The 71,413-nt window shown below is 43.8% G+C and overlaps 1 protein-coding gene across 3 annotated transcripts; it reads left to right on the plus strand.

The window, feature by feature from the left end:
• Positions 1-6,941: 6,941 nt before the first annotated feature.
• Hapstr1 (HUWE1 associated protein modifying stress responses) lies at positions 6,942-39,644 on the plus strand. 3 transcript variants are annotated; one of them, XM_063226503.1, is made up of 4 exons: positions 6,950-7,573; positions 8,247-8,327; positions 24,227-24,502; positions 32,974-33,738. In XM_063226503.1, the coding sequence occupies exons 1-4, from the start codon at positions 7,348-7,350 to the stop codon at positions 33,096-33,098; spliced, it is 708 nt and encodes a 235-aa protein (XP_063082573.1). In that variant the 5' UTR covers positions 6,950-7,347; the 3' UTR covers positions 33,099-33,738. The 3 variants fall into 3 exon arrangements, with proteins under 3 accessions (XP_063082574.1, XP_063082573.1, XP_063082572.1); XM_063226502.1 differs by lacking the exon at positions 32,974-33,738 and adding an exon at positions 37,247-39,644 and having other exon boundaries at positions 6,962-7,573; XM_063226504.1 differs by lacking the exons at positions 24,227-24,502; positions 32,974-33,738 and adding an exon at positions 19,874-21,947 and having other exon boundaries at positions 6,942-7,573.
• Positions 39,645-71,413: the final 31,769 nt, after the last annotated feature.

A 71,413-nucleotide genomic window follows, 5' to 3' on the forward strand; every position in this document is an offset into this window, starting at 1 on the left:
CTACTTAAAAAATAAAGTAAGGGCTGGGGATTTAGCTCAGTGGCATAAGCGCCTGCCTTGCAAGCAGGCAGTTGTGAGTTCGATTCCAGGTACCAATAAAAAGGACAAAGACAAAAAGAAAAAAAAAAAGTAAGTCTGGAGGTCATGGCACAGGACATCTACAGACTCATTCTTCAGAGACTTCCTCGTTTCTTCTTCACCATTGTTAGCATTTCCTTCCTTAACATTACCTCATGATCAGAGGTATCTGCTGCAGCCCGGTGTGGTAATCCCACTTGCCTGTAATCTCAGGATTTGAGAAATTACTGAGTTTGAGGCCAGCCTGGTCCAAATAATGAGTTCAAGGCTAGCCTGAGTTACTTAATGAGACCTCACCTCAAAAAAACAAAAACAAAATAAAGTAACAACAACAAAAAGATGGCTGCTGCAGCTCCAATTATTTTGTGTGCCAGGAATGCAGGAAAGAGGAAGTGGCAAGAGGAAGAAGACAAGCTAAGTCAGTTGCTTTCAAATACTTTTTCTGGAAGCCCCACCCATTCACTTCCTCTTACTATTTCATCATTCTCCCTTAGCTGCAAGGGAAGCTGGGAAATGTAGTTTTTTTTTTTTTTTGTCTTTTTTCATTTTTATCGGTACCGGGGATCGAACTCACGACCGCCTGCTTGCAAGGCAGGTGCTTATGCCGCTGAGCTAAACCTCCAGCCCCGGGAAATGTAGTTTTAAACCAGCCACTGCCCACTAGAATAAAATTTAGGCTCTGTTAACACAGAATAGTAGTAGAATGGATATTGGGAAGGAAGCAAGTGAGTGGACTCCATTAGTATATATCCCATCACATGCTCAATTGTTTTTGTTTGTGGGACTAGGGATTGAATCCAGGGCCCTTGCAGTGAGCTACTTCCCCAGTACCCACCCTTCCCTTTAAAAAATTTTTGTTTTGAGACAAAATCTTTCTAAATTGCTAACTCTAGGGTGTGCTCCAGTTTGTGATCCTCTTGCCTTAGCCTCCTAAGAGTGCTGGGATTACAGGCATGCATCCCCATGTCAGGTTTATTTTTACTTTTTTGGCATAAATCTATACTGTCTTCATAATTTGACAAATGTTAAAAAAGAAAACATGTATATAACAAAAAGGTTTGAGGATATGGTGTTAGAGTACTGCCTCCCATGTTCCAGGCACTGGGCATGATCCTCAGCACCGAAAAAAAATTTAAACTCAATGGCTATATTTTTTGGTGGTGGGCTGGGTATGGTGGTGCATGCCTGTAATTCTCTCACTCAGTGGGTTGATACAGGAAGATCATTGTGAGTTCAAGGCTAACCTGGGTTACACAGTAAGACCTTGTTTCAAAAAACAAAAACAAAAACAAAGTTGCTGTTTGAAATCAGCCATAGCTGGAATTTGTGATGCATGCCCTATAATCCCAGCAGTTGAGAGGCTGAGGCAGGAAGATCTCAAATTCAAACCCAGTGTGGGCATTTTAACAAGAACTTGTCTCCTCATACCCCCACAAAAAATGACTGAAGTCAAGTGTGGTGGGGCATATTCTGTAATCCCTGCCCTTGGGAGACTGAGATAGTATCTCTATAAATTCAAAATCAGTCTGGTTTACATAATGAGTTCCAGGCTAGTCTGAACTACATATAGAAATTCTCCCTCTCTGTCTCTGTCTCTCTGTCTCTCTTTCTGTCTCTCTCTCTCTCTCTCACACACACACATAATAAAGCAGTAGCCAAGTGTATTGGTACATCTCTATAATTCTAATACTCAGGAGGCTGAGGCAGAATTTCAAATTTAAAGCCAATCTTGACTATATAGCAAGATTCTATCTAAAGCAAAACAGAACAAAATAAAACACTTGTGTTGGCTACGTGTGGTGGTGCATGCTCCTAATCCCAGCACTTGGGAGGCTGAGGCAGGAGAATTGTTGCAAGTTCAAGACAAGCTTGGCTACAAAGTGAGCTCAAGGCCAGCCTGAACTGCATAGCTAGACGAGACCCAGTCTCAAAAGACCAAAACCAAAACCCAAACCAAAAAACCCCCGTAGACGCTTGTGTTGTAGCTGAAAGGAAAGGATCTGGGTTCAATCCTCAGTGCCACATACACACATTCATGAAAGGAAAAAAAGACAAAAGAGCTATTTTGCAATGCAGATCATAAGGCGGTCTAAGAATACCACCAAGGGCAGGAGAGATCTTCTGGCAGGCAGCAGGCAGCGTGGACAGAAGCCTCCACACAGACTATGTCCTCCACTTGGTGACTGCTGGCCATAGCATGGGTGGTGTGTTTGTCATCTTAGCATCCCTCCATTCCAAGTGCCATTGATAATGTTTCCACGGATAATAAGGTGAAAAGCTGGTGAATAATAGCTTAAAGACTAAAGTTATCAAATTTCATGATCCACAAGATTGGAGAGTTGAAAATAGAGATCTGTAGTGCTTAGAGTCTGTGACATATGGCAGTGTATCAGTCAGGGTTTTACTAGAGAAACAAATATAACATAAAGTATGCAAATGTGTAAGAAATTGCAGGATTTTTTTTTACTTTTTTTTATTTAAGGAGAAAAAGAAAAAAAAACAGAAAAAGAGTACAAGTTATACAGAATTTCAGAAAAAAACAATAGGAAATCACTAGTTAATAGATTACATATTGGTATCTTAGAAATAGTTGTTCAAGTTACAAAATTAAAGCATATAAAGTGGACTTCAGGATTGGTTTATGATGGTCAGCCACAGAGTTGGATGAAGAAGTGTGCAGAGGATGTCTGCTTTGCTAGAGACCAAAGGATCCAGGCCAATGTCTGGAGCTTACTGCAGTGTTCCATAGGAGTCCGTATCAAGGGCCGATGGGTGGGTGATGGAAGGATGAAGAGTCTATGATGGAAGGCTGAAGGATCTGCACTTTGCTGGAGGTCAGGAGATGATGTCCAAGCTGAAGGTGAAGACTGGAGCTCCTCCAAAGAACAGAAGCAGGTCTGTCCTTCCTTATTTTCCCTTTATACCATCCAGGTGACAAGCTTCCCTAGGTTGTAGAACTACAGATCTGATTGTGTTAGCTTCTCTTAACTAAACTTCTTAAATTGACACAATCAGTCAACCATTGCAGTCAGATAGGGATATATTTCAGTCCTGATAAGAAAGCCAGCATTTATGCTATTCAAATTCATTGCTTCTTGGATCTATGGCTCACACAGATGTTTGTGCAAGGAAAGGTCAGGGTCAGAACCTTCTCACACTGAGTCTGAATTAGGTGAAAACAAGAGCAGCTTTCTTTCCTTAAAAACCCCAGCCAGGAGTTGAGTTCTCAAAGATGAAGCAGTGAGCCTGCCATGATGGCTCATGCTCATAATTTCAGCTCTTCAGAGGCTGTGGCAGGAGATACGCTGCGAATTTAAGGTCAGTGTGAACTACACAGTGAGACCTGGTCTCATCTCCCTGCCCTAAAACCAAAAGCAAAAACCAAAAGACAGGAAAAAAAAGGACAACATCGGTCTTAAATTTGAGCAGGTAATTCATAAAATAAAGAAATAGATAAATTTTAGTGTTACTGGGGATTGAACCCAGGCAGCACTGAGCTACATCCCCAGGCCCTTTTATTTTTATTGTTTTACTTTGAGACAAGGCCTAAGTCTTGAATTGCCCAGGCTGGGCTCAAACTTGTAAGCGTCCTATTTCAATCTCCAGAATTCTGGAATTATAGGCATGTACCACAACATTTGAGTTGCTTCTGTTTCATTGTGAATTCAACGTAATTTAAAAAATGTAGAATAAGCCAGGCATGGTGGTGCTACTTGTAATCCCAGCACTCCAGACTCTGAGGCAGAAGAATCTCTGTGAATCTGAGGCCTGCCTTGGCTGCAAAATGAGCTCAAGGTCAGCCTGAACTGCCTAGCAAGACCTTGCCTCAAAAACAAAAACAAACAAAAAACCCCCCACACACAAAAAAAATATATATATATATATATATACACACACACACACACACATATATATTTGAGACAGGGTTTCATTATGTAGTTCAGGCTGGTCTTGAACTTGTGGTGATTCTCTTGTATGCTGGGATTATGTGTGTGTGCAACTGTGCAATGCAGCTCAGGCTGAATTTGAACACAGTTCACCCAGACTGGCCTCAAACTCATGGCAATCCTCCTGCTTCAGCTTCCCCATTGCTAGGTTTACAAATATGCACCACCACATTGTTTAAAAACAATTTGAAAAAAAAAATTGAAGCCAGATGTGGTGGCATATGTTTGTGACCTCAGCACTCTGGAGGTTGAAGCTGGAGAAGCACAAGTTCCAAACCAGGCTGAGTAGCTTACTGATTTGATCAAAAGGATTTAGGTTCAATTCTCAGTGCTTGGGGGGGAAAAAAATTGAGTGGGCTGGGCATATAGCTCAGTGATGGAGACTGCTTGCCTACCATGCTATAAAAGATATCCTGAATTTTATTTGTAGCACCATGGTGATGTAGAAAGGAAGAAAAAGATCCCATGGAACATGTTGGTAACACTAGCTCCTAGGAAAGCCAAAGCAAGAAGCTCAAGAGTTCAAATTGACAATGAAGCAGTTTAATAAGACTGTGTGCATGTGTATGTGTGAATTGTTTTTCGTTTGTTTTTCCTCTTTTTGAGACAAGGTCTTGCTATGCAGTTCAAGCTGGCCTTGAGCTCACTTTGTAGCCCAGGCTGGTCTTGAACTCACAGTGATCCTCATGCCTCAGCCTCCTGAGTGCTGGGATTAGAGGGTGTGCCACCTTGCATGGCTCTTAAAATTAGTACTAGATTATTATTATTTTTGATACTGGGGATTGAATTCACTTTTTAGCTCAGATTGGTTTCGAATTTGCAGTGATCCTCCTGCCTCAGCCTCCTACATGCTGAGATTATAGGTGTGTGTCACCATGCCCAGTTGGGATTTTTGTTTTTATTGTTTTTTGGTACCTGAAATGGAACTCATGACCTTGTGTTTGCCAGGCAGGCACTGTGCAGTTTACTAAAACCTTGGTCCTGTTTGTTTGATTTTGAAACAAGGTTTCATTACATAGTGCAGGCTAGCCTTGTACTTTATATAACCCAGGCTGGCTTTGAATTTACAGCGTTCTCCTGCCTCAGCCTCCCAAACGCTGAGATTACATACAATGTGTCACCACGCCCAGCAGGTGTGTAAGAACTGAAGTGTAGAAAGCCTCTTTAGTCCTATGCAAAACTCAGAAGGGATAAAGTAAAAGATCTGCCCATTTAAAAAATACTTTGCAAGAAAGACAAAAACACATAAAAAAAAAAAAAAAAGACAAACTGGAAAAGTAATCACCACAATCACAAGACACACTTTTCAACTCCAATTATTTGATCTACAGAGGCAAGTTTTTGTAATACTATTGACAAGACTAGAAATTTTTTTTTTGATAGGCTCTTGCTATGTAGATGAGGCTGGCCTAGAATTTGACATCCTTTTCCCCTCAGTACTGCCAGTGCTGGGATTACAGGTATGTTCCACCATGCCTGGCTTAATTTTTCATATCACAATTTATTATGTTTTCGGTACACTTGCTGTAAAACAAAGCGTGTGACTATACTGCTGAGAAGTGCCCTGCCCCCGTTCATCTCCCATTCCAGTCGCCTGACTTCTAGTTCTATCAGCACACTCTACATCTTCTTCTCAGGCTTGGCGCGTCCATGGCACCGTCATCTCGGTCCTCCCTATTCTTCACCTTAGTTACACGTTTTGACGATGCAGCTAGGGACAAGACTGACAAGACCCCTGCCCTCTTAGAACTGAAAAGGCGTGACACGTCTCATGCAGTGACCGGCGTTTGCAGAAACAGCAACAGCAGAGTAGGCTGGGCCTGCGCTAGACCCACCGGAACCAAGCCTTGAGGAATGAACTGAGGTTCCGGAGGGCTCAGTGTCCACAACAAGCGCCAGGCGAGCCGATGCGGGCGGCTGGCACCGGGCTAGGGAGGGCCAGGGAGGCGAAGACCGTGGCGGGGAGGCCAGGTCGGTCGTGTGCACTGTTGACTGTGCAGGCGGCCGCGGGGTTGGGGTGCCATCGGCCTCTGTGCGGTCACCGCGCGTCCCGGCCGCGCTCGCAGACCCGGGCCGGCCGGGAGGAGCCGCGCTGATGGGTGCGCACGCGGGCCGGCGGGTGCCCGCGGAGACAGGTGCGGGCGTCGGCCGGGGAGGCCCAGAGGAGGCCCCCGCCCCTCTCCCGCCGGCGGCCGGGGCTGTTCCGGGAAGCGGGCCACAGTGTCCCCAGGGTGTCACACCGCCAGCGGGAGCAAGCCTGAAAGACAGCTGGGCGCGCCTTGGCCTTTCCTTCAAGATCGGACTCTCAAGTTGCCCTTCCGACGGAATAAAAAGCTGGGACAGCGCTCTGCAAATTTGAACACAAACTGAAGGTTTTATTCGCTTTTTCCAGCTCCCCCTCCCGACCTTTGAAAGCCTAATGGGTCGGAATGAGAGGACCGCAGCGCATTCTCCCTGCCTCTCCCGCCGAGCGCTCACGTTCTACACTCTATTTCACATCCCAGGGGCCTGGAAACTGCGGAAAAAACCCCCGTCGGGCGCGGTCGCCCAGTCGCGTCACGTGACTCAGGACCGGCGCCCCTTGGCTGGACAGAAAGTAATGCGCATGCGCTTCCCCGTCTAAATTCCCCACCCCTTGGCTAGCTCCTATGCGACCGCTGTCAACTCCTCCCCCTCCTTTCCGTCTTCATCCTTCCTGACATTTACTTTTTCCTCGCCCATTAGTGACGTTAGGGAGACAACCGGTCCAGCCAGTCAGAACTCAATGTTTAGGGCCGGCACGAGGAACCGGTTGGGTTGAGCCAATGGGGGCCCTCCGAGCGAGGCTCGTCCCAACCGCCCCGGGGAGCCGCGGCCGAGGGGGCGGTGCTTCCCAGTCAGCATGTGGGCGGGGGAGGGCGGAGGCCAGCAGCCGCAGAGGCGTAGACGGCGGCGGCGGCGACGACGTCGCTCAGTCTTTGGGGTGGGCTCGGCTGCACAGTCCGGGTGGTGCGGGGGACTCGGCGGGCGACAGCGACGCCGGGGAGACCGCAGCGTTATGGGGGGGAGGTAGAAGAGATCCGGAGGGCGAGGCGAGGGGTGGCGGCGCTGAGTCGGTCCGCAGCGACCTCCGGCGAGGTCGGGGAAAAGGGAGGCCTGGGGCGGGGGTCTTCTAGGGTTGCGTGGGGTCGCGGGGCGGGGTCGTAGGAGTCCCAGGCCGCCGCGAGGCGCTGTCGCCGGCTGCCGGCTCCTTCTTCTGGGCCGCTCGACGACGACGCTCCCGCGGAGGCCCCGCCTGAGGAGGACGCGGCGGCGGCGACGAGGCCGCGGGAGGCCGCGGGGGATGGAGGAGCGGAAGGAGGAGGGCGAGGCGGAGATCCAGGAGCACGGGCCGGAGCATTGGTTCTCCAAGTGGGAGCGGCAGTGTCTGGCCGAGGCCGAGCAGGACGAGCAGCTGCCCCCCGAGTTGCAGGAGGAGGCAGCGGCCGCTGCGCAGCCTGAACACAAGCAGCAGAAGCTGTGGCACCTCTTCCAGAACTCGGCTACCGCCGTGGCCCAGCTCTACAAAGGTGAGGCCGCGCCGCCATCTTGGCGCCGCCCGGCTTGGCCCGGCCCGGCCCGGCCCGGCTCGGCCCGGCCGGGTCCAACCCCACCCGACCCGACACTATCCACGCCTAGCGGGTTCGGACCCGCAGCCTCCCGGCGCCCTGCGGGACCACGGGGCGGGGGCGACGGCCTTAGAGACAAGTGGTCGTGCCGCCCCCTTCTTGGCAGGCGGCGCCACTGAGGATACCGGGGGAGGGGCCCCGCAGAGGAGGGGATCCCCTGATGGCGCGGCCGAGGGGTTCTTGGGACCCGAGTCGGGGTTAGGAGGCCCCGGGAGGATCCCCCGCCACAAAATGGCGAAGAAGGCGTCCGGCCGGCCCCATTGTGCCCCGAGCCGGCCTCGGGGCGGGGACTGCAAGGGGTGCCTCCCCGCGCCGGCCGGGTCCTCTGCTGCCCCCAGCCCCACGCTGCCGTCCACCCCGCCGCGACCCCCTCAATCCTGGCCCTTGGCTACCTTTGGGATCCCGAAACCTTGAACAAAATGGCGAAACCTAATATGGCCGTTCCGGAGTGATTGACGCCCAAATAACATTCTCCATGTCTCTTTCTCTGTGTCTCTCTATGTCCTTGTGCGTGTGTTTGTGTCCATTCTGTTTTTCGATTTTTTTTTTTTCTTCTTCTGGTGTTTGTTTTCAGACCGAGTATGTCAGCAGCCAGGACTTTCTCTTTGGGTTCCCTTCCAAAACGCAGCCACTGCTGTCACCAATCTCTACAAAGGTAAAGATAACCTTGGTGCATTGCCGGTGAAGGGGAGGGGGCGGCAGGGTGTGTGTCCTGTGTTCGACCGTGTTTTCTGCTCCCAAGTGCAGCCGCTAACCTTGACTTACTTTGCAATCTGAGAATCTCAATGTTGTCCTAGCTGGATCAAAAGGCAATTTTGACACCCTCAGTGCCTTCCTCCTTCCCGGGCACGCATGGCGTTGTCTGGGGACATTTTCCTTTGCCATCATTGAAAGGAGGGGCTGCTGTTGGAATCTAGTGGTTATCCTTCAGTGTCTTAAGACAGCCCCTAACCACTCAGCCAGGACTTTTCCAGCTGCAGTTTTTAGTCACATGTTGAGAAGACCGTGAGCTGGAAGTTGGGTGAGACATGATTCTTTTGGAAAGAGTTTGTTTTTGTACCACAGAGGTGCTGGGGGAGCATGGTGTGTATGTTTAACATCTGCTCTCATTTATTGATTTCATCATATTTCACATCAAATTCTGGTGTATCTGATTGGAAGTTTTGCCAGGAAGTCTTTAGTATTGAATTGATGTATGTATACATGTTTTCTTGTGCCCTCTTGGGTTCATTTTCCCCCATATTGTGATGACCAGAGAGGTACACAGAAGTATGCTTTGCCCATTGAGCCCTCTTACCGACATAGGTTGGATTTTGTGCCTTAACAGATAGGGAAGATTTAGAAATATGGTTTTGACATTTGGCAAGGTTTTTATGAAAAAAGATTTGAGTTAGTTAATAAAAATGTAATTAAACGCATTAAAAACTTTTAGGGGCTGCTAACAATGATGGAGTTTTGTGTGATTCACAAATAAAAAAATAGATTGAGATAGACTATACAATATCACCTTGAATTTAGATCCTAATTTTTGTTTTAAGAATATGCATATGGCCAGGTGAGGTGACACAGGCTTGTAATCCCTGCACTCAAACTGAGGCTGAGGCAGGAGGATGACTTGGAGTTTGAGGCCAGCCTGGAGCTACTTAGTTCAGGGGCAGATCCTGTTTAAAAAACCAAAACTGACCAAACAAAAAGAGTATGCAAATGGCGGCACTATTCTGTAGGACACATCCCTTAAAAAACTTCTTCAATAAACTATTTTTGAGGGAAGAGGGGTTTATTTTGGAGATAGGGGCTCACTGTGTATTTCAGGCTGGCTTTGAACTTATTATGGCTTTGAACTCATGGTGATCCTGTTGCCTGAGCCTCCTGAGTCATTCCTGGCTAGGGGAATTAATTTCCAGAATTTTTCTTTTTTTTCTTCTTAAAACAAAAACGAGTGTCTTCCCATGTAGTTCAGGTTGCCTGAAAATGCCCATGCTGGCCCTTAAACTCCAAGCAGTCTTCCTGCCTCAGCCTCAGACTGAGTGCTGCAATTCCAGGTGTGCTGTCTGGTTTGGGAACTGTTAAATTGTTGTGGATGGGAATGAGGAACTAATAGTTTCACTTTGTTGAGAAAAGGGAAACAATTTAAATGGTGCCTCAGTAGTGGACTTTGATTTTATGTAGCTGACTACTAAATAAATGACTTTTTAAAACCATAGGTACCTTTGAGGGTGTTGAGGTTTTTCTTAAGAGTGGTTCTAGTAAAATAATGTTTAACTGAATTTTTTACAGACTCAAGTTTCTTGGAGTATAATTTGTGTACAGTAAAAAGATCACTGTTTCAACATGTATAGTTTAAAAAAATAGGTACTTTGATTTTGATGTATACTGATTTTGATGTATCAGAATGTATCTCTTCCCTCACCTTGTCCCTGGCAACCACTGATCTGACTGCAATGTAATGCATATAGATTTCCCTTAGAGTTTGTGGTCTGTAGCCTTTTTTTTTTTGACTTCCACTAAACATAATGTGTTTGAGGTAGACCTGGGGTAATGTTTTGAGTTCATATTGGCAGTTATTAAAGGTTTTTTTTGGAGACAAGGTCTTGCTATGCAGTTCAGGCTGGCCTTGGACTCATTGTGTAGTCCAAGCTGGCCTCAATCTCTCATCGGTCCTCCTGCCTCAATGTCCTGAGTTGAGTGCTGGGATTATAGGTGTGCCCTACCATGCCTGGCTGGACTTTTTAATTAGCTGAGTAGTATTCTGTTGTATAGAAGTACAGCACTAGGTTTATCCTTTTGCTTTTGTTGTGGCTGTTTGATTGAAAGGGAAAACATTACATTTTCAGTGTTGTCTGTGTGTCAGACTCAGTCTAAGCCACATACATACAGTGTGAATATTAATGTTTTCTAGCTGTTGTGTACTGAATAGATCTTTATCTTTCTAGGATTTAGAAGTTCTTTAGTAATGCTAACACTATAAAAAGGTTTAGAAGCTGAATTCTGAAATCATCCTTAATTTGCTTCATTTAAAAATGTGTGTACTTCTACTAGTTTTTTTGTTCAGAAAATTTAATCAGGAACATTAATTTTATCTTAAGTATTGTGCAAAGTTCTTGGATTGTATAATCTGGTCTAGTTACACATTTTTTTTTTAAGCGTGAAACATCCCTTTTTACCTAATAGGAGTGGAATACTTATGTTTTGTGGAATTTGGTAGTGGTACAAGAGCTTATTTCCATTCCCCATTATTGTGAGGAGAATAAATAGTACTCTTCAGATTCTTATACCTTCTTCCTTTTCAGAGTGGTCTTTAAAGAACAGAAGTACAGCTGTTAGAATCATTTGTTGCCTTAAATAAAGTTAATAAAATTAGCAAGACAGTGTCACAGGTGCATGTAGCATTAAGTAGTAGTTAAGTTTTTTAAACTTTTGATGAAATATTTAAATGTAATTTATGGAGGGGAAGATGGGGCTCCTTTACTTAACTGGCAAGCAAAATTTGGCTCATTTTGCAGCCTCTTGATACCTAAAATCCTCATGTACGAAGGTTAGAATTTAGGTAAAAACACAGTAGATGCCTCCTTTGAATTACCAGTAGGCTTGAATTACCAGTAGGCTTTTGAAGAGTTAAAATGTCCGATGGTTGTTTTGGTAGAAATGTGACTAGAAGGATTTACAAGAGAACATTAAGTTGGTGTTGTCTTCTCAATGCCAAGGGGAAAAGATTCAGTAAAATGAAGTGTTGCATAGTCTTCTGATTCCAGATAGTAGGGGTCAAACTTTTGTTTCTTTTTTTGGAAAAGAGAAAAGTCCTGAATGCTGGTTATTGATAGGATTAATCCAAAGATGGTGGTATTTCTTTGCCATTATTGGGTCTCTGGCTGAGAATATTTTTTGATAGCTTGAACCAAAGAAGTGAATGAAAAGTTACTGAGGTGGCTTTTTTAACCTAGCTAGAGTTGATGCTTACTTGGGAAAAACTTGACCAAGCCTGTACCTTCCCATCCTCTGTGAAAGCCAGGACCTTGTGTGTGCTAGACATGTTGCTTTCTTTTTTATTTTCTTTCTTTGTCTTTTTGAGACGGTCTTGCCATGCAGTTCAGGCAGGCTCAATCTGTAGCCCAGGCTGGTCTCGAACTTGCAAGATCCTCCTGCCTCAACATCCAGAGTTGAGTGCTGGGCTTATAGGGGTGTGCCACCATGCCTGGCTCTAGGTATGTGCTTTCTACCATTCATCTATACCTTTTTAGCTCTAGGTTTGTTTCATAAGCCCACCTGACTGATTTCCATCTTGGTCTCTTGATTCCTCCTGGGAAAGCATTGTTTGTGAATGAATGCTCCCTAAAGTTGGGACTGGTGGTTTCCCCCTTGGGCAAGGATATCCTCACAGGACAGCCTGGAATGAGAGCTGGTGCCCTCATGGAGCAGGTGCTTGACTCCTCTCTCCTTTGGTGTTGAGGTTGAACCTTGGGCCCTTCACATTGATGTGCATCCCCAGCCCATATTTTGTCTTTTATTTTGGGAGTTCTTGGCTGAGTTGCCCAGAACTTGTGATCTATCTGCCTCTGGCTCTCAGAGTGGTGGAGATACAGGCATGTGCACTACACCCAGCTTTATTACTTCTCATTTCTTTTTTCTGTTTTTTGGTTTTTTGAGACAGAGTCTCACTATGTAGCCCAGGCTGGCCTTGAATTCACAGATTCTCCTGCCTCAGCCTCCCAAGTGCTGGGGGATTTCTGGTATGGCCACATGATTTCTCTTTCTCAGCCGTTAAATATCTTTCTTTGATTCTTGTTTTCTTTGAAGTGTATTTGAAGCATTGGTTGAATAGAGCTGAGAGTTTTCCCTTAATACTGCACACATTAAAAAAATCTAAAACAGTGATGGTAAAATAGCCTGATTTGTGAGCCATAGGGTTCACCATCCCTACGCTAGAACATCATTTGCTTCAGGTGTCTGTGCTTTAGCAGTGCTTGTAGAAGACTAGCCTCATTTTAGTCAAGGGTCTTGAAGTCTATTGCCAGATCATCTGGGTTCAGAACTTGATGCTGTTCCTTGTGTGGTTCTGGAGGTATGTTGGAGCCAGGTATTTCACTATTGTGCTCCTTGGTTTTCTTAACTAATTGGGCTACATACTTATTAATTATAGTACAAGCTTTTAGTTTTATACTTGGCATATGGTGAGTTCCCAAGTGTTGACTGCATTATGGTCAACTTTTCAATATTTTTTGCATTTTTTTTAACTATGGACAGTGCTTAATATTAAGGGAACTAATTCTGGTTTATTTTTGTCTTTTAAGTTTTTGTGTGTTGAATAAGCATAGTGATGTATAGTTTTCTTCCTTATTTCCCTAAATAGAATTGACAGGTGAAAAAAATAATACGGTGTCATGAAATTAGTTTCTTCCTACTATGTTTTCAGTGGCCATTTTGGGCCTACATAGAACTTAAAGGTGGATTGAGCGTAATGAAAACTGAGGGACCAAATAAATGACTGTAAGCAAATGGTCAGAGAAAGCATAGGATCTGAGACAGACACTGAGTTCTTAACTCTCCATGCTACAAAAAATTATTCCTGATCATTGAAACTTTGTTAAATATGTTATTACAAATTATAGTGAGAAAACCTAGGCCTTAATTTTAACCTTCATCTTCAATAAGATTTTTGGTTTGGTTTGATTTGGTTACTTTTTTGAGATAGGGTCTTCCTGTGTTGCTCAGACTGGTCTTGAACTCACTGTGTAGCTCAGGCTGGCCTTGAATCCAGGATGATAGTCCTGCCTCAGCCTCCTGAATGCTGTGATTATAGGCATTCAGTACCACTCCTGGCTAGTCTCAGTCATTTGTCATGCCCCCATTGGTAGGTTGTCTGTAGATTTTTATAAAATGTAATCATTTTCTGATTTGTATCTTTTCTGTAAAAGTGACAGGCACAGTGGCACATTCCTGTAATCCCAGCTACTTGGGAGGCTGAGTCAGGAGGATTGCAAGTTTGGATGCTAGCCTGGGCAATTTAGTTAAGAACCTGTTGCAAAAAGAAGTTTGAAGTTGTTAGAAATGTTGCTCAGTGGTAAAAAGCCCCTGAGTTCAGTCTCCAGTTGGGTTGGCAGTGGAGTCTTGGGAAGAGAAGGGTTATTTGACTGCAAGACAAGTCAGACTGGCTTGAGTGATAGGGACTCCTTTCTAACTTGGGTGCTGCAGATAGGATGGATTTAGTTGGTTGGCTAAGGCACCTCTGCTTTACAGGTCTCTCCCCTTTGCATGGGCATGTATCTTTGTGCATATGTGTGTGCACTCCGTGTGCAGACTGGCTTTTTCATGCCAGCAGAAGAACTTGTGGCTTACCTCTTGAGGTAACTCCCAGAAGCTTAGAAGAACCCATTTTCTTGCCGAGCTAGGATAGGATCATTGCCTACCTAGAATCAGAGTATGGGGATACATAGATAGTATAGGACTAAGCTACATTTTGTGCCGTGGAGCAAGTGTAGAGGAGCTACACTCAGCATGTGCTTGCTAGCCAAATAAAACTCTTGGAGAATCTTTTAGAAGGGGAGGACAGATTCAAGCTGGGCAGGCAACACAATGGCTGCTATGAGTCTCCCCTTGGTGGCTGTTCTTTGTAACATTATGTGCTAGGCGAAGATTAAGTTAATGTATAAGAAGTGAGAAGGTACTGAAGGCTTAATTTTTTTTTACTAATTCCTTAGGGAATTGACAGGCTTGTTTTTGTTTTGTTTTGAGACAGGGTCTCACTTTAGCTTAGGCTGGCCTTGAACTCATGCCTGACTTCCTGCCTCAGCCTCCCAGATGATGGAATCTTATGCAAGCAGACATCATTTTCTTAAAACAATTGGAAAACTTTTTTTTTTTCTCCCTGTTTTCTTTTTTGATTCCAAGAATTGAGCTCAGGGCTTCAATGCTTGCCTGGCAGGCACTGTGCCACTGACATACATCCCCAACCCTGGAAAACAGCTTTGTTATGGTTTTGATTTAGATCTTTGTGTTCCTAATACAACAGTACATTTTTTTCCCTTTGCTAGACAGGATGATTAAATTTAATGATGTTCAAGTGTTGTGTAAATAGAAGTATTCCTTAGAAATGTTGCTCTGTCATCTAACCATGTGCTTAATGACTTGTAGATTCTGTAAGGAAAATGAGAGAGCTGCTTTTGTTTGGGGAAGAAATAGCTTGTAGAAGAAACTCTTGTCACTTATCCAACTTTGGACAAAGACCTTTGAGCCTCACTTCCTTGTTTACAAATTTGGAATAACTTCTCACATAGACTTACAAGAATCAGGAGACATGGCTGGGTATGTTGGTGCGTGCCTGTAATTCCAAAACTTGGGAGGCTGGGGGAAGAGTATTGTCCCGAGTTTAAGGCTAGCCAGATTGACATAGTGAGACCCTGTCTCAAAAAACCAAAAAGAAAACAAAAGAATCAAACATTGAATAGTTCAGTGGTAAAGTAATGTGGAGGCCTTGTCTGTGTTCATCCCTGGCACTGAGAAATACAGCAGTATAATTTTTTTGTATTACTTAAGGTTTGGCATTTGGTTTTCACCTTAGAATCAGTATGGTTCTGTACATTCCTCTGACAACCTCTACCCCAAACCTCTGCTGGTGGGAAGAGTAAACCTAAAGTCTCTTGAACACAATTTTATTTTTTTAAAAAATCCAATCTTTATTTTTTTAATTTAATTTCAATTTTTTTTGGTGTTGGACATTGAACTCAGAATCTTGTATTTGTGAGGCAGGCGCTGTGCAACTGAGCTATATTGCTGTCCCTTGAATACAATTTTAGATTTATATGAAAAACATTTAAAAAATTAATCATGGACATGTACAATGACTACTGTATGAATCAGATTTTTTTGGGGGGAGGAAAGTAATGTGTTGTAGTTAAAGGCTACATTAACGTTTTAATGCATCTTGGAACTCATTTGACCTTCAAGTTTATGATCCTTTCCAAAGTGACTTTGGTTTTAATAAAATAGTGTTGGACCCAAGACTGTCCCATACTTTCTGTACTCCAGTGTTTTGGGTCAGGGGCCAGTGTCCATTTCTAGAATTTAGGTGTCTAGTTGTTTGGGTTCAAGTATGTTTAAAGCAGTGTTTGACTTAGAGCCTTTGTGAGGCTGTCTCTGTGTGTATAGATGATTATTATTTACTGAACAATACATGATCCAGAATTACATTAAAATGTAGTCTCTTTAGCTGGGCTTGGTGGTATGTAATTGCAGCAGTTTGAGGCAAGATTTTGAGTTGGAGGCCAGCATGGGCTATAGAGCAAGACCCTGTCTGAGAAAAACAGAAAGTGTAATCTCTTCATGCCTGAGATTGTCCAGTGAGCATTCAGAGTTCTCCCACTTAGTTCCAGGATTGAGAAAGACTTTTATTTTCAACCAGACAACTGTTTTAAAAGTCCTACTCATAGGCATAACTGTGAAGACAATAAGAATCATTATGATGCCTATTCCGGTTGACTATTATTTTCTTTTAAAGTCCTGTAATGTCTCCAATGCTTTGGTTTTATTCTTTACTGTTTAGTTCAATTTTATTATAACTGACAATTATTCTTAAAATAGCAAGAGGCAGTATGATAACCATTGTTGATCACCTTATATTTTGTTTTTACATTATCTATTATGTTCATCCTTTTGATTTGACTGACTCTGTTCTGATATGTTGCATTTGGTTTTACTCTCTTCAAAAAAAGTAATAAGAACTGTGGGAGTAATAAAACCCAAAATGAGTAATTGTCAATGAAAAAAAGAAAAGAAAGTGCTCTAAAGGTTATAACTGCATATATGTTTAAGTGTATAAGATAGATAACCATATTACTGAGTGTTTTTTTTGGATCATTGAACAACTGTTTGCACTCTCACTATTTGAAAGTCCACATTATATGCTTTAATTTTGTAACTTGAACAACTATTTCTAAGATGAGAATATGTAATCTATTAACTAGTGATTTCTTACTGTTTATTTTTAAAATTTTGTATTATTTTTACCCTTTTTCTTTTTCTCCTTAAAAAAAAAAAAGTCCTACTCATGAAATATGGCAGAAATAGCAACAGTGGGAGACTCTGGTTAGGGAAATAACTGAGGTTGTATTAATTTGTATGATAAATTGGACGTGGCTTTCAGAGTATGTTGTTAATGATATCAAACCAAGTTATGCTCAGATCATTGGAAAGCATGTACCTGAAGACCTTAAATGTTGCATCTGCTTTTCTCCCCTTGTCAAACTCCTAGTCTGTAAATAAGCATTTGCAAAATGCCTTAAAAAAATTTTTTTTTAAAGACAAATTTCACGATGTAGTATAGGCTAGAACTCACTATGTATCCCAGGCTGGTCTTGAACTCACAGTGATCCTCCTGTCTCAGCCTCCTGAGTGCTGGAATTACAGATGTGCTGGCTTTTTTTTCTTTTTTTGATACAGGCTCTTAATTATGTGTTGCTGGCTGGCTTCCAGCTCAAATGGATATTCCTGCCTCAGCCTCTCAAGGGTTGCAACTACAGGCATGCATAACTGTGCTTGCTTAAAATACTTGATTACTAACAAGCTGTTACTTGGTTCTGATTTTGATACTTGTTCAGAAATTCTAAGGTTAGGTGATTGAATTGCATAATTCCATAACTTATTATGTAACTTTCTGCCTTAGAAACTAGTCAGGGGCTGGGGATTTAGCTCAGTGGCATAAGTGCCTGCCTTGCAGTGTGAGTTCGATTCCTGGTACCGATAAAAAGGAAAAAAGACCAAAAAAAAAAAAAAAAAAAAAGAAAAAGAAACTAGTTTCAGTGTGTAGTTTAAGTATATGGGAACGCTAGCCCTTAGTGTGTAGCTGACTGTTGGGACTATTGTCCTTTGTCTCACCCCACCAGGACCAGTTAAACCAGGGCCTCGGAGTAGGCAAGTGCTTCCTACTAAGCTACATCCCTAGCCCTGTTGGTACTTTTTGTGTCCCCAATTGAAACCATCCAAAACATGACCAAGCCTCCCTCCACAGCTCTAAGTCTAAAAGAAAAATCACCTCTTGTGGTCTCTTGTCTAAAAGGTTTTATTTTTGGAGGCACTGGGAATTGAATTGAACCCAGGTAACACTGAGTTATATCCACAGGCTTTTTTTTTGGTGGCTCTGAGAATTGCCACCAGGGCATTCTGTCTACTGTTGAGCTACAATCCCCTCCCTTTTTATTTTGAGGCAGGATTTTTCTGAGTTGCCCAGTGGGACTTGCCTTGATCACCCTCATTGCAATCCAGTCCCCCCCCCAAAAAAATTTCCTTTTGAAACTTGGTCTTGTAGAGTTGTCCACACTGGTCTTGAACTTGTGATCTTCTGCTTTGGCTTCTCAAGTAGCTGATAGTCCACATATATTCCTCATCTTTTAAAAAAATAATTAAAAATAAGTTTTGTTCTTATGATTTTGGTTAAAAATAATTCTTTAGGTAGGGCAGCTTTATAAAAACCACATTAAGCTAGGCATGGCGGTGCATACTTGTAATCCCAGCACTTAAGAGGCTGGAGCAGGAGAATTGCTGAGTTTGAGGCCAGCCTGAACTGCATAGTGATACCCTGTCTCAAAAGACCAAAACAAAGCAAAAACAAAACCACCCCAAAAGACCACATTACTTTTAGGTTTGTACATTTCACCTTTATCCTTTCTAAATCTGTAGAATAGGCTTAGTTTGCTCAATGACTTGATTTTCTGTTAACAATTCCAGCTCTCTCAGAATCATTGAAGATTCAGATAGAGCTTTTCAAAGTTACCTTAGTTTATCATCTTAAGGTAGATTTTCTTGAAAGTTTTCTCTTAAGAGATAGAAAAGAGTTGTATTGTCCTTATAAATACTCTTTATCTTTAAAATGGGGTTCACAGCTGGGGATTTTTAAGCTCAGTGGCTTAAGTGCTTGCCTGGTAAGCACAAGGTCTAGAGTTAGGTCACTGGTACCAAAGAAAAAAGGCAGGGTAGTGGTAGAGTTCATGACTGCTTTATCTATGATGAAATGAGAAGTTAGTGGGTACTGGTTTATTTTGTTGAGTTTACCATCATCTAATAGGCACTACAGAAATGACTTCACTTTTTTTTGTTTGTTTGTTTAAGGTAGGCTTTCACTGTATAGTTCAGTATGGCCTTGAAATCACTTAACCTACCCCAGGCAGCCCTCAAACTGGTGATCTTCCTGCCTCAGCCTCCCAAGTGGTAGGGTTATAGACAGTGCACCACCATACCTGGCCTTCACTCTTGACCTGTTTTTAATATCTGCAAAATTGGACTGATCTGCTTTTTCAAAATTGTAAGATTGAAATAAGGAAAAGGAAATATACTCTATGGCATACCACAAGTTCTCAGTGAATGCTGAATTCTAGTCTGGGTCCTTTCTATTTTAAGGTATTTTGAAGGAGAAAGATCACAGCCAGAAATCATATATCTTTTTATTCGTTTATTAATTTATTAATTTTTGAGACAGGATCTCACTATGTAGTTCAGACTGGCCTTGAGCTCGCCATGAAGCCCAGGCTGATCTTGGACTCTCAATGATCCTCCTGCCTCAGCCTCCCCTGAGTGTTGGGATTACAGGTGTGAGCAATCATGTTGGGCTATGTATGTATGTATGTATTTATGTTTTTTACCGGCACCAGGGATCGAACTCATGACCATGTGCTTGCAAGGCAGGTGCTTATGCCGCTGACCTAAATCCCCAGCCCCTGTATTTATTTTTTTGAGACAAGGCTTTGTTTTGTGTAGTTTAGGCTGCAGTTGAACTCACTGTGTGTCGCGGTCGCTTCTGGCCGGCGGAAGGACACACGACAAAGTCTGGTAGTGGACAACCTTTTCTTTTTATTTTTCTTCTCCGTACAGCCTGCCCTGGGGCCACTCCCAGCTGAAGCCTCCTTTGGTCCGCTCCCCGCGGCTCCTTTTGTGCTTCAGTCTGCCCCGAAGCCTCTATCGGTCCGCTCTCCGCGGCTCCTTCTGGGCTTCTACTTCCGGGCTTCTACCTGGCTTCTACTTCCTCCCAGGGGTGGCACCGGTATATATACGGGTACAGTGTCCAATCATGTTAAAGTAAGCAAGGCAAGCTGATTGGCTAACATCATCAGTTGCCAGGCAGACTATATTATTGAGCGAGTTGTTTACGCGGTAAGCAGGAAACTAACATATTCGATGGGAGGGGTAATCTACCTCAGGCTTTGCTCTTTACCACAGGCCGCACGTCCGCCAAGTAAGGCGAACTATCACAGACGCGGCTCCCAACATCTCCCCCTATTTTATTTTTTATGAATGTGCGCATCGTAGCCCTTCCTGGACTGGGTGCAGAGGCTTATGCCCTATGCGTAGGCCCACCGTAGGTCCTTGGCTTAGACCCTGGTTGGCCATGCCATGGTCTGCCAAGGCCCTGAGGCCCTCGTCCTTTTTCTAGGGCCAGGCACAAACTGGACGGAACCTGGATGCACACAAGCTTGCACTCATTTCCTCTCCGTAAAGAAATCCCCTCGGAGAGAAATTTAGACCTGGGCAGCATCTAACAGTCCAGCGGCTTACGTGCAGGATGGGGTAGGGCCTGGCTTAGGTCGAGTCGTGCTGGGGAGGCACGCTCTTACCCGTCATTGACTCATCTACCCTGCTGTGTATTGTCACCTTATGGAGGAGAATGAGGGATGCCCGCCATATCTAGACTCGGTCGTGGGCCAATCGAGCAAGCCATGCATATGCCTGAGGATCTTCTTGTCCATTTCGAGCTACCGCTATTTCTATTCATCTTGTTGGTTGGTCTGTGATGGATCTCCGGTAGGGCAGGTCTGATCTTCAGTCGAGGGCTTTGTTGTCCGTGTCAGTCTCTCCGGTATCCACAGTGGTTCTCGTCCCGGTTCCTGTGGGAAAACACAAACCGCGCCTCGGTTCCAGCTGACCACTGGATCCGGGCCCATCCATTGTAGGACATCTTTCCACTTCACCCACCCTTTATGGTTGGGGGAAGGGTTGCAGTGCTCCACAGCTGGGGAGCAATTATCATTATTTAAATTTAAAAAATTGTGTGTGAATAGTGCCATGGATAATCGTGCCTTTGGGGCCAGGCCTTGGCCTACTCCCCCTTTTTGTTTTTGTAAAATTTCTTTGAGGCTTCTATGAGCCCTCTCAATGATTCCTTGACCTTGGGGATTGTATGGGATACCATGTTTTAATTGAACCTCCATCATTTTGCAGAACTCATTGAAAGCTTTGCCTATATAGGCTGGTCCATTATCAGTTTTTAATATTTTTGGTTTGCCCCATGCGGCCCAAGCTGCCAGGCAATGATTGATCACATTAGACACTTTTTCACCTGTTTCTGCTGTTGCAAATATGACGCGAGAACAGGTGTCTGTGGAAACATGAACATATTTAAGAGTCCCAAACTCCTGTATATGTGTGATGTCCATCTGCCAAACATCACCAGGGATCAAACCTCGAGGGTTTACTCCCCCTTTTTGTTTTTTATTTTTTATTTTTTATTTTTATCTTTTTCGTTTTTTTTTTTTTTTTTTTTTTTATTGGTACCAGGGATCGAACTAACAACTGCACACTTGCAAGGCAGGCGCTTAAGCCGCTGAGCTAAATCCCCAGCCCCTTTTTCCTCGACCGGCGTTTTTCTCAGCCTGCTCGGCAGAGTAGCCGCCCATGAAAATACCGTCTGCCCAGCGGCGCGACGTCATAAGACTGCGGTCGCGACAGAGTGAAACGGGGCGTCACTTCCTGTGCCGGCTGAGGGAAGGGAGGGTTTCCTGTGGCGGCCTCTCGGCGGGGAGCCGCTTTTAGAAAAGAGCTCCAGGGCGGAGCGGATGGCTCTCTATCTCCTCCCCGCCAGAGAGCGCCGGGAAACCGAGTCTGACCATCAGCGCGCCGACCCTCTCCCACAAGCATTCTCTTGTTCCACCCCCGGTCTCCCCGATTGGCGTTTCTCTCAGCCTGCTCTGCAGAGGACTCTGCATACCAGGCTCGCCAATCCAGGTAACCACCCGAGGGCAGACACGCCCCCGCCAGCTGAATCCAGTCCGCGGGGGTGAGGGGCCCAGAATACAGATTCTCCAGCATGGCAATGGTGTAAGGCGCAGTCGGCCCAAAAGTTGTAACTGCATTTTTAAGTTCTCTAATCTGCTTTATCTCAAAAGGCTCCCGTACATTGCGTCCCTGGCCTATAGCCACTTGTACAGGAAATATCCCATAGGGGTCACTATCCATCCCAGGTGGTGGATGTACCTCATGAAACAAGCGTCTCCCCTGCCAAAGCCACCTGTGAAAATACCGATCCGCCGGCGGCGGAGCATAAAACGGCGGCCGTGATTGGGCGGAGAATGGGGGCCCGTGCATCACTTCCTGTTCTGACGAAAGGGGAGGGAGCTCCCACGCGGCCGCCTCGTGGCGAGGGATCGCCTCCGGGAACGGCCCCTGAGGTGGGGCGGAAGGCTTTGCCTCCCTTTCGCGCCGGGGAGCGTTCAGGAGCTCTCTACTCCTCCGCAGACCCGACTCCTTATCGAGCGACTTAGGCTCCTGACAGCTAGTCTCTTTGGCCTCCCTGCCATTCAACTTTCCCTCGTCCTCGGAGTCAGACGACTCCGAGGCTAGAGCCCCGTCCTCCTCCTCAGTATCTCTGTTCCCCTTGACGGACCCCTCTCGGGAGCTCCCTGACTGGGCCTGCTCAGATACCCTGCGTACTTTTGTAAGCTCTTGAGAGCTTTCTCCACAACCACCCTCGCTCTTAGTGTTGCTACCTAGCATGTTTCCCATTTTTTAATATGTTACTCACCGCGTGAGGCCCAAAAATCCGCCACTTACGCGTGAGCCTGAGGGGAGTCTAAAAGCCCTGTAGGTGCGCGCCACCCAGAGCCCAGGCTTATCCCCAACTCACCTGTCTCGCAGCTCTGTACTGGAGCGTTGTCCACTGTCACGTCTCGGGGGTGATCAGTCCCCGGGCGGGCCACCAAATGTCGCGGTCGCTTCTGGCCGGCGGAAGGACACACGACAAAGTCTGGTAGTGGACAACCTTTTCTTTTTATTTTTCTTCTCCGTACAGCCTGCCCTGGGGCCACTCCCAGCTGAAGCCTCCTTTGGTCCGCTCCCCGCGGCTCCTTTTGTGCTTCAGTCTGCCCCGAAGCCTCTATCGGTCCGCTCTCCGCGGCTCCTTCTGGGCTTCTACTTCCGGGCTTCTACCTGGCTTCTACTTCCTCCCAGGGGTGGCACCGGTATATATACGGGTACAGTGTCCAATCATGTTAAAGTAAGCAAGGCAAGCTGATTGGCTAACATCATCAGTTGCCAGGCAGACTATTATTGAGCGAGTTGTTTACGCGGTAAGCAGGAAACTAACATATTCGATGGGAGGGGTAATCTACCTCAGGCTTTGCTCTTTACCACAGGCCGCACGTCCGCCAAGTAAGGCGAACTATCACAGACGCGGCTCCCAACAACTGTGTAGTTCTGCCTGGTTGTGAATTTACAGCGTTCCTCCTGCCTCAGCCTTCCAAGTGCTGGAATTACAGGTGTGTGCCACCATGCCCAGCTTTCTCATTGCTTCTATATAGAAGGTCTAGGGATAAAGCAACACTGTCAAAGATGTACTAGTGATTTTTTTGCTAGCTCAGCAGCTGACTAGAAATAAATTGCAACGATTTAAATTTTCAAGTATTTTCCAACTAGATAAAACCATTAAAGGGCAGGGATTATTATATAAAACTCAGGTTCAGTATATAGGAAGAATCCAGTCTGGGGAATTTTACAGCAAGGCAATGAAACTGAGATACAAAAAATTGTTCAGAATTAGAAGCAAAATGGAAATAAATTCAAGGAAATGAATGAAGTTCCTATTTGTTTTTCATGTCGTATAGAATTAATTTCCCTTGTTATTTCTGAAATGTTTGCTGTAGCCTAGTGCATTTCTAATTCTTGGTACCGAAACTGTCAGTAGGTGTCTGAAATAAACAGGGTGAATGCTGGTGAGCGTGGCCTGAGTCATGTGCAGTATTCAGGCATCTATTGAGTGATGTGATGTGCCTGCTTTAGAATTCATGAGAATTCACTCGTGGAGGAGGGTAGTGACATGGCTTGCTAGGATGACGGGGCATGGCCACAATTCCTGCTTTTCTGTGACTTGAGTTAGCTCAATGCTTAGTAACTATTTCCTCACTTGTAAGGAGACAGTAGACAGTAGCATCACCTATGTAAAGGTAGATGGTTGCTTTTCTCTCGAATCTTAGAAAACACTAATAAACACTCAGTAGCTTTTGTTAGTACTTGTAAGTATAACACCTTATTTTAGGTAGTTTGGCTAATGAGAGGTATATGTTTTTTGCATGTTGATAGAACCCTAGCACTGTGTATGAACTATGAATTTAGACCACATAATTTTAAATGTGTAGTATTTCTAACATGACTAAAATATGTTTTAGATTACTAAATTAAAGATCTAGAGAGAGAGTTTTTGTTAATGGTTTATTTGGTAACTTATAAAATGGCCTTCTTTTAAAGGGAATAGTATGACCCTACTGATCATGTATCTTTTTTCATTTTCTTTTTTCCTAATAGAAAGCGTGGATACCCATCAGCGAAGTTTTGATATTGGAATTCAGATTGGCTATCAGCGACGCAATAAGGATGTGTTGGCTTGGGTTAAAAAACGCAGAAGAACTATTCGCAGAGAAGATTTGATCAGCTTCCTGTGTGGAAAGGTTCCTCCACCACGAAACTCTAGAGCTCCCCCAAGACTGACTGTAGTGTCCCCTAACAGAGCTACTTCAGCGGAAACTAGCTCCTCTGTAGAGACTGATTTGCAACCCTTCCGGGAAGCCATAGCTCTGCATGGTAAAGCCGTTTAAACATATTTCTTTGGAAAGATGGTTAAGAGTGTGCCTGTGGACCCATTTTCATGTTTAGGCATAGGTCCAGATATATTGTCTGCTTTTTGTCTGTTATAGTAAACACTTGGTTTAGAAATGTTTGAACTAGAATGTAAGTTAAGAATTTATGGGCAAATTTTGACTGTCAGCTAGGCCATTCTAAAAATGTTTTTAGAAAGTAGTTAGTTTACTCATATTGGTGTTATACAGTAACAACCTTTCTGCAACATTGACTAAAATTCATTGCTTTACATTATATGATGTACATATTTTCTTACTGATCTGAGTTAAGGCAGTTTTTGTGTCTTAAGAACTCTGTTACATTTTTTAATTGCTTGAAAGCCCATGGCAGACATGTAAAGCAGAATGGTTGGGTTAATTCTTGTGGGAACTAGGAATTGTGGGCACCCTTCATTGTCTTGCTGTAGAAGGACATTGATGACCCAAGGGGTAGAGGAGATAGAAGGTCCATTTTCCTCTTTGTGCTGTCCTTCAAATCCTTTTTGCTTTCATAGGATGATCAGATGTGGAGCTTGTGGGAGATCTATCACTAACTTCCCAAGTCAGATCTGTCATCAGAAGGTGTTCTTGGATGAGAGGCTTTAGGACTAAAGGAGAAGCTTGGGTAACACTGTCAGGGATAAGTCTGTTGTTGCTAGTTGCTATTTGTATGACAAAATAACAATACTACTACTAATAAAAAAAGCAACAAAATAAGTAAGACTGTTGAAACCAAGTTGAAAACATGGGTTAAAACAGATGACTAAGCAAGAAATAGCTAGGGAGTTGGTGAAGTAGGTCATAATCCTGTTAAAAGTTAACGTAGTAGTGAAAAGATGATACATAACACGTAGACACACACACGTGTCTACACACAGCCATATATGTATGTGTGTGATCTTTGATATCATGGAAACTTGAATGCCTGTAGAGATTTCTTACTCTCTTTTGGCATACTCTTAATCAGAAAATGGAGTTGGAAAAAGTATTGTTTTTAGTTTTTATGGCTTGCAAATTTATAGGAAGTTAAAATTATTCCAAGAAAACTCACATCATATGATACAGTATTTAATTAAGACTACAGGTTATAACATAGCAGAATAGTCAAGAGGTTTAGAACTTCTTGATACTCAGGCAAAATTACCTTCTTCTGTTCTGCTGAATTAGTTTGAAATTTTCCTTCTTAAGTTTGCAAATATTAGAGGTGTTTCCAGTTTTATCAGATTTAGTTCATAGTAGTGTGTGATACAGCGCTTTAAGGATTCTTCTTCAGATGGATTTATGATTCATTCCATACTTACTTTTTTTCTGTACTATACTACTATCCCGCAGAAATAGTTCTGAGCAACAAATACCAGCTAGTTATAAGATCATAATGCAGTGGTGTAAATAGTAAAAACAAGTCAGGCCACCTCTTTGGAAAACTACTCTTAACTCCCAGTATATCTTCTCAAGTTGAATATTTTCAACCTGTGATTTATTATTTTGAACTTTGGGAGTTTTAGTGATGATGCAGTTGCACAAGGGATATTTATAATTTTGATTTACATTTAAATTGTTAGTTTTAAAAAGCTTAAATATGGCTGGGCATGGTAGCACATGCCTGTAATCCTCACACACAACACTGAGGCAGGAAGATTCCTGTGACTTAGAGATGAGCCTGTCTTAACAACATGAATTGCAGGTATAACTCCAAAGTGTACTTTCTGTCCCCTGAGTTTACTGCTGTTATAAATCACTACAGGGAAAATTTATATTTCTACACAATGTATTATATTTAAGCCTTTTTTGTTGTTGAGACAGTGTCTTACTGTAAAGTAAAAGGAGTCCTTGAAAGAGGCTATAGAAAAAAGTTGCAATGAGCTTTATGCTCTAGTGGCTTTCAGGAACATCAGTGTATTGAGAAGAATGCAGGTCTAGTTTGAATATTTAAAAAACGGTTTGTATTAACTAGTATTGTAGATTAAGTGCCATATGTAAATTCAAGAAAAAACTGGTAAGATGATCTTTTCAGATGTGCTTGGAAACATCTTAAGGTAAATACTAAGCCAGAATTCAGTTCACGTACAATTTTTTTTTTTTAGTGAAATCTAGTCAGAAGTGAGGTCAAATGGGAAGGTTTTGGAGTTTTGCATTGGAAGGTGAGTCTAAATTAATGAAATTTTTGTAGAGTTAGGCAACATGGGAAGAATATATTGGCAAACTTAGGTTTATAATTAAAGTAGATATCACATTCTTTCTCATATCCTATCTTTATAAAAGGGCAGTTTTCTCCTCTATTAGGTTTTTTTTTTTTTTTTTTTTTTTTCTTTTTTGGTCTTCTTGAGACAGGTTCTCACTATGCAGTTTAGCTGGTCTTGAGCTCACTTTGTGTAGCCTAGGTTGGTCTTGAACTTGCAACAATTCTCCTGCCTTAGCGTCCTGAGTGCTGGTACTACAGATGTGTGCCACTGCACCTGGCTGTAGGTTTTTTTAAAGCAGTTCCTAGACATCGGTTTCATCAGTACCTCCATCAAACACATCCATAGACACAATAAAATGTGCTAAGTTGAAGAAAAATAACAGTCTCAGAATATTTGCAGAGCATTTCACAGTGACAACGTGTGACAGATGAGTAAGATCTGGTGATGGATAACCCTCACTAACCTTGAGCCCACTTTAGCAGGAGAGGTTTGAATGAACAGAATGTACTTCGATCTGAAGTATATCAATTAATGATTATCAAAAAGTTTTAGAACTACTTTAATGGCTTGCAAAATTTCAGACTAACCCAGTGCTTTGACGTTTGTCTGTAACATGTTACTTTCTTTGTACTGTGGGACCTAGCCATTATAGACTCACAGGCCTGAGAATTGATTTGTGTTGTTCCCTTGTCTTAACATTGAAAATTTACTGGGTGCCCAACTGTTAACTTGTTTTTATGTAAACAGTATGTCAGGTAGGCTAAATCACCTGTACTGTGTTGTTGTTCTCAGTCTGCCTTTCCAGTGACTCTGAAGTGCCACCTTCTGGAGGCCCGTTTGGGTCATCTCTTAATTTCGTGCAGCTACTACTTGTGCAGACCTTCTCTTCAGGGTATCAAACATAAGTATATTACAGATAAATGTTTGTCCCAGAATATGGTTCAAACCAGACCCCACCTTCTGACCTAACAATAGCAAATACCTGTCTTCTTTTATAGCTATTCAGTAGGCTGCATCTAGGAATAGATGAGCCAGTAAACAATATATTTTTTTTTTTTTCTGTTAAGGCAAGCATGTAGTTGGTTGATTTATTCTAATGTCATGAAAGTCACATGTGTAAGATACTTGTGTGGCAGAAAGGAACATTTTACAGCCTGGGCTGAGGAATGGCCCTCTGGAGAAACTGAGATTGTGCTTGGAATATCTTTGCTCTTACTTCTCATTTCCTTTTTTTTTTTCCTTCGTCTTTTTGAAGCAGGGTCTCACTATGTGGTTCAGGCAGGCCTTAGGCTCAATTTTTAGCCCAGGCTGGTCTCCAGCCTGCCTCAGTCTCCCAAGTGCTGGGATTATAGGAGTGCGCCACCACGCCCAGCTTACTTCTCATTTCTGAGCAGACTGGGTAACTAGTCTGTCTGCATGAGTCCCCTGGAGCTGCTGGAGCAAGTCCAGACTTGGCATGACATTGTAAGACTCCTACGATCTTGTCTTGATCTGGGGTCAAATATCCTGGCCATAATTTTTTGACCACTTCATGTTCACTATACAATCCCTTTTCCTCCACCTGTTCATCCTGGAAGACTTATTAAATGCTACTTCTTAAAAAGTGCTGGGGATTTAGCTCAGTCGCACAAGTGCCTGCCTGACAAACAGAAGGTCATTAGTTCAGTCCCCAGCACGCGTGCGGTTGACCTCCCCAGCGCCGCTACTTCTTGATACTTTTTTCCTCTGGTTTTCCTATTTGCAGATTCTTCCTTGAATGGGACTTCAGTTTATATTTCTTTTTTTTTTAATTTTTTTTTTTTTTTTTTTTGGTCTTTTTCGGTACCAGGGATCGAACTCACGACTGCCTGCTTGCAAGGCAGGCGCTTATGCCGCTGACCTAAATCCCCAGCCCCTTCAGTTTATATTTCCATGCCTATTCTTCTGGCTGACTAGGGCTATGACTTGAGCAATGGCCTTCCTTTATTTTGGCTTTAACAGAACCTAGCAAAATGTGTGACCCAGTTGTATTCAGAATTTACTATAGGGATTAACACAGAGTTCTGAAAAGTGAATATAGCACAGTGAAGATTTAAGAACCTTTGGGAAGGTTTACAGATTACAGTCCCCAGGTGACTACACAGCTGGGGAGAATGTAACCTGTGTATCTAGGGGTGCTACTGAGGAATCTTGTGTTAGAACAACTGGGAGTTTACTGGGACCTGAGGATGATACTGTTAGATTCTTTTAAGTATGTACTTTGTATGCATGGTAAGGAGAGTCTCATTTAGTCTTCACACATACCTTGGGTAATTTCCAGTTTTTACTGATGAAGGCTCATTTGGTTAAGAATAGTATAAGTTAGGAAGCAAATAGATTATCCAGCTCCATTTGGCCCCAAATGTATTCTTTTTACCACTATACTTCTTATGGTTCTAGATTTGTGGTGTCTTTCCCCTTATACCCTCCTTCTTTGTCTAACTTTGGGGTGGATAGGAAGAGCATTTTCCTCAAAGACATTAAGAGCCTGACAAGGTGGTGCATGCTTGTAATCCCAGCACTCAGGATGCTGAGGCAGAAGCATTTTCATGCATTCTAAACCAGCCTGGGGTTACATAGCAAGACCTTGTCTCAAAAAAAGCCAAAACATGATGAATAAGCACCCCCCCCCCAAATCTGGATAAGCAAGCTCAAAGATGTATGGTTTGGGACTTGGTATATCCTTGGCCCCCATTGGTGGAAAGGGTGTCCAGGCTTTGCCTTAGGCTGAATTTCCTGTATAGCCTTGGGCAGTGTGCTTTAACCTTTTCAAACCATGTGGCAAAAATGCATTTTGTTTATCAGGTGGTATGTGAGAACTCCAAAGAAATCATGTTGTAACACACAAAGCAGTAAATGTTTTTTCCTTAAGGAAAGGAGAGTTGTTGGTTAGAGGTTCTGGCTGTGAGTGCCTTGCCCTCTGACCAGAGGCAGCCCAAGGGCACAAATAGACCTGTAGCCTTGATTTCATGCTCCAATAGCTTTTGAGCAGTCTTCTCACCTCCCTTTTTAATTGGCAGGTGTTTACTTCAGAGAGTAAGTTAATTTTGAACTTGTTAAAATTGTAAACATATATATTACTTGTCAAGATTTTGAGCTTGTTTAATGTTGATGAACTGGTGAGATTAGTTACGATCTCTGCTGCCTGGAGAGGCCGTGACTTGGCTTCCCCAAGCTAGTGCTGTCTGGAAAGCCTTACATTGAGTTCTTTTGTTATTGTGAACATTGATTGGTGCAAGGTTTAGGAAGGGTGAGTCCTCTGGCAAAGCCAGATGCCAGGTCATATATCACTCATTTGATAACTATTCAGAACTTCACTTGTTGTCATCTCATGCATGGTCTTTGTAGCTTGCTCACTTTGCCACACTGTCAGTAAAAATTAAAGATACTTGGTTTCAGTTGGAACCAGTGACGCTGACATTCTTTACTGCAGATCTTGGAATTAACTGCATTGGGCCTGAACTGTCACTGTGTAAAAAAGTTGCACATCATTTCAGACTGAAAGGCCTCTAGCACGCAGGTCTGGTGATACCATAGGCACTTGTTTGTGGAACCATTACTGTCATTGGCAGTTGACTTTAAGATACTACCTTCTCAATTTAAAGTTCCTCTTATGTTGAAAGTAGATTTATGGGAATCACATTTGCAACTGTTAATTATTGAGAAGGACCTGCATTGCAGGCAGACTAGCCTTTAATATGAAACTGGAGAATTTTAAACTCAAAGAAAAGAATAAAGTATCTTTTTTAAATTTTACTTTATTTTTTGGTATTGGGGATTGATCTTGCCCTTGCCAGGCGTATTTGTTTTTTTGAAATAAGATCTCACTGCCTGGTTTTAAGCCATCTTCCTGCCTCAGCTCTCCCACTGAATGTTGGGACTATAGGGACAAGTTTGTGTTTGTTGGTGCAGAGATTCCAATCCCACTCCTTTACCACTGAGCCGTAAAGCCATTGCTTTGTAGCTGGTATGGTGGAGAACTTCTTGTAATGTTAGTATTCAGGAAGTTGCAAGTTCATGGCCTGGCTGGGCTACCATAGTAAGACTTTGTCTGTTCCATCCCCCACCAAGAATGAGAAAAAAGTGCTTCATGATTAAAAGAAGACAGCAGCTCCTTAGTAGAGGCTGAGTTCACTTTGGTTTGAAAGTCCTTTGTTTTCTGGGATTTGGTGTTAAGGATTCCGATTTCTGCAGTTAAATCCTGCAGAAGGTGTTGTTGGTATTAAAACAGGTGTGTACTGTTGTTCTATATTCCTTCTTAGAGCCCATCATTTACTGAACACACTGTTTACTGAAAGTAGAGGTAGGTGACTAAAAGATGAATAAAGTAGTCTCAAGGCCTAATAAGAATTTATTATATAGCTAAAATAAGTATGTACTTTCAGGTAATTGTGTTGGGGTGCAGTGTTAACCAACTTGGCAACTCATAAACTTCATTTCTGGCATGTTTTCCCCTTGTACCTAATAATGTCTGCCCTACAGGGGAATCCTTATTCTATTAAATCATAAAGTTCCTTGACAGATTCTTAGATTTGAGGAAGCTGGATATAGGACCCTGTAAGAAAAATGTAATCATTTGAAAGTCAGGTAGAGGAGAGGTATAAGGTCAGATAGTAATTTTTACCTAGAAAAATAAGACAGATTTCTAGTTTGTCAAGCTCAAAATACAAATGGCTACCTTCTTCAAGTGTAGCCTTTTTTTTTTTTTGCGGGGGTGGTGGGGTGGTGGGCAAAGCCCCACATTCTTTGCTGTGTGCCAGAGTGATACTGAAGGGCAAAGTTACCAAATTTGTAAGAAGTCTTCCTTGATAAAATCCCCAGGACAGTTGATACTTAGTGTATGTAAGAACAAATTTTAGTTACTTGTGTTTTGTTGTTCTTCCTCCTATCATTCCTCTGTCCCATGTATTACTGAAGCTTTATGTTAGAAATTTATCTTGATAGCTAATACTGTTACTAGGTTAAGGATTCTGAAACTGGGATAGTATAGAAGAAGGTCCTTGCAATTTTCTATGGCTGATTGGAATCAACCTGTGAGGGTTTAGTTATCCATCTTTTAGAATTAGGAAATCTTGCTGAAAGTTGTAGTCTGCATCTTGAAATAATTGTTGATGGCTTTTTAGTGGTAAAATGTATCTAAAAAGCGTATTTGGAAAGTAAAATGTAAGAGATTAATGCACCAAAGCAGTCTCTTTAATCCCTTAAAATTCATTGTAGTATCTCAGAGTCTAATTAAATTTCTTCCAAGGCTGGAATATTTAAATTGTGCCTTTTCTTCAAACTAACCTGAGAACTATTAAAGCAATTAAAATTCTGATAAAAAGGTGGTGTTTTGTGCATATGTGAAGGTTAGATATTAAATACTGAAAATAACTAGAGGTAGGCCTTTAAGCATCAGTGCTGTCTTGAGTCTGCAACAAAATTTTGTTGGCGCTTATTTGTCATTGGAGAGAAAAATGAGGCCATGTACCACACCTCAAAGCCAGTTTACTTAGTTAGGACTTAATTAATAATCTATTAGTAGCTATGATGCAGTTTTATATCTTGAGTTTAATTTTCTCACTAATTTCTGACTTGGGAATATTACTTCTTGAAAAATTTCCAAAAAAAAAAAAAAAAATTCAGTATCTTGAATTTCTTCCAGTATCTTGTGATTCCATTACATAGAGATAAATGCAGTTAAATGTTTGATGCATTTTCTTTTAGTCTTTTTCAATGTATAAATATTAAAGTTATTTCATAGTTGAGACCATTCTACATATATGGTAACTGTATCTTGCACTTTTTCACTTTTAGCGTCGTGAGCATTTTTTCCCACATGGCATTAAAAACTGTCTTTGAAAATGGAAAGCATTTTGGGCTGTTGGCATAACTGAAAATGTTTTCTTGGTTTGACACATGTATCTTTGTAATTGGTTTGATTTAGTGTGCTTTATTTCAATAAAAATTCAGTATTACATTTTACAGATCGGGGTGGGGAGTGATATGTACTTTATATTACCAAAATCTTTTAGTAGAATTCTGCTTAATTGATTAAACTCCCCTGGTACATCTGAAACACTACATTGACACTGCAAGTGCTTACTGGGCACCTCAGCACATGCCTTTGGGAGTGCTGTACATCTGAGTAGTATAATTCATTTCCAAGGCAAGAATGCCAGTTCTTAGGACTTACAGGCAGGAAGTTACCCATTTTGTTCCAGTTTTGGGATTTCAGATTTCCTCCTTTCTTCAGGAGACGATAACACTGGTGGAGCAGATCTACAGAGGGCCCTGAACTGTGCTGGTGGATCAACAGTGTGCCTTCTCACCTCAGGGCTAACCTCTTCACAGGGGCACAAGGAGCTGGGAAGCCAGTAGGGAGAATGTAGATGAAGCTTCAGGCCAGTCACTGGCTGCTGGACGAGGCAGTGAGATTGACTGGGTTGACATTTTCTCTTTTTCTGCCTGTGTGTGACTTAACTGTGTGGGGAAACTGGAATTACATGTAATAAATTCTGCAAACAGCATTTTCTTATAACTCTAAGCATGGACTTGGAATGCCAATAATAGCCATGTGCCACTTTTAATAATTGCCATGTAACTTGGATTTGTATAACCTGGACTGTAAATTTGTTTTAGCTCCAGTGGAAGTTTTCAAAGTATGATTAAATCATTCTAAACCACTCCTGCACTAATTTTAGATGAATGCAGAAACTTTAAAGTTGATGAGTTTATTTATCTTGTGTTAAGCATTTGAGACTTCTGTCTAATCATGTAGTTATTGTTCTGCTTTTTGTCAATCGATATTTCCATAGCCCTTTTGAAAGGGTTTTTGATAGAAATTAAGTTGTATGCCCTCTTGACATACAACTTTGTTTTTTTTTAAATTCTAAAGCATGTTTAGATATTTTGTACTTGTATAGTCCTGATTGTTCATGTGGCTTAGCTAAGATTTTCCAAAACATCTTTAGTAGCTGTCATTGATTTATAAAATAAAATTTGGGCTGTTTAAAATGCACATATTTTTTGTTTGTTAATATTTTTTGACACTTATAAAAAGTTTTAGGGCAAGCTGAGTGAATCAAACTTTGGAAAGATTCTCTTAGCTTAGAGTAGATAATAGGTAATACTGCACAATCTTAAATCCTGCACCCAGTGGTTTTCTAGAAATTACTGGGGAATTTTCAAATTTGCCAAATCAATGCTTAATGTATTTTTTAATGGAGAAATTGAAACAAAAACATTTGCTTCACGTCCAGTTGTGATAAATGTGGAATGCTTTATGAGCCCTTTGCATTGGTCATTACTGCCACAGGGCCTACAGTTAATCAGAAGGGCCTAAGGGATGGGGTTTGTTGAATCTTTTCTGTGATTGTAAATGAGAAAGGGGATCCTGAATCTAATGAAGTAGCCCAGTTAATTCCCTGTTTTTGTAATACTACAAAACGAGATGATCTTGTATGTTAAGGGCTGTGGAATTAGGAAAAAGGAAGGTACAGCTCTCCTTGAAAGTTCAGTCTTATGTGTAGTGCTTAAAACAACAACAACAACAAAAACCACCAGCAATTGTGGGGGTCATGGAGTTTTAAACATGGTGTTGATTTTAAGTGAAGTGAGCTGCCAGGAGCCTGAATTTCATTTTTTTTTTCTTTTCTTTCCTGAGTTTATTTCTTGAAATCAGTAGCTGAGCTCTGATTTTGAAATGTAGGGATAGGATTTTTGAGGGATTATTCTTTTTCAACTTGGAGTTAGTATTATGTGCCAGGCACTGGGTTCAGCCCACTGGAGATTAAAAACAAAAAGGATTGTATAGGAAGAGGTGGTTGATTGTGTTGTGTAAGAATAACCCAGGGTTGGTTTGTCTGTGTGTCTTTCTAAAGAAGTCAGTGTGTAATTTTGAAATGTCCATTAGGCAGCTAGAAATACAGGTGGGCCTTTGAGTGCAGGGGTCAGGTTCGTTCCTAAGGTCCACCTTTGGAAAACTGCCTGTGGATAAACTAAGGGCTGGAGAAAACTGCTTGGCGGGCAGAAGAGATGCCTGCAGAGGCCACTGAGGTGGCAGGCTGGAGAACAGGAAGGAGCAGAGGGAAAAGGAGCCAATAGGACACTTGACAGAGGAGAAGAGAACTAGGCAGTATCCTCAGTGGAGGTGCCAGAGGAACTTGTGGGTCTTACACAGCTGGAGTGACATTTGGAAGAGAAGCATAGACCTGATTTTGGAAGGAACTGCAGATCTTTGGTATTGGAAGTACATGATTCAATCTTAGGGGAGAGCAGCTAACTTAGACTAGGCCTAAAAAACAGAATGGGCCTTGATGACCAGTGGTAAACCTATGGTACATGTGCCACAGCGGGGTGTTTTTGTCATTGAAAGCTCCAAAAGATTCACCATCACTACACTATACCCTCAGTCTACTTCCTCGCTAAACCTGTTCAGGCCTTAAGAGGAGGCAGCTTCACAGTGAATAGGAGTGTAGATTATACCTGAGTGCTTTCTAGGCTCTTACTACTTGTTGAGCTTGGGTGGGTTAGTTACTTTTACAAAAACAGCTTTTCATATGCAGAATGGAGTAATACAATGTCATAGTTAAAAAGATTAAATTTAGAAGTACTTAGTATAGAGGTTGATGTAGGAAATATTCCAGCATTTGTATTTGTTTTTTTAAACAGGTGCTGACCTTTGAAAGGTTAAGAGGTACAGAAAGACACTTGAGATTTTCTCAGGCCACCAGTGGGAATGAGGTGCTTCTTCAGGGAGAGTTGTGAGGGAGCTGTTGGGTTAGTGCAGATAGGGGAGTGGGAGATACTTGCAGGAGAGAGTTCTGAGCAGTTCAGCAGGGAGATGTGGGCATGGAATGATGTTGTCAGTATTGGAAGGTGGTTGGAGCCTGGATTGAGAACATTGCCCACAGGATGTTGATAAAATAACTGTCAAGATTTAGTAAATTTGATGTGGTATGAGTTAGCATCTTTTACTAACTTAATGTCCTCATTTATATTACGTATTTATAGAACTCAGAATGGCCCCCCACCAAATCAAACCTCTTAAGCTTATTCCAAAACCTAAGACTTAAACCTAAGTCTTATTCTTTTTTTTTTTTTTTTCTTTTTCCTTTTTATCGGTACTGGGGATCGAACTCACGACTGCCTGCTTGCAAGGCAGGCGCTTATGCTGCTGAGCTAAACCTCCAGCCCCCTAAGTCTTATTCTTTGGAAACTTACTTTTTTTTTTTTTTTTTTTGAGACAGGCTCCTGCTATGTTGTTCATGCTGGCCTTGAACGTGTTTATGTAGTCTAGGCTGGCCTCAAATTCACAGTGATCCTTCTGCTTCAGCCTCCTGAGTGTTGGGATTATAAGCACGTACCACTATGGCAGGCTGAAAACGTTGACTATGCTGGATCATGTTACAAATTTAATTTAATGGGGGAAGAAGGTGTAAGGGATGGGAGTAAATGGGCAGTGAATGTGATCATAATATATACATTGAAACTCAATATTCTGTAAAATTAATAGGCACTGATAATACAAACAAACGAAGAAAAACAATAGTTTGGCATTAGGAAGATCCCTAGGTGAGGCTAAAACAATGTAAGGCCAAATTGGTAAATCAGAAAGTCACTGTCAATGTCATTAAGTTTTTAAAATTTAATACTGCTTTATGTGTGCTGCCCTAATGTGCATCTTTCTCAGGTTTGTTCAGAACATGAGGAAGTAAAATACAAATCGGTTCCTTAACTATTGAAGATTTAAGTAATGAATATTCAACCATAAATGCTGGAGTATATTCTAAATTAAAAACAAAGCTTGAAAGCAAAGCAGTAAGATTCTTTACCCCACTCCTCCATTTTTCTTCTCTAGGGATTAGAGAATATGATGCTCCAGGCTGTCCTTGGGAATCTACCAAATACAGTCCAGATCCTGGGTGATCATAACCCATGTGTCCAGGATACATCCACTTTGTACCCATTGCCTTGGGGTAGTTTTTAAAAGTGATCCCTTTTCAGGCCTTACGATTTACTTTTTGGGGAGGACATGTCATTCAGTCACCTTACCTAGAGGGGATGTTGGACTACTAAGTCTACTTGGGTCTAATAAGTGATTCTCTGCTATGTACACCACATGCAGACATGCATCAGCTCTGTTGAAATGGTGATTTGGATAAAATACCCTGTTTAGAGCAAGCACTTTCTGTCTTAATTTGCAAATTATGTATGGTGCCTGGGTAATGGAGTGGTAGACAGGAGAATCCCTTGAGGTGTTTGTACACTTGGCCCAGTGCTCAATACATAGTAAGCATTTTGTAACGACTAGTGACCAATATTGTAAGTATTGGTAGTTCTCCCTATAAAATGTCAAAGCCAGGTGGTTCGTTTTTCAGAGTAAAACTTAACTACACTCTGGTGACCTCTTGGAAAAAAGATTGGCAGATATCCTTTTACACTATGACAGCATGGAAAGTAAAGTGGGTTGCTTTCAAAAGGGCTGAATGATCGAGCAACTCTAAAACCTCTTTTCTTCTTCCTAGGTCTTAGTGGTGCAATGGCTAGTATAAGCGTGCGTTCGAGTACCCCAGGCTCTCCTACACATGTAAGCAGTGGATCGAATGCTAGTCGAAGGAGAAATGGACTCCATGATGTCGATTTGAACACTTTCATATCAGAAGAAATGGCACTCCACTTGGACAATGGTGGAACTAGAAAGCGTACCTCAGCCCAGTGTGGCGATGTCATTACAGACTCACCAACCCATAAACGCAACAGAATGATCTAAACTGCAAACATTTTCACACCCACCATGCTGCTTGAAAGCCACTTGACCCTCAACATATATTATTATTGCAAAGGAAACATGAGGCCATCTTCCCTTGTTCACTGTTTAAGACAAGTGAATTCTATAGTGGTTGCCATAAAAGGAAATTGTAGGAATTTACAGTAGATGCCTCTTGTAACTATGGCTTTCTCAAAACTATAATCCTAGCAGAGGACATCAGATATCGTGTAGTCATTAGTGAGATCATCATAGGCAAACATATATCCGTTCCAAGGCTAAAAGTGACCTTAACTGTATTTATTCTCAAAGGGAAAGGAAATAATCAGATGTTTATTTGGTTATACAGTGCTTCCCCCCCCCCCCCCCCCCCGGTCCATTTCCTGCTGTGTTGAGTATTCTGCATCAACAGTATTGCCAGGTTCCTAAAATTGTCTAAAAACATGATTTGGCTCTCTTGTCAAATCAGCAGGCTTCCATTTTTGCAGCTGCAATGTACCATGCACCTGGTTTTCTATTTAGTAACAGTGTGCAACTTCTAATTATCAGACTGTGCCCTGTTTTTAGTTTTAAAAGCAGTTTCTAATTCTGGTGATTGTGTGATGTAAAGAGGTGCTATGATGGTCATGCAATTAATAATATTGAAACAATACAAAGAACTTTATTGGATTCAGTTTGTGTGTGTTAGTGCTCTAAAAATAGCAATATTATTAAACTGCCCAATTAATCCTGTAGGCTTCAAATACTCAATTTTAAGACAAGTACTATTTTCTAAGGTACTTTGCATATGGTAAATATAAACAGAGACTGCATTCAAGGTGACCGGAATGACCTTTGAGAATGGGCTTCCTGAATTTTGGTTCAGTATTAAGGAGATGGATGGTGGGGATAGATATTCTAGTCTGTAATATCCTGTGTTACATTTTTCATGGTTGCCCTACTTTGTGCAGTTTTACTTGTAGTTGGTGGAAGATGATAAAGCTCTGTTTTACCTACTAATAATGTGATCACAAGTAGCAAAAGCTAATTATTGCTGTCCCTCTCCACCATTCCCTCTCCCAAGAAATGGTTTGGAATCTCATTCTAAAAAGGGTGAAATCGCATGGAGATTCTCTAGGTGTTAGGTAGACCTAAATAAAAGTTCTCAATAGAGTCCTCTTTGAGTAAAATATAAGACCTCTGTAGCTACAACTTTTTAGAGCATGTTTCATCTTCATTTTTAATATCTCAAAATGAATGATAGTCTTTTTTTAGATGAAGAACTGATGTCAGCCTGCCAGGTACTGTAATTTATTCTATCCTATTATATTATATATCAAGTAGGACAGTGAAAAATGTTTCCTTGCAAACTTGTAGTCCAGTATCAGTTACTTCCTATTTTTATCCTTAAATGACCATTGCAAATCAGTGTAAGGGTTTTTTCCAGTAATTACAGCACTTTGTTAAAGTTTGCAATTTCTTCAGCTATTTAATAATATCTTTCTGTGAAGAAACTTTGCTAAGTTAACCATTATTAACTGGGTGGGTTGTGAATGGAATGTTAGAAATGTGTGAATTGAAGTTCTGTATTCTTTATAGATATAGCCCTTATTTAAAACAGTGAAATCCATATTCAAACTAGGAATGAAAGTGAGGTATTTCTAAATTTTTGCAAAAGTGTATTTTTTTTGTTTGTTTGTTTGAATATAGTAGCAGGAAGAATTATAGAAATCTGTCATTTTACCTGAAATGGGCAAGCCTATGTATTATGAATATTTTCAAGCTTCTCTTTGGAATATACCAAGAAATGCATTTGGAGTTAATCTTTGCTTTTTTGTCATTGTAAATTTAGATTCTGGAGTTGGGTTTGGCGATGTGATGCATAGCTCACAAGAGGCCAGAACTCTTCTTCCTACAGGATTTTGAGATGGAGGAACACATTTAATCTCCCCTTTATGCCTTGGTTCTAGCTCCTCTTTCCAAGTCGAATAACAATATTTTTGGTTGTTTTGTTTAAGTTGGTGCTCTGAAGCTTAATCTTAATACCCTTTAATCTCAATTGTCAAATTTTGATAAAAAATGTGCCATTTTCTTTGGTAAGAGAAAGCAGGTCTTAATGTCTGCCAGAATACAATTTATATGCCTTATTGGCTCCATTAAACTTTTTAAAAACTTTAGCATTTGTTACTTTTTTCCATTGCATTGAATTTCAAGTACTACTTGTCACCTAATCCTAACCCCCTCTCCTGACCCATTGTTCTCTCATGGGCCCCCAGAGACTAAAGTGATTTCTAGTGTTAGGAAAATGGAATTTTTAACTTAGTTCAGAATCTTTTGGGAACTTCTTTATGCCAGTTTAGAGGTGAAACAAATCATAGAAGATTGAATACCTGCATGGTACTTGAAAATTACATTGACTTTGTCAGTCTCTTGAGAACATTGTAGGCTGAACTTAAAAAGCTAACCATTTAGTCCAGGAGTAGGGACAGAACCTTATTCTTCATCTTAAGATTGGGTCTGATTTGTTCAGACTGCTCGTATTGTCCCAGCATTGGCCCAAGCAGATTGATATCATCCTTACATTGTGTTCTGAGTATGGCTGAAATATTAAAAACTTTACTATAATGTTTAGTATCTTATAGAGCAAAATTAATGGGGACAGCATCTGGCTAAATCTAAAGGTAGGAAGTCAAGTTCTTGAATGTGGCTTACCAAACTGACGTAGTGATACACACCTTAAATCATAGAATGAATAAATCGTTTTTAAAAAACCAAAAAATTATGGGGCTTGTCTGCACTTTTGTTTTGGTCATCACATCTGAATAATTTTGTTTTGCTTTTTGGGGGCACTGGGGATTGAATCCAGGTCCTCAGGTGAGCTAGGCAAGTACTTTACCAATGAGCAACTTTGTGTAGCTTCAGGCAGCTTTTTAATAGAGTCAAATGAAGTTTAGATTTTTGAGAAACAGCCTTGTAATTTTTTTCCCCAAAGCCTATTGGGTTTGAGTAATTGTGACTGTGCCCTAAACGTTTCCATTCAGCAATATTTATAGTAAAGGGGCTACCAGCTGACAAAGGTGCAGGATACCAAGCGATGATTTTGAATTATGACCTTTAGTTGGGGACATGTGCAACACAATTAATTTTAGGAAATTATTATTATTTTTAAAGAGAAAAAACCTCCCAAATCAAGAAGCAAACCAAACCAAAACAACAACAAAAGCAAAGCAACAACAAAAAAACAACAGCAGCTATATGTTTTCAAAACAAGATGATAGGGATTTAACAATGATTGTTATATTGTATATTGCTATCTTCAGAATAGTTGCTCAGGTTAATTTTAGGAAATGGTTGATGTGAATCATTGTGTTTTGTGACTGTACAGTGGCAATTTTTGAGTTACATTGTAGTGACTGAGCAGATTAATCTCATTGGATTTTATTTCATAGAGTGATTGACTACTTCTTCATCCACTAGATTTATTACTGAGGTATGAGGTTGGAAATCTGCAGGGATGTATTTTGCTTGGAATGAAGTGGCTTGCAGCAGTCTGCCACAGAAGTCCATGTTTAAAGTTAAACAAGATTCATTATTAAAGAGGGTTCTAGTCAGGTATGTGTAGCACCTCTTCTGTCTCCTCTTCCTTGAAAGCTGTCCCAACATTGATAGTTGAGGTGGACCTTTCTCATAAAGCTAGCTTCCAGACTCCAGTCTGCAACATTTGAAGTGTATAATGTTTTTGTGGGACATTAGAGGAACAGGATTAGACTCTCAGGCCAGTGTCACACATGTTATATTGGAACAGTAGATAAGGTAAGATTCTGGGTTTGATCTATGAGGAACCTGTTCATTCTTTGGAAAGTTAAATATAGATAGCTTGTGGCATGAGTGAGTTTTCAGGTTCTGTAGTTCTGAGGCTTTTAGCAAAGCTGGGAAGTTTTTTCTATACTTTTCCAAGTTTCTTTTGGTCTTTATTATTTGCACTGATTTAGCATCTCCAAGGTTTAAAACTTAAAATTTCCAACCACAAAACATCTTATGCTCTGTGAAGTTCTATCTGCACCAGAGTATGGTGAATTTGACTGAATAGGATTCATTTGAATAGGTGGCCTCTAAGCCCTTGTTTTTATAATTACTAGTAGTGCTGACTCTTCTGCATTGTTTTGTTTTGTTTTTGGTGGTACCACTGGTGATTGAAGCCAGTGCCTTGTGCTTGGAAGTCACATCTCTAACCCCTAGGATCACTTTAGAGAAAGTTGCTGGTGCAAAGGAATTCATATTTAAAATGCTGATAAGTCTTAACAAGTCTTAATACCTTGTACAAGGCACCGGTTAATACTTCCATGAGTGTAAGCACCTGTCAGCTTACAGTGTAACTAGTATGGGTGTCACCCTCAGGCAGAAGCTGATTTTTGTGACTTTAATTTGCTTTTTGTTATAGAAAGAAAGCTCTTTTTCTTTTGGGGGAGGTCTATGCTAGCTGCATTACTGGGTATGAGGATCTAGGTAAGTTTGCCTCCCTGGGCTCGCGTCCATCATCTAAAAAACAAGTATAGAAAAAAAGATGCTAAACTTAGTAGCAAGAATTAGTTTAAAGTTGGATATGCCTTCCTATGAGTGGAGCAAGCCTGTGAGAATTCTGGAATGTAGCTGAGAGTTATTAGAGATTTTTATGAAAAAAATGAAAATGTCAGACATTAGTATAAAGAAAGACCCTTTTAACTCCCTCCCCCTTTTTCTTGCACAAGGGCAGAAACTGAATAGTTTTGGAAAATAACCTCACAAAATTTTTTACACATTTATAAAATAGTCTTTCATGTATGTAGCTATTGAAATAGGCTACTTGCTTGGTGATTACGTAGGCGTTAATGTTGAAAAAAGCACTTTAGTACCATAAGTCATTGTGGGAGAATAGAACTTGGAAACTCTAGCCTTGAATGCTGCCTTCACCATATCCTGGGGGCAGTTTGAAAGTGGTGGTGGGTGGACCACAAATGAGGAGATGCTTATATGTGCTGCAGAGAGATTAGATTTCAGAGCAAGGGCTTGTCTACATGTGAGTAAGATTTTATTTTCAAATTGGGCTCAAGGCACATGGGAGATATCACAGGTGCACAAGTCCAGGTTGTTCCACTTCCTTTTTGTGCTTGCTTTAGGAGGGAAGCCATCTTTCTCTGACCTAGGTCAGAGAAACGTGTTGCTGGGTTGGCTGTGCTGTTGCCCCAGCAGCACACAGTACTTGTTTATGAGGGCTGAGGCATTCATTCCTTTGCATCTGGCAGGCACCAGAGTGTAGAGAACTCTGATCATTTATGGAACTGCCTTGGGCATTTTCAGGAGGCCTGGAGTTCATCCAGCTTCTGCTACCAGAGGATCTTTGTGCTCTGAGAATAGTTTTGCAGCCTGACCTGGAAAGAAGACTTTGTGGGGGTATTTGGGTACTTTAAGCACCTTGGGAGTCCAGCAGAATCATAACCTAGAAGTGTTCCACAAGTATACCAAGGTATGTGCTGTTTGTAACTTGGAGCTTTGAGGACAGATTCTCAGTGTTTCTGTGTATTTCTTAGGGATAGAATTCAGGTAGCCATCTGGAGGAGACCATTCCCTGTCAAACTGTCTCGGAGTGTGGGGGAAAGAGGGTGATCAAGCTTTCCCAGCCTCTCCTTGCCAAGGTGAATGTCAAGATCACAGTGGTTGTGTCAGTCTCAGGGTGTACTTAACACTTGGAACTACTAAGAGGTTTTGATTTTTCCTTTAGGATCACTTTAGGTTAGCATAAATGTGTAGATCTGAATACATGTGGTTTATGAAGGCTTGTCTTTTGCCCATTTGTGGGTTTCTCAGACATTTTGGAGAAATACACATCAAGACCTGTTGTAAAGAACCAAGAAGTTTCAGCTGTTTCCACCTTTCTGTCTGATGCACTTGGTTTTATAATCCCTTGGCATTTTACTAAACAGACTATATATGACCCATGTTCATCTCACAACTGCCTTGAAAACCTGGGCTCTCTGAATTTCTGCTTTAGGCATGTTATAAGTATCTGTGTTTCTTAAACGAGTATAAAGAGTTTGGAAAGAAGTTTTCTAAGTCTTCACAAAATCCTTTTCCTCCTTGGGGCTTAATAATATGAGGAATAAGGGTGTGGTAGAGTTGGTGAGGTACAGATGGGAATCCCAGTTCACCAGTGTTGCCTGCCTCCCACAGCTCTGGCTCAGGTCTGCGGAGTAACAAAGATCCCTGGCTTGGTAAGCACTCTTCGTTAGAAATTAAATGTGCTTGTCATCACCCAGCTGTCTGTGGCAGCTTTCAGGCTCTATTTTTCCCTGTATCCTTCAAATTGCATAGTTTTTTAATACTTTCTACATACTAAAAGCAGGGTGTACCTCAGAAAAAGCAACCGGGGAGTCCTTGAGGTGCAGCCTCCAGGTGCCATTATTTTTTAGGCTCTGTCAGTAGAGAATGACTCTCCAAAGGCCTATGGTGTGGTTGCTGTGGTGTTGGGCTTTGGGGCCAGCCTTGAGGTTGAGGGCAGCTGGTGCTATCAGAAGATAGCCCCACCTTCAGGCCCCCAAGGCAAAGAGGAAGTGCGCAAGACGGAGTTACTGGGGCAGGATGTTTTACTGTGCTTGACAGGAGCAAGTTGGCATCCACACGGAGTGACCTGGCCTGCCTAGCGTGTGTCATCTTGGGGTTGGCTTCAAACAGATTCATGGACTCCCCACCTACACACATGCACTGAATCCAAAGGTCTGTGGAAGGACAGGCAGTTTTCTTGTTTAAAAGGTAAAGTAAACAATAAAGAGTTCCAAGTCTTAACCATTGGAGTAACTGTTTACATTTCTAGATGACACTTATGTACTGGAATGTGTGGGGTTTTACAGAAAGGTACTGGCGCAGTGTTTTGAACTCTGTCCTGCAATTGCCTGTCCTGTGCAGGTGTGTGTGGAGCTACTGAAGCTGCTCGTAACAATGGGGGAATCTGGGACCAGGTGAATGCTGATGGACGCAGCAACAAGGGCAGAGACCTTCTGGAGCACGTCATCCATTGCATTGAGTCCTGTTGGCTGGAGCAGTTTCTTTTTTTTTTTTAATCTGTACCAGGGATTGAGCTCATGACTCCCTGTTTGCAAGGCAGGCGCTTATGCCGCTGAGCTAAATCCCCAGCCCTATTTTTTTTTTGGCCTTTTTCCTTTTTATTGGTATCGAGGATCGAACTCACGACTGCCTGCTTGCAAGGCAGGCGCTTATGCCGCTGAGCTAAATCTCCAGTCCCAGCTGGAGCAGTTTCTAACCCACATCCTTTTAGATGTCCTCTCATCATGGTTTATTAGCTACGCCTAAAATACATATATACTATTTTCCTTCCAAAATGTACGAAGGTCATAACACTACTAAAAGCCACCCTACCTCAGTTTCCCCCTTCTGTAAGCGCTTATCTGAAACCCTGGGGACCAGTGAAATACCATTTCTGACTGCAAGGCGTCCTCTGCATTTCTCCATAGGGGAATCGGCCAATGGCAGCTGGATAGTGCTCCAGGTGGGGTGTGCTGAGGTCAGCAGGAAGCTTGATGGGACACTCCCCAGGAGTCAGCTGTGTGATACCATTGTGATCCTCCATTGTGATCCTCCGAGGAATTGTGTGTTGGCTGTTTGAACTACCTCAACCTTATCCTATGCACAACGTCAGTGCAACAGGTGGGCTCTCGAGAACCTTCCCATAGCCTGACCTGTGACATGCAGACACCAACACCAAAGCAACCTCATCAGTTCTGCCTTAAAATCCCCCGACTGCCTCATTTGCTGGCAGCAGCTGAAGTCAAAGTAGCTGGCGAGTTCCTTGGAACTTGGTTTACATCCTCACACAGGCCCACAGGGATAGGTTATTTCCAGTTGCCAGTTCAGGAACCTACCTTACAGGTCCTCATAAAAGATTTAGCTCGTGTATGTGCTACGGTGCACAACCCCCTCGGGCTTAGGCTGGCCAGTGAAAGAAACCAAACGACCTGCTTTGACCCTGGTCAACTCAGATACCCCTCGAATGAACCTGTGACCTTTCTAAATTCACCAAGTGATGCAAGCACCCAACTCCTCCCCAATCACAAAGGCCTAACTCCCGGGGCATTTGAGGTTGACCTGGAGCCCCCTAAAACTGGCAACCTTACATTCTTCCAAGGTGACTCACTTCCTGTTTGGCTGATGAATGTGGACTTGGGAACTTTGAACCTGTTCCTTGGAAAGGGCTGGACCCTCCCACCTGAGTCTTAAAACAATAGTGCTCCCAAGCTGGGCTTGTTCTGGGAGTACCAATCAAGGGGTCCAGAATTTCTAGAAGCAGGTGTCTGCTGCCAGATCTCACGGTTCAGATGCCCTGTCATCCCCACTCAACTTTTGGTTCTCTGGAGGAACCACAACTCCACTGTTCTTAGGCAGTGTGCAGGTGGCTCCCAGGCCACTTTCACTGAAAGGGACCATGCGGGACCTTACTGGGTTTCTGCTGTGTTTTTATCAAAAACTGGTAATAATACTTGACTTCTGAAAATCCACGAGACCATGTCTATCCGCACAAGGTAGGTAAGCGACAGCAGCAGCCCAGGAGCACAGTGGCTTGAAGAGTGCATTGGTAAGAACACACATTGCTGTGCTTGACTGTGAGACCCAGTGTTTGGGGTCTGAGTGCCTGGATGGCAGGGAGGTGCTCTTCCAGTGACTGCAGACAACCGCTCACCTTTTGGGACCTTGCCTGGTGGTCACTGGTGGATGTGGGTTTTTGGGTGCTCAGGAGTCAGTGAATTGGACACACAAGGTTATTCTCTGGAGTTGGGTCCTGCTTCCCCATCCTTGAATTTCCTCATTCTTCACTACCAGGTGGCTGCTGCAGTGTGTCGGCCTCCCTTCAGGGCTTTGCCTCCAAAGTCCTCCTAGTCACAGTTCTGGCTTTGATCCTTGTGCCAGCCACTGGCTGTATGCAGAGCAGGCTGGGTCTTCTTTGTGTGCAGGAGGGTGGGGCTGAAGTAAACAGGAAGCCGGCCAGTCCTGCAGGAATCTCTGATGCCCAGGATGACCTGGAAGGAGCAGGTTGCAGCAGTGCTGATAGCAGCTTACTTATGTCACCTGGTGCTTTGCATGCACACCCTGCTTCAAGGGTCTCCACACAGCAGATGCTGATGGTCTGGTGTCTGAGGACAGCACCTGGAGTTCCAAGTTTTATCTCTGAAGTTGTGGCTGTTACCTCAGGGTCATTTTCTTACCTCTTTCCGTGGAGCTTGATATCCAAGGGGGGCAGTATGATTTGGGGAATCATTTTATGTGTTTAGCTTAGCTTTTTATGTACCACAGCTAAATGGGTGTGTTTCATAATCTAACCATACAGAGAATCATTTTTCTCTTTTTTTCTCTGGTACTGGGGATCAAACTCATGATCTCGTGCTTGCCAAGAAGGTGCTTATGCCACTGAGCTAAATCCCTGGCCCAAGAATCATTTCTGAAGTCTTTTTTCCCCCCTAAATTATGTTTTTAGTTTATGATTTTAAAAAATGGAAAAATTTTTTCGTTGGTTTTTAGATAATCTTGCTGTGTATCCCAGATAGGCCTGGGACTTGATATCCTACTGCCTTATCCTCTCAAGTGCTTAGATGACAGACACACATCACCATGCCTGGTTTAAAAGATGAAACTCTTATTCAAATGGCAGACCTAAATGTTAACACTACTTACAGGGGTTATAGGAGGACAACATGGCAAGACAGGTCTAACTGAGATGATTCTGAGGCTTAGGCTTGAGAGTGGCCATCTGATTTGAAACCTGGCTTCAACACTAAAGCAGTTGTGTGATCTTCCATGCTGTACATTTGGTGAACCTCCCCCTGCTTCAGGTCCTCATCTATAAAATGTGGAGACTGGTGGTTTCTATCTTAAATTTCTGTTGTGAGTCTCCCATAGATTTGTAAAGGCCTTAGAATAGCACTTGTTGGACAGTTAGCACCACACACCCCCATGGCAGTTACTGCTGACACTTTTTGATTTGGTTCGGAATCTACCTCAGCTGAGGCCCTTGGCCTTCCCCAGATCTGTTTGTTGGAAGGTGCTGCCATCTAGAGGCCCCTGGGCTGCAGGGCATCAGGCCCTTCCCCCCAGGGAAGAGAGAGTTCCCTGAGTACCGCATGCAGAACTCCTTGGAGGGATGGGTATGTTGTGAAAGCCTCTTCGAGCACAGTGCTAGAAAAGGTCCTTCAGTAGGCCTTATGTCGAGCTTCTTGGGGGATCAAGGAGCCTTTGGAGCAGCAATTCTTTTTTTTTTTCTCCCTTTATCCTTTATTTTTATTGTATTTATTTCATTAGATTTTGTTGGTACATTTTAGGTATGCATAACGATCACATTCCTCATAGATAGGAACAATGATTCTTGAAACATGAAGACTCGATTGATGAGAAGGCTCAGTCATTCTCCAGGCAGGGGGCTGGGAGGGAAGGGGCTTTGCACAAGTTGCTTAGGACGGGACAGAATGGTTGGTGTATACATTAAGGATATTCAGAAACACTGTTAGAAGCATGTGAAGGCTGAACGGAAGGAAGCTTGGCTGTGCCCTCCACTGTTGTGTTTCTGGGTAGGCCCAGAAATCTCTCCCTAGGCCCCTGGTGTCTTGGCTTGTCTCGGGAAGAGGATGGTGAACCTATTGCTGTAGAGAGTAGAGAGTGGGAGTTCAGCTTTTGGTGAAACAAAGCGGTTGCACTCTGAACCCCTTTTATATTTTCAGGATACATTTGTGTATGTTTCCACCTGTCTCTCCCCTGGAGTCCACTGGCTGGCTCCATGGTACCTGTTCCATGACCTAGTCCCCAGAGATGTCTCTAGAGCTTGGGTAGTCAGACTTGTGAGTCTGTAAGTTTATCTTTTCAAAATAAATTACATGTATGTATGTATCTCACTGTGTAGTTCAGGCTGGCTTTGAACTCACTATGTAATACTATATTCCCATGTAGGAACTCATGGGATCCTCCTGTCTCAGCCTCTGAGTCCTGGGATTACAGGCACACATCACCATGCCTGGCTAGTGCAAAAAATTTTAAAGCTCTATGAAAGAAGACAGAGAATGTTATAGTGAACGGAGGCCTAATGTCCCTGTCACTCAGCTTCAGCAGTCACCACATCATGGTGGTGATCTCACTCCATGTATGTGTCTGCCTCGACTCTCTATCCTCTTATTATTTTAAAGCAAATCTGAGTTATGTCCTTGTATCCAGACATACTTCAGTGGGTATCTAGAAGATTTTTTAAAAAGCTGGTGTTAAAAGCTCTAAAACCACACCTGAAACGTAGTCCTTAATATCATAGAATAATATCAGTAATTGCTTAGTATCAAATATCTAGGCAATATATAAATTTTCAGGTGTGTTTTTTTCCAGTACTGGGATTGGAACCCAGGGCCTTTACTAAGAGTTGTATCCCTATCCATTTATTTATTCACTTATTTATTTAGTTAATGCCTTGCTGTTGTCCAGGCTAGACTCAAACTTCTGATTATACTGCTCCTGGGATCACAAGTGTGTTGCATCATACTTGGATAGTTATATATTTTTTTAAATTTTAATTAAAAAAATTTTTTTTGTACCAGGGATCGAACTCACAAATTGCCCTTGCCAGGCAGGCGCTTATGCTGGTGAGCTAAATCCCTGGTCCTGTAGTTATTTTATAAATATCACAATTCTTATTAAAAAGTTGTTTGAACCAAGGTTCAAATGCGATTAGTGTATCTCAGTCTCTTAATTTTTGTGGTTTTCTTCCATCTTTTTTTTTTTTTTGCAATTATTTTTATGGTATTGAAAATTGAATCTAGAGTCTGTGTACAACTGTGAGGTATGATTAAAATATTCTGTGAATGTTTAAATTTTAAAATTGCAGTAAAAGATAATACCATTAACCCCCCTTAAAATACTTCTCTCTGTAAACACACGTATCCCATTGTTCTTACCACTGTTTGAAGCATTTCTAGAAGTCTTTTTTCAGTGAGTGATTTTTGAGATATAACAAAAAAATATGGTGAATGAGCTCAGGGTCCACCTTACTCACTGAGTCTGGCACCATGTGACTTCTGGCTTTTCTCCAAAGTCAAAGTGATCTTAAAAGGGAAACAGTGTGAATTTGGACACGTGCAGCCCTAACAGCACAACTAAAGACACCCGTGAAAGAGGATTTCCAGAGCTGCTTCAGAAGGTGGTAGGAACAGTGGGGCAAGGTGGTCAAAGTGAGGGCAGAATTTTGATGTGAATTAATGGCAGTGCGTGTTCTACTGAGATAAATGTTTGAGCTTTTCATTCCAGGCTGACTTTGAAACATGCAGTGATCCTCTTGCCTCCCAAATGCTGGGATTATAGGCATGCACTGTGCCTGGCTAATATTTCAAAATGTAAACAGTCATCATATTTTTTTGATCTTCATGCCACCGCTTTAAAATTTTGTTTATTTATTTGAGACAGTGTCTTGTCATGTAACTCAGGCTGGTCTGGAACTCAGTGTGTAGCTCAGGTTGGCCTTGAACTTACAGTGACCCTCCTACCTCAGTCTTTAAATTTTGCGACAGGGTAAGTAATTAAGTAATTACACTGGCCAGGATGGACTGGAACTTGATTTTCCTGTCCCAGACTCTCATGGTATTGAGATTATAGGTGTGTGCCACCACTCCTGGCTTTCATGATTTTATTATTTTTGCAGTAATGGAGATAGAACCCAAGGCTTTGTGCTTGCTGGGGAAGTGATGTAATATCGAGCTGTATGCTTATTCCTTTCCTTGAAATTTGTCAGTCGATCTGAGTTTCTTGTCCTCTACTTTCCTGTATGACCTGGATTTTGCTGATTGTACCCCGGGGTGTCATTGAACACATTCCTTTGTCTTTGCTTTGTGAGGATTGACCTTTGACTATAGAGATTTGTTCAGATTCAAGTTTGCTTATTTTGGCAAAACAGCTTCCCAGGCTGGGTGTGATGGTGCATTGCCTGTAATCCCAGCACTTGGGACCCGGAAGCTGTAAGATTGCTATGAGTTTAAGAGCAGCCTGGGCTACATAGTGAGTTCAAGACCAGCCTGTGAGACCCTGTCTCAAAAACAGTGAAGTACTGCCCCAGCTTCCTAGAAGATAGTGTGTCCCTTCCTTGGGACATATTACCAACTGTTGATTAGTGTTGCCCAAATCCACTAGTTCATTTGGGTTTGCAAAATGATGGTGGTCTAATTGTATCATGCCTTCTGCGTTTCTTAGATACAGTAACTACAGAGAGAAGTGTCCCTCATCTCCATTTCATTATCCAGAGAAGCAGAGGAAGAGATAAAGATGGGGCCCCTCCTTTCAATGAACTCACTCACTAGTGGGCTCCAATGGAGGCTGATGAGCATTTAGGAACTACTTTTAATTTCAATAAAATTTTTTAATTTCAATAAAATCATAGTCATGTGGATTAATATCCTTACTGATAGCAGATTGTCTCCCCTTTGGTTAGCCGGAGCTTCTAAGTTGTTTTTTATGTCTTTAAAAATTATGAGAAAATAACAAAATTTATCACCTTAACTGCTTTAAAGTATACATCTCATGGTACTAAGTACCGGGTATATAACTCAGTAGCATAGCGCCTGGCCTAGCAAGCGCAAGGTCCTGAGTTCAATTTCTTATACCGAAAAACAAACAAACAAAAAAGGATCTTACACAATTATCACCACTATCTCTCTCCAGAGCTTTTTCTTCACATCCAAAGGAGTCCCTGTACCCATTAGCAGTCACTTCCCATCGTCCCTCCTGCCAGCCCCCATTACTTCCTGTCCTGATGGGTTTGCTTACTCTGGATTTCATATAAATGGAGTCACATCACATATGGTCCTTTGTGTCTCACTTTTTTCAGTGCTCCGTTCCTTTTTATGGCCAAGTAATATTAGACAGAACATATTTCATTTATCTGTTCACTGGCTGAGGAGCATGTGGGCTGTCTCTGCCTTTTGGTGACTGTGAACAGCACTGCTGTGAGAAACTTTGGCCTGGTCGGACATGTCAGAGCTCTGTGGCGGCTCTTCTGTCTTGTAGGAGATCAAACATCTGGTGAGCTCCCTGGTCATTTCCTGCTGCATCCCTGGCAGCTGTCCCTCCAAGCAACTCACACTCCGTCTCTCACACCCATTCCTGTTCTGCCCACCAATGCTTCAGTTTCCGAACTGAGACCGCCCTCAAATCCTCCACCTCATGTGATCTGTGCAGGGCAGTGTTTCCTCTCAACTGGAGGTGTGCACTGCTCTACTGACCTGGAAACTTTTAAACACCCCTACCCCATTTGTGAGAACTAGCCCCAAGGAGCTATGGACCCACAGAAGAGGCGGACAGATCTAGGCTTGCACAGGGTACAATTTACCAGGGACTTTCTGACAGAAGCATAGACCTAGGAGACAGCAAGATCAACTTTGTCCCCTCAATTTAGTTCAGGAGGAGGGGGCTTATATATGGCCAGAGTAAAACTGACTCCAATCCAAGCCAGAATGATCTTGGTTTATCTCAAACTGATATCAAGGAGCCAGGCAGAGTGCCTGTGCCAGGGCCTGGTGCAAAAGCTCTACCTTCTACTTTGAAGGGTTTTATCTAGTTATAGTTTGCCAGAGACTGTGCTCTGGGACAGTCAGGATAGTTGTGACTCAGACTGCTGTAGGCAGGTCCAGCTGGACCCACACATCTCCTGAACCCTCACTTTTGTCCTGCCCACTCCCAGTCTGAGTTCATCCCGAGGTCATGCATACTAAATCTAAATCTGCCTGTATGCATGCTATTGGAGAACCTTGCACGCTTGCCCTGCGCCAGCTACCTGGGCTTGCTCCCTGCATGAGCCAGCTCAGCCCTTTCTCACTGCAAGGCCTTTGCACCCACTGCCCTGCTCCTTGCTGCCATTATGCTTCCCCCATCTTATTGTCATTTATTTCTGGGTTCTTTTATTTCTTATCTAGCTTTTTTTTTTTTCTTTTCTCAGTACTAAGAATTGAACCCAGGGAGCTCTCACTGAGCTACATCCCTGGCCCTTGTTATTTTTTACTTTGAAACAGGTTCTTGTTAAGCTGCCAAATTGCTGGTTAGACTCATACTTGCAAGCCTCCTGCCTCAGTTTCCCAGAGTGCTGGGTTTATATGCCTGACTTCAGCTCACTTCCTGGGGGCGGGGACTGTCTTTGTCTTTTCCCTGCTTTGTCCTCCATTCCTGGCACAATGCTTGTTAGGAGAGGGACTGGCTGGAGTTGGGCATGCTTAGGTTCAGTGGGGCCTGGCCAGGCTGGGGACTGAGAGAGGCAGTTCTGAGGGGACACTGGAGGGCGGTAGTCTCTCCATTTGACCCCTCACTGGCCCTGCACGTCTGAGTCCCATGCTTCTTCCTGGCCCTCTGTGATTTGCTTGGGCACCTGCCTGGATCACGATCTTCCTCATCCATCTCCTCACTTCCTTACCCCGGTGCGCTCTTTCCTCAAATGCTGCCTTTGTTGGGAATGAGCAAGGAGGAAACAAGGGACCTATCTTCCTGCTCCTGTTCCAGATGCTGATGTGGCTGTGTTCTGGCTCCCATGGCTGTGAGCAGTGAGCAGCAGAGGGCAGTGATGCCACAGCTATAGCAACAGTGAGTGCCGGCTTGGAGAGGAAGAGCCAGGTAACTGCCAAACCGCTGAGGACAGGAGCAGGGCTCCCTCCTTCCAGAGACGAGGAAGCCAGTCTCTTTGTCAGCTTGTATTACACTATTCCCTGTCACAGGGTCAGCTGCACTTTTAAAAAATTTATTTGAAAAAAGTCAGCAAAATTCTGAATGCCCTGCTTTTTTTTTTTTTTTTGTATAATTTCTCTCTCTTGAGCAATGCAGAGAGATCCTCATACCTCACTAATGCAAAATGCATGAGAATAGATGTCACAGAGGATTTTGCAAATTCTAGCCCATTATCTGGGACATAGTCATGTTGCTACCTTTGAATTTATGTTCATCCGTGAATGAAATTAACAGTTATGTCTTCTTGTGTCAGATACTGCTCACAGTCCCCTGAGATCTGTTTTTCCATTTTGGGGAAGTATGTGGCAAATGGCTGTGCTTAATAATGACTATATTTCCAGCCTCCCTTGCAGCTATGGGTAGCCATGTGACAAGTGCTGGCCAACAGACATAAGTCGAAGTGGTGTGAGAAAGTCCCCTGAGGGCGTTCTCCTTTTTCTCCCCTTTCTTCTCAGCTGTATTGCAGGCGTAATGACTGGGGAGGAAGCAGCCCATCTGGAACACAATGTTTTGTGAATGGAGAACAGAAGATCTCCACAGTGGACCAATGAGACAGAAGAAAATCTTTATCTTCTGCCTAGGGTTCACTGTGGTCATAGATATGTCATCAACCCTAAACAACCTAATGCTAAAGTTTTGTATCATGGAAAGTAAACTATCTTATTTACACCCCCTCATTCTGGATCTGTTACTCATAATTGAGTTTAATACTAATAAATGTACCACCTCATACATTTTTGGGACAATTAAAGGAGATATTATGTGTAACCTGCCTATCAAAGTAATGACACATTGTAAACACTCAGTAAATGGCTTTTTGTTATTAGCTTCTTGAAACTGGGCATGGTGATGCCCTCACAGTGAGTTCCAGACTAACCTGGGCTGCAAAGTGAATTCAAGGCTACCCTGAATTGCACTGCAAAACCCTGGCTTAAAAAGACCATAAACAAACAAACAAACACACAAGAATTATCAGCTTCTTGTAAAGGTTGATTGTATCAATTTGAACAAGAGAATTAAATTGGCTCAGCAGTTCCACACTCTAGGTGACTTGTCACCTGCATGGTATAAAGGGGGACTGAGGAAGGGTTGTTTCTTTGGAGGGATCCCGTCTTCCTCTTCACTTTGGATGTCATCTCCTGGTTTCTAGCATGGACTCTTTAGCTTCCAGTGCAGACTCACTGGCCTCCTGATACGAACTCACATGGGGCACTGCAGTGAGCTCCAGACCTGCAACTGGATCTTCTGGTCTCCAGAAGATCTGCACACTTGCTCATCTGACTTCTGGGTGGCCACTGTAAGCCGATGTTGTAATGTCTTATATATTTATGTATCTTGGATTATTTCTGTTTCTCTAGTAAACACTGACAGATACACTTTTCTAGGACCCAATTTTCATAACTATCCCTCGTCCCCAGTAAGAACTCTAGAGATCAATTCTGGAAAGAAAAATTATCAAGAACGTGTTGTTAACTTCTTTTTGTTGTTGTTGTTCCAAAGAATTATAAAAAGGAAACTGGCCTGATCATAAAGAACTAATTTAACTAGAAATGCTGTCATTTAAGCTGCTGTGTTTTCTTCCCTGTATATATAAATTTTAGCTGACAAAATTTGGTCTGACAAATTTACACGGTATTTTAACTAGATGAAAATTCTCACATTCTTTTAAATAGCTGTGTTTATAAACACATAGCTCAATTGTTCCACAGTTGGAATCTGGCCTTTCAAAACAATTTAGTTGCATTCTTCTCCTTGGGTTTCTGTTTTTGAAAATGTGCCTGAACATTTTTCTAGAAGCTATGGTCAACTTGGTGCCATGTAACCTATGGGTGGTCCATTTATCAAGTACTCAGTGACATCTACTGCATACAACTAATGTTTGTGGTCAAGATGGTTGCTAAGATCCTGTCTGGCTCTCCAGTTCTCTGATGCTACAAAATACTGCCAGTCTTTAGAACATGAAACTTGATTACTAAGGAATCCCAAGTGGGAAAAAGCAAGAGCCCCAAAATGGAAGAAAGGAACTTGTTAAAAGTTCATTATCAGTGGATGAACAGAATGAGAAGAGAAAAATCAAAATGGTTATTCTTTCACGTTTAAAAAAATTACAAAATTTACCAGTATTAAATATACTGGTAGAAGATCATTCCTATTATTAGGAATTAGAGAAGATAATTCCTATTATTATTCAATATTGATATAATTTTAAAAAATAGTACTGATATGGTTATGAATAAAGCAGTATTTTACACGCTAAATATTATGTTAGTTATGTAGCAAAGAGAAAGTAATTTTCTTACAACTGTAGAAAACTGCTATATAGACAGCTTTAATTGAAATGGGGTGTTCATTTATTTATTTATTTTGAGGCAGGGTCTTGCTATGTAGTTCAGGCTGGCCTTGGACTCACTGGGTAGCCCAGGCTAACCTTGAACTTGGAGCAGTTCTCCTGCCTCAGTTTCCTGAATGTTGGGATAATAGGCATACATCACCATACCCGCTTCATGTTTTATTTATTATATTTCTATTTCTTGTGCTGGGAATCAAATCCATGGTCTCGTGTGTGCTAAACATAGACTGTATTACTGACCTACATCCCCCCATCATTTGCCATTTAAAAGTCTATTGAGCTGAGCACATGCCTGTAATTCCTGGGAGACTGAGGCATGAGGATTGCCATGCGTTCAAGGCCAGTCATGGCTCCATAGTGAGTTCAAGATCAGCCTTATCTGCATAGAGTGGGATCCTGTCTCAAATCCCCACCCCCTCCAAAAAATGTTGGTTGAGCTAAGGATGGTGACCCATACCTATAATCACTGGTACTTGGCAGGCTGAGACAGGAGGATCTTAAGTTTAATGCTGGCCTGGAAATTTAGTTAGATCTTATCTCAATATAAAGTTTAAAAAGGGTTGGGGATATAGTCCAGTGCAGGAGGCCCAGAGTTCAATCCCTACTGTTGAAAAATAAATGTTGACTGAATTGAATTTCATATATAAATTAGAAAATATATTCTGTCTAGAAAGTAGGAAAATGATAAACGTTTCCCAAGATAACCCAACAATCCTAGGCAAGCCAAATAGTGTTTTACACATTTATAAACATAGTTGAGTTTTGGAATGTAGGAAAGCTTCGTTTATTGAAATAGCCATGTTTTCCTTAAAATTAAATTATATGAAATTCCCATTGAGCATCTCTCTTACTTGTGATTTACACCTGATTTTTTTATTTAGTGTAATTCAAATCAAGATCTTGTCTGTACCTTCCTCAAGGACAGGGATTAAATTTTCTTTTTTTTTTTGTAATCAAACTCAGGACCTTGTGTTTGCCAGGCAGGCACTTATGCCGCTGAGCTAAATCTCTGCCCCCACCGCCTTTTTTTTTTTTTGCGAGAGACTCTTACTATGTGATTCCGAGGGGCCTTGAACTCAGCAATCCTGCCTGTTTCCTAGAGTGCTAGTATTCGTTGTGCCACCATGCCAGCATGGCTGAGAATAGAGTGCAAGAGACAGCCAGTCAGGACTGAAACATGGTGCTGAACTTCAAATACAGAAAGGATATTGCCTCAGGAATCAAGCTGGCTCGGAATTCGGCATGGTCTGTGTTCTTGGTGACCATTTCTCTTTGCTATCCACAGAACCCCAAATCTATTCAGCTTCCTAGGCTCACTGTGTTTGTCAGCTCACCCACAGCTGGGGCAAAATACCTGACATACACAATTAAAGGTGGAAATCATGATTTAGGGGGTTCGGTTGATGGTCCACTGGCTGTAAGGTAGGACATCATGGCAGAAGGACATGTTGGAGCAGAGTGGGCGCTGGGGAAGCAGGACCCAGGAAGAGTGGCAGGGAGAGATGTGCCCCCAAAGGTGATCCCCCCAATCCTGCCTGCACATGCAGCCATGGACAGCAGGGGATGAGGACAGTGACCTCCTCATCTGAGCCCCCTGCGGGAGCCCCCTGATTCAGTCAACTGGGCAGTTAAGTTCCCTGACAGCCACCCCGACAAAGTGTGATAGTGCAGGTGGCTTGCACAGCCAACATTTGTTCTGTCACTTTTCCACGGGACAGACCTTTGAAATCTGGTGATGAGCAAGGCAGGCTCCTGAGGCTGGGAGGACACCCAGTTCCAGTCTCTGCCAGCTTCCGGCAGCCCCAGGCATTCCTTTTGCAAATCTTCTTGCTGTGTTCAGTCCACTTGGGCTGCTGTAAACAAAGCACTAAAAATGGGGTATCTAATACACAACAGTGAGAAACAAATCTCACTGTCCTGGAGGTTGAGAGTGCAAGTTCAGGACACGGATTGTGTTGATGTCTGGCGAAGAAGGCTCACGTCTGATTCAGGGAATTTGTCTTCTCACAGAGTTCACCCGTGGAGGAAGAGGCAGGTTCTCCTGGGTCTCTTCGGTTTTGTTTTATGATTACTGAGCTTGAACTCAGGATCTGCACACAAGAGCTATGTTGCTAGCCCTTTATGTTTTATTTTGAGGCAATGTCTCTCTTAGGTGTTCAAGCTGGGCTTGAATGTGTAATCTTCCTGCCTCAGCCTCCCTGAATGCTGGGATTACAGGCATAAGCCACCATTCCTGGCACCCAGGACCTCTTCAAGGTGCTAGTCCTATTCCTGAGAGCTCTGCCTCAGGCTCCACAACAGGCTCCACCTCCTACGACTATCACAAGGGGCATTGGAGTTTCAGCACATGGATGCTGGGGGGGCATGAACATCCAAATCATAGCACTGTGTGTAGGGCACCTCCCTTTTGCACCTGGCTTGTGTCCAGATTTCCCTTTCTGTAAGGACAGTGGTCCTATGGGTCAGGGCCCACCTTAGTGGTTTCATTTTAACCTGATTGCTTTTGTCAGGGACTTAACACCCAGTCAGGACACATTCAGAGATCCTGGGAGTGGGAATTTCAGCACCTCTGTTTTGGTGGGGCAATCTGACCCCAGCAGCAGCTCGGGGCAGGAGCCTGGTTCTCTGACTGTCTCATCCGAACAGGTCAGGGCCTTAAACACCCTGTTCAATATTTATGGATGGGAGGAACAGGCTGAGGCAGACAGACTGTAAAGCACCTTTCAGAGATGTGCTGTTAGTGCAGGGAAGGATCTCCCCCCCCCCCTCTCTCTCTGTTTCCTAACAGTACTGAGTAACCTAGGGCCTTTTCACTGAGGTATACCTCCAGCATCTTTTGATTTTTTGCTTTGAGATGGGGTCTCACTAAGTCTTAAGCTACCCAGGCTGGGTTTGAACTTGCGGTTCTGCTTTAGGCTCCTAGAGTGTTGGAATGATAGGTGACAGGTGTGCACCATCCAGTGCAGCAGCCAGGAAGAGGGTCTCAGTGCAGAGGGCCTCAGTCCACCACATAGATTTACTGGTTCTTGCCTTGCTCCTGGTTCTGCTGGGTGTTGGAAATGCAGGTTTTCCAGGGAGCAGGGGCGGAAGACAAGAAAGCTGCCTGTGGCTGCAGCTGGTGGCCGAGCAGGACTGTGCAGCAGGTTGCACGAGAGAAGCCTCTATGGCGGCTGGCCACATCAGAGCTAGAATCTGACCTCAAAACGCATGGGCGGAGTGACCTTGGGCTAGTCCTGCGGCCAATCCGGCCACTGTGTGCCTCACATTCCTCAGGGCAGAGTGTGTATAGGGAATCAGTGCTGTGCTTGACACTGAGGGCCACTGGTTGTCGCTCACTTTGAAGTCCTTCTCCAAGTGTGATCTTTGTCTCCTGCACTGCCTGGCTGCTGCCCAGGGAGTAGCCGGGTGTAGTCTCCAACCCTTCCCTTTCTGCCACCTGGATGTGGGATCTTGAGTGATGATTCAGGTCTCTTTTTAGATGATGCTGGTGAGGTACAGACACCGTTCACTCATTCAGCCTGTATTGTTCCTGTGCTCCCCGAGCCAGGAGTCTACGGAGAGACAAACACTGAGCGGGTGATGAAGGAGCCAGGGGAGGTGGTACTCGCCTAATTCCGATAGTCTACTGGAGCTGCTCTAAGAAGGCACCCCAGAGGTGTATCAAATGTCAGAAGTCCAAACTCAGGCTCGGTGTCGGGAGAGGTCTCTCCCTGTCACAGACGGCCACCACTTCAGTGCCGCTCCCACGGCTGGGACAGGGCAAGTTAGCACGCTCCAAGGGCACCTCCTAGAAGGACCCTGTCCCATTCATGGCACCTACTCTCACACCTTCATCCAGCCTCGTGACCCTAACTAAGAACGGTCCCATTGGGGGTTGCAGCGTCAACATGTGGATCTGAGAACATAGGTCAGTTCTTAGCAGATGGAACTAGACAGAAAAGGTGGCAGTTTCATAGAAGGACCTTCCCTCCAAGACCTGAAAGAAAGAAGGAGTGAGCCGTAAGAGTCTGGGTAAAGAAGGCATAGAAGTGCAAAGGCCCTGGGGTAGGAGTATGTGTGGTGGGTTTAAGGGACAGAATGGAAGCAGAATGAGTAACAGCGTAGGGAGGTGAAGGACTTTGGCTACTGGAAACACCACAGATATACTGGGTGCTGCCTTGGTCGTTGTTCTGCTGGGTGTTAGGAAATACGGGCTTTGAAGAGTGTAGTTCCAGCCAGGCTTGGTGGCACACACTTGTAATCCCAGTGCTTGGGAGGCTGAGGCAGGAAGATCTTTGTGATTTCAAGGGCAGCCTGGGCTACACACTGAGACCCTGTCTTGAGAGAGAAAGAAAGAAAGAAAGAAAGAAAACTAAACTAAAACAGAGTGCACTCCCTTGCCTGGGGCAGTCGGGGCCCACAGACAGGCTCTCCCGGTGGCTGTGGGACCATAGCTGGGGCTGTGTGTCCAAGGAGAACCAGGAGTTTGGAGGCCTGAGGGATAAGAGCAGCACCTCGCTGCCCCTGGCTGGCATCTTGTTTTTGGAAATGACTTCCGGAGTTTGTTTCCGCGGGGACTGGAGCCCTCCGGCCTGGACCTCTTTCTCGCCTGTCCCCCGCTGGCCTTGGATCGAATGGGGTTCACTTGCTTTCTCCTGCAATGTCCCAGGCACAACCTCAGGCCTTTGGGATGGCTGCAGATATTCTTCTGAAGTGCGTGCGTTTTTATTACTATTCAAATCTTTAACACGCGTCTGTACTGAACTGGGAAGTCCGCTCAGACAGGGCTGGGGGACGCTGTTCCTTTTCCTTTCCTTCCTCTCGTGGGTCCCGCAGGCTGCTGACTGTCTGTGGCGCACGCGTGTGTGCCTGTGCACATGCGCGTGACGGCTTCTGATCTCTCTTGGTGTCTTTATTGCTGACTCAGTGACAGCAACACTGACACTTGGAGCTGGGCCCCGGCCAGCAGCGCTTCCCTTCTCCGCTGGCGACAGCCAGGTCTCCAGGCAGGGCCGCAAGGCCCCTCTGGCTGAAGCGCTAGTCTGTTCTCCTGGGGCGGCTCTCATTAACTCACTCCGCCTCCCTGAACAGGGGTTGGATCCTCGTGAACCGGAACCTGGGGTTGCACCCCATTAAACTGTCAGAGATGGGCAAAAGCACCAGGAAGAGGCTGGGGAGCCTCAGCAGCTGGCGACTGTGCCCGGGGCCTGCCTGCCAGGGACTGGAGCCTGAGCCTGGGACCATGCATTCCATGCATGCCGAGCGTCTCTGAATGCTTTCCAGTCCGGATCCTGGCCCACTTCCTACCCAAGGGGCTGATGCAGCTTGGATCAGTCAAAGCTGGAAAAAAAAAAAGTCAAAGGTGTTAGATTGTAGGGGAAGGAAAGTCAATGTTTTTCTTTTTCTTTTTCTTTTTGAGATAATGGGATGGAATTCAGGGCACTGAGTTACTTTTTATTTTGAAATTGAGTCTTGTTAAATTGTTCTGGTGGTCTGAAACTTTCAATCCTCCTGCCTCAGCCTTTTTTTTATGCTGCGATGACAGGAATGCACTGCCACACTTGGCTGAAAATCTGTTTCTTTTAGCCATCTTGGGTTCTCTGCTGAGGCCTTGTAAATTAGACTAACAAAAGCCAAATTTGCAAGAGAAAATATAGCAAGTGAATTAACATGTAATCACTGGGCCATGAGATGCATTGTCGGAATTTAGATTTGTATAACAGCTTGACAAAAAACTGGGTGTGGTGGCACACACCTGTAATCCCAGCGCTTGGAAGGCTGAGACAGGAGGATCACTGAATTTGAGGCCAGCCTGGGCTACCTACGTGAGTTCGAGACCAGCCTAAATTACACAGCGTGACCCTCCCTCACACATGAAAAAACCAGGTTTGCAGAGAAGTGGAGTGACAGGGAGGAAGGAGGAGCCCCTGAACTTTGGGGCGGCAGGCTGGGGGAAGGCAGGTCTCTAGGCCGGTGGTGCAGGTCCTGGTGGGCCTCCCTTGTGGCAGCCTCGTGGCTCAGAAGGGGCTGGTCTGGTCCCCATGACAAGGACTGCTACGCCTCCTAGTGGAGAGGGGAAGGAACACATCTCTAAATTCGTGTTCTGCGTTAGGGGAGCCCAGGGAGAGCAGAGAGCTTCTCTTGCACCTCTTCGCGGTTGTCTTGGGCTTAAAGCAACTCCTGGGTGACAGTGGCATATTTTGGAGTGGACTCTTCTGTAGCCACTCAAGAACTGGGCTACTCCAGAAACTTGTTCCTCCTGCCTCAGTGCACACAGGCCCACACCACACCCACCGCAGACCGGAGCGATCATCTTCCTCTCCCTACACGGCCATGTGTGGCCCTGATCCCTGGGCAGGCTGTGATGCGGCCCATCCAGCTGGCCCACAGCTGTGAAGCCGTCAAAGACGGCAGAATGGCAGGATACAGCACGGCCTCGGGGGAGGGTCGATGGAGAGACCTGACCCTGAGTTCAGATTCTGCCATTTAATAGCTGTGTGACCTTCACTGGGTTACTTCACTTCTCTGAATCTGTTTCATCTTTTACAAAATAAGTATAGCACCATCCAGAGGTGTACTTGCTAGCTTATATGACACCCAGAGTGGATGTTTTAAAAATATTCCTTACCAAAAAGAGGTGTGTGTGCGTGTGTGTGTGTGTGTGTGTGTGTGTGTGTGTATCTTAAATACATGCAGAGTATACTTCAAGTATGCAATTCATTTTTTTAGTGGTATATTATTCATTTGAAAATTTGTGGTAAAATCCTTGTGAGACCCTTTTTTCCTCCTTCTCTTCCTTCCTTCCTTCCTTCCTTCCTTCCTTCCTTCCTTCCTTCCTTCCTCCCTTCCTTCCTTCCTTCTCTCATGACACTGAGCACTGAATTCAAGTGTTTTATATTGAGCTATATCCCCCATCCCTTTCATTTTTTGAGACAGGGTCTCCCTGTGTAGTTCAGACCGGCCTTGAATTTACCATGTAGCCCAGGCTGGTCTAGAACTTGTGGTGGTCCTCCTGCCTCAGCCTCCTGACTGCTAGAATTATAGGCAGGTCACCATACCTGGCATTTAAATCCTTTCTAGTGTACAAATGAGAGGCACTAATCATATTAACACCCCCTCTGTGCCAAATCACTTTCCACAATAGTCACATAATAGTAGAAATCATTTTCCTATTCTTTAATTTTAAAACAAATAGCTAACAACAAAAAGTCAATAAAAAATGCCATCTGAAGTCAGTAAAATATTTCATGTGTGAACTGAAACCCATTCTGAGCAGACGAAAGCAGTCCATCTCCTGTCCACCTTCTGCTGTACTTGTGAACTGTAGACACAGAGGAAGCAGCCACACTTGTACTCGTAGGCTGAAGGAGAGACTCCAGTGGTTGCCTGTCAGGAGCTCTTCCTTCACACTGTGTTCTTGTTTACACTGAATCTACTCTCTGTGGGCAGAGATGAGAAGCTATCCCACAGAACTGGACCCTCAGACTCAGTGCCCGGAGACCTGTGCCCAGGGCCAGCACCGGCCTCCCCCACTCGCTAGGGTCCATCAGCATCAAGGGAGGAAGTGGAGCCAGTGTCACCGCACTCCTGCACTTCTCAGAGCTAAGCCTACAGGGAGGGCAGCGTCAATAAAGGAGAGGGGCAGCCTGTGCTGCTTGGAGTCCCCAGAGTGGCGGGAGGATTGGCATTGGTGTGCACGGAGCTCTCAGCCTAATCCAGGGCACAGCTGTCAGCTCCCCTGTGATTGACAACTGTGCTATGGTCAGTCTGGGCCAGCACAGTGCTCTCCACGGTCAGTTTCTACTGCCTGTTGGGAGCTGATGTGCTCCAGCTTTGGATTCGTTTAGCATCAACCATTTGTCCCTTCTGAAATTCTTCTGCAAGAGGATGGGCATGTGGATTTTCAACAGTGAGCTTCACCGTTATTCTCTGTGTAGCTTGCTGGGGAAGAAAGAGTTGCCATGAGCCTTCTACTTTGGGACTATCAGTGGGAGCTCACATCAGATCCCCTTTTGATTAAAATCCTTAAAGTAAATTCCACGGACAAAGTGTTGACAGTAGAGAAACAGCTAGGCGTTTATGGGTGGGCTGGTGGTGGAGCTACAAGTGTGAGCATTTCCAGACTTCATGGTCTCACGGTGACACAGAGCCCCCCAGCATTTCCTGGCTCCTTGACACCCACTCCCGCAGCGCTGCACGGCACATCTTCCATGTTAGTGTTTTGTGTTGTGTAACTCAGCACTTGAGGCTTTTTACATAAGAAGAGTATTATTTAATAGCTCTTAGTTGTGCAGGCAGGGTACCCATGGTTGGGTGGCCCCATCTGCTTATCCCCTCGTGAGGACCCCTTGGCTGTGCCTCAGCATGGCCAGGCCCCGTGGGGAGTTGGTTGGGAAGGCAGTGATCACATGGTGAGACAGGAAGGCAGAGACGAAGAGGGCCCTGTGTTGTGCTTTTTGTAACAACCTCTTCAGACCTAACTGGGTCCCATGAGAGCTGAGTCTGTTCCAGAGGCAGCACACAGTGACCCAGCCACCTGTCCCCTGACCTGCCTCTTACAGGTTCCACTCCTTACATCACCATGCTGTGTGGACAGAGCTCCCACATTCAAGTCTGGGGAACACACTCAAGCCACATCCCCAGAGCAACACCACCCTCATGGTGCGGGATAGCACTGGTTTCCCATCATCCACACCCTGCCCTGTGGGATGGATGCTGACACCCTGCCCCGTATCCTCATGTGGCAGAAGGTGACTGAATCACGGGGCCACAAGTGCTGGCCTGCTGTTCAGAGGTGCCTGGCTGGAGACAGATCATGAGGGTGTAACCTGGAATCATGTATTCTCTCCCTGGCTCCGCTCTTCTAGCTCTTCATCCTGGCTGCCAGGGCTCGAGCATCTTTTCCTCTGCTATGCCCCACTGCCATCCTGTTTCTGCTGGCCTAGGACTAGAACTGTGAGCCAGGGGCTGGGGGTTTAGCTCAGTGGCACGAGCACTTGCCTGGCAAACATGAGGTCATGAGTTCGATTCCCAGTACCAAAAAAATAAACAAACAAAAAACTCTGAGCCAAAATAAACCTCTCTTTTAAATTGTAAACGTTGACTATCTTGTCCCAGCAATGGGAAGTTACCGAGACACCTTTCTCAGGGCGGGGAAGCTGAGCACTTGGTGGCCCCAGTAACCAATACATTGCTCTGCCCTGGGACGCTTGGAGCCAGCTCTCAGTCACCTAGAACCTCGGAGTCCTTAACTGTGCATCCTCTTTGCAGGTGAAAGCCTCCCTGACAACACGTGGAGGTACAAAACAGAGCAGGGCAGGGCTTCTGACTGATGAGGCTGCCTGGCTTCACTTTTGTGACTGCTGGGCTTCCGCCTAACTCCTGCAGCCCTGGTGCTTTTGGCAGAATGCAGTTTAAAAAGCACTGGGACAGCGTGATTTTAGAGTCATGAAGTTGAACCCAGCTTGTCTGCCTCCTGCATGTGTGACCATGAGCTTCTGTCTCTTAAATGGTATCTCACAGGTAATAAAGACACATTCGGCTGGGCCTGGGGATTAGTGAGCTCATGTCTGGAAAGTGTCTCATAAAGAAATCCACATCTAGTGCGCACTGGTGTTCAATGGAAGCCAGTTCTTTTGTAAATTCCCCCTTTTCTGAGTAACTAGGGGTTGGCTTACTTTGTCTGCAAAGGGACAGACAGTAACTGTTTTAGACTTTGGGGACCATACGGTCTCTTCCATGAAGACTTAGCCCTGCCGCTGTGCCTCCGAAGCTCTGAGTGATCTGTCAACGATGAAGAAACTGTGTTTCAGTAAAACTTTGTGACATCGAGAGCTCAAATTCATACAGTTTTCACAACTTACGAAGTATTATTTTTCTTGTGATTTTTGAGACAGGGTCTTGCTATGCAGTTCAGATTGGCCTTGAATGCACTACGTAGCCCAGCTGGCCTCCAGCTCGTGGCAATCCTGCCTCAACCTCTGGAGGTTTGGGATTACAGGTGAGCACCAGCATGCCTGGCTCTTGATTGTTAATTTTTAAAATGTAGAAACACATTCCTTCTTATGCGCTACCCAATAATGCAGTGGCAGAATTTGACTGGTGGCTGTTTGACGACTCCTGTCTTCTGAGTGTCTCCAAAGAGCCCCTAACTTTCTTCCCATAGGTCCCCCGCCCTTTGTGTAATTCTGGCTGCAATGTCTTCTCTGTCATCCCCAAATTCAGTCAGCAGGGGGCACCAGGGGACCGTCTTCCTCCTGTGGTTCTAGTACTGGAAAAGCCTGACCAGAGGCTGCCCTGGCAGGAAACTGGAGATTCTGGGAGAAGGCAGGGATGACCTCCGAGTGTCTTTTTTGCCCATGCAATTCCGGTTCACTTTGCAGAGAAAGGCACGGGAACGAGTTGTCTGGAGCAAGCTGGAAGCACCTGGCTGTACAGCAGGAGCAGCCCTCTTTCTTGGGAGACAGAAAATGACAATGCAGGCCGCGATGCAGGTGGCTGTCATCCTGGGAGTCCCGTGTGTTCTACGTATCATGCATTTTGAGCAGCATGTTTGTTAATAAAGATCTAATGCAGGGAAGAGGCCAGGACTTCCTTTAATAAAAGACAGGCCCAGCAAGTTCAGGACAGAGAAATGCAGAAAGGAAATGGTCATGCTAGCTGGGGTTTGGGGACCGAGGATCTAAATGACACTCTCCTAGTTTTTCAAACCTCAAAGAGAGTCATAAGTAAGCCCATCTGTACCCAGTGGCTGCCCTGCTTTCTTGGATGGTGATGATGTGATCTGCTTAATTCTTAGTGTTTCCATCTATAAAATGAGTATGGAAGAAACTCCACATAGGCAGGGCAGCACACCTGGAACTTCTTGGAGAATATTTCTGTCTCTGTCTCTGTCTCTTGTCTCATACTGGGGGTTGAACTCAAGGCCTTCACACTGAGCTACAACTCTAGTCCTCCTCCTCCTCCTCCTCTTCCTCCTTCTCCTCCTCTTCCTCCTTCTCCTCCTCTTTCTTCTTCTTCTTTTTTACTTTGAGACAGGTTCTGTGAAATTGCCCAGGCACGGCTTGAACTTAGGCTCCTCCTGCCTCAGCCTCCCAGAATGCTGAGATTAACAGCCATGTCCTACCACACTAGGCTGAAATGGACATTCTTGGATACCCAGAATCAGACACCTGAGTCGGGGTAACAACCCTCCCAAACCCTCCAGGGATTTTCATGTGTGGGAACTCCTGGAGTAACGGATGTGCGGTGAGGGCACACTCTGGATCAGTTACATCAGTGCCCTGGGGTTTGGGCTATAATGTAGGTCTTTTCAATTTGTTTGAAGTTTCAGCTGTTGTGATGATTCCAAACAGCCTAGATGAATATGTATTGTGTGGTGGAAGGGAGGCTTTGGAGTCAACCAGAGCTGGCTTTGAGCCCCAGCTCTGTCACTTACTGTCTTGGGCAATCATAACGCTTCTCTGACCCGCAGTTTCTCCTCTGTAAAGCTGGATCATTTCTCCTCCCGTGCAAAAATGTTTAGCAGTGAAGTGAGGGGTGTATGCAGCATATCATGTGTGGAAACAGCCAGAACAATTTCTGGCATCCAGTGGGCGTTTAGCACGTGATATATCCTCTTCCCTGGTCTCTTCTGTGGGAGTGGGGGAATTTCTAGGGCAGGAGATGCATCGTGATTTTTTCTGCAGCCAGGGAACAATCCCATTCCTTGTGTACCACCCCACTGAGGGAGAGCTGAGGGATGGCTCTGTCCTTGTGTACCACCCCACTGGGGGAGAGCTCAGGGTGGCACAGCCTTGTCCTGACTTGGGTCAGCGTCTACATCTTTGTACCTAAAGATGCCTCGAGGCTCTTGACTCTGAGGAATCTATTCTTGTACAAGCAAAATCACCAAGGTGTGTCAAGATATGCATGCAAAAGATTTTTTTCCTATGATGTTTGTCCTCAAAAAATTATAAAACATTAGAAGCATAGATTTATTGGTAGGCAAACAATAGAGTAAATTGTGGCATTCAGTAGTGTGGGACATCATGAGCCATTAAATAGAATTAGGTGGAGCTATACGTATTGACCTGGAAAGGGATGTACTGTATATTGTTAGGTGAAAAAGCAAATTGCTGAATCATGCCTAGGACACATGATTCTTTTCTTCCCCTTTTTTCTTTGTTTGATGAAAAAAGGCTCTGTGTATTATGTATATACTGATTGTGCATGAGTGTGTGAAAAGGAGAGCTTGGAAAAATATCTTCCAGGCTATTTGAATTGGTCAACTTGCGGACTGGAGGAATGAGGGAGACTGATTTACCCGTGTTCACTCAAGCAGTGCTGTTACTAGGGGCGGTAGAAGTAATCAGAGCCCCATTATGTTGCCCGGCTGACCCCGCACCTCTGGTCTCAAACAGCCCCCCTGCTCGCCCTCTGGCTAACTGGAACTGCGGTAATACTTCATTCAAATAGTACCACTAGGGTCTCCTATGCCCTGGGCACTGTTTTAGCCCCGGGACACATTCATAAGTAAATAGGTCCCTGCTGTGTTGGAGCCACAGGGTCCAACTGTCCTGGTCTGCCAGTGATCATCTGGGTTTTGGCCCCCAAGGATCTTAGGGGACCCTTCAGTCCTGGGCAGACAGGAACGCCTCCTACCTCGCATGATAGCCGGGGAGAGAGACAAACAGAGCATGGCAGGCATCTTGCTGGTGAAAGAGCCATCTCGGAACTTTCAGTTCAAAGGCAGGCATCAGTGTCTCCCCAGGGTGAGACCCCCTTCAGGTTGTCTGGCAGTCAGTGGCAGGAGTACTTCTGAGTGTATGACTGCTTCGAAAGGCTCCTGGCCAGACTCTGTTTCTCTGAGTCCACAGGAGGACCTAATTTGTTAACTAAGGTAGATAATGAGCTGTCCTTGTGTTTTGCTTAGCCTCCTGGCCTTCCCAGCACGATTCAGCTTTAGCTGGAGACATCACTGCAACTTTGAAGGCGCCATTAGAAGCCACTTCCCATCACGAGGCAGCCATCTTCCACTCTGAGCACCAGCAGCTGGGGCTGGGCTTTCTTCCCTGGGATGGCTGTGGCTGGACGTACATGGAGTATTGGGGCGCAGGGTAGATTGAAGCCCTAACCCCTGAATCTGTCAGTGTGACTGTTTTGGGAAGCACAGCCATCACAGATGCTTGAGTTAAGATGAGGACATGAGGATCAGCTCAAATCCAGTGTGATCAGTGTCCTTATGAAAGGGACATTTTGACACAGACACACACAGACACACACACACACACACACACACACACCACACACACACACACACACACAGACACACACACACACACTCACACACACACACACAGGACAAAGGCCTTGAAGACAAGGAAGAGATAGGGATGATGCGTCTATAAGCCAAGGAGTGCTGGTGGCCAAAAACTGGAAAAGAGGAATGAAACAGATTCATTGCCTAGATCTTGGCCTTTGGGACAGAGAGAATAAATTTTGGTTGTTTACCCTACTTGATTTATAGTAATCTGATGGCCAGCCCTAGAAAACTAGTGGATGGGTATGACCCAGCACTCCCCATCTCTGGGAGCAGAAGTGGGCCCGTTCTCAGCTTCTGGCCTTCCAGGCAGCTCCCCCCAGGGCCCCTGTGAACAAGCACATTCTGTACCAACTGCCTCTCCTCTCATTACTCTGCCTCTACCTGCGATTCTTGGGATTGGGTCCCATGTCGGCAGCTTGCCTTGACTTTCCCTCTTGTTCTCTGCTTCCAGAGTGGAGGCATTGGCAAATCATGACCTCTGATGTGCATATGTGAACGTGTGTGTGTGTGTGTGTGTGTGTGTGTGTATGTGTGCGTGTGTGTATATGTGCGTGTGTGTGTGTATGTGCGTGTGAACACAGCCTAGCTCCTGTGCTCCAAGTCTGATGGGGTCACAGATGTGTTTGTCTCTTTCCCAGGCCTGCAGGTTTTGGATCATTTAGGTCAGTGGTGGTGAACCTATAGCATGCATGCTGCAGGGGCTGGTAGTATCACTGCAAGCTCTAAAAGGTTTGCCATCACTGCTTTAGGGCAATGTTGCTTCATCTTTCTGTCCCAGCCCTAACTGTGCTGCTGCTGTCCCATCTTAGCTGTTTGGTCATCACACTTGGGGTCTGAGAAATGCACAGGTCGCTCTGAAGCTGGTCCATACTTCTGGGCTCCCCGAAGCAGCATGTGTAAAACCTCTACTCACTCTGTGAACTTGGTTGGGGTTTCATTCACGGCAAGAGCTCAGAGCTCAACCAGTACATGGGGCAGACCCTGGCCAGAAGGAGGGCCTGTTTCTGTCTCTCCTGTGACGTGGCCAGCATTGACCGCTATGACCCAGGGACACTGCTGTAGTTTGATCTGTCCCCCAGAATCCACGTATTGGAAACTTAACCCTCAAATCCATATATTGATGATATTTGGAGCTGGGGCCTTTGGAAGGTAATTAGGGTTAGACTATGTCATGAGGGTGAGCCCCTCGCGATGGTGTTAAGAGTGGCTTTACAGGAAGAAGAGGAGACCTGATGTCATCTGCCATGCTGAAGTGTGACAAGAAGACTCTTACAGGACACTGGAATCTTGAGACTGGGCTTCCCAGATTCTAGAGCTCTGAGAAATAAGCTTCTTTCCTTTTTTTGTTTGGAGAGAGGGCCTCACTATGCAGTTCAGGTTGGCCTAGTGTAGCCCAGGCTGGCCTCGAAGTTGAGATAATCCTTTTGCCTCAGCCTCCTGAATGCTGAGATTACATGTGCCACCACACTTGGCTAAAACTTCTTTATAAGTTATTTTGTCTGTCATATTCTGTTATAGCAGGAGAAAATGGGCTGGGACCCTGGGGTAGAAGAAAGACTTCATCTCAATGAGATACGACAGGGCTCAGAGTTGCTTGATTTTTGAAAATTATGAATACATGCAAAAAATCTCAAAAACCAGAAACTTTTAGAGTCAAAAGTGAAAGTTTCCAGCTGGGTATAGTGGTACATACCTATAATTCTCGCACTCTGGGAGTGTGAGATAGGAGGATGGAATGTTTGAGAATAGCCTGGGTAATTGGGTGAGACTCTGTCTCAAGACGAAAAGTAAAAAGAGGTAGGGATGTGCCTTAGTGGGAAGGACCTGGGTTTAATCTCCAGTACTGCAAAAAAAAAAAAAAAAAGTGAAAGTTCCTTCACTTTGTCACTTGGTGACATTTTCTTTTGCAGAGTACCACAGAAATATGCATGTATTTATAGACTCAGATAAATGTAAGGTAGATGTAGATAATATAGCTATAGATTCAGAGTAGGCACAGACATATGTGTGAGATACGGATTTAAAAACCCCAATGATAGAAGTAGATATAGAAATTATACATATGTAGGTATGGATATGAACCTATCCACGAGTGTAAAGGAGTCTAGCGTATTATGTTTACATTTATATTTAAAAGAATATAAATGTCTTGTGTGGTTTGGTGACTTTCTATTACCACTGCACAGCTGACTCAGAGATCTTCTGAAACAAGCATGTCTCTCCTCGCTCATTAGTTACTTACTAACATACTGATTTTTTGGAGATAAGGTCTTGCTATGTCCTCCAGGTTTGCCTTAAACTCAGTGGGTAGCCCAGGCTGGCCTACCACTCACGATCCTCCTGCCTCAGCCTCCTGATGCAGGATTACAGGCCTGTGCCGCCACACTGGCTTGGTGCTGTGAACCGGTTCCCTGTCGATTGACAATCAAGTTGTTCCCGTTTTGTTTTCAGCTTTGCCACAGAGCTCTGGAACAGACGCATTTTACATTTACGCTTTTATGTGTTTGCTGTAGCATTTCTGTAGCACAGATTCCTGGAGG

This window comes from Cavia porcellus, unplaced genomic scaffold (genome assembly GCF_034190915.1).
Source record: "Cavia porcellus strain 051 isolate PalLab524CR breed Dunkin Hartley unplaced genomic scaffold, mCavPor4.1 scaffold_16, whole genome shotgun sequence".
Taxonomy (NCBI): domain Eukaryota; kingdom Metazoa; phylum Chordata; class Mammalia; order Rodentia; family Caviidae; genus Cavia; species Cavia porcellus.

What these genes read in the sequence shown, in the direction of transcription:
- Hapstr1 (XM_063226502.1), top strand. Translation starts at nt 7,348, where the DNA reads ATGGAGGAGCGGAAGGAGGAGGGCGAGGCGGAGATCCAGGAGCACGGG. An exon ending in CGTGGCCCAGCTCTACAAAG is followed by an intron (nt 7,574 to 8,246) that starts GTGAGGCCGCGC and finishes GTTTGTTTTCAG; the next exon opens with ACCGAGTATGTCAGCAGCCA. An exon ending in GGAAGCCATAGCTCTGCATG is followed by an intron (nt 24,503 to 37,246) that starts GTAAAGCCGTTT and finishes TCTTCTTCCTAG; the next exon opens with GTCTTAGTGGTGCAATGGCT.